This window comes from Lycium barbarum, chromosome 10, assembly GCF_019175385.1.
Source record: "Lycium barbarum isolate Lr01 chromosome 10, ASM1917538v2, whole genome shotgun sequence".
Lineage (NCBI taxonomy): Eukaryota > Viridiplantae > Streptophyta > Magnoliopsida > Solanales > Solanaceae > Lycium > Lycium barbarum.
The window spans coordinates 20,119,469-20,172,565 of NC_083346.1; the positions used below are offsets into that span (position 1 = coordinate 20,119,469).

At 37.0% G+C, this 53,097-nt stretch overlaps 1 protein-coding gene across 1 annotated transcript; it reads left to right on the forward strand.

The window, feature by feature from the left end:
- Positions 1-757: 757 nt before the first annotated feature.
- LOC132612814 (probable serine/threonine-protein kinase At1g54610) lies at positions 758-23,781 on the forward strand. Its single transcript, XM_060326900.1, has 7 exons — positions 758-1,198; positions 1,842-2,126; positions 3,579-3,896; positions 18,683-18,901; positions 19,285-19,382; positions 20,990-21,077; positions 22,060-23,781. The coding sequence occupies exons 1-7, from the start codon at positions 758-760 to the stop codon at positions 22,426-22,428; spliced, it is 1,818 nt and encodes a 605-aa protein (XP_060182883.1). The 3' UTR covers positions 22,429-23,781.
- The last annotated feature ends 29,316 nt before the right edge of the window (positions 23,782-53,097 follow it).

A 53,097-nucleotide genomic window follows, 5' to 3' on the forward strand; every position in this document is an offset into this window, starting at 1 on the left:
TTCTTCTACTCGCATATGAGATAATATCACCATTAGCAACAAATTAAAGTGCTTCTTTATTCTTACATCTCCTTTTTTAACCTTTCCTTTATTATTTATTTATTTTCGGTATTGGTACAATAGCCTCAAGCTTTTTTTAGTTGTCTTTTACACCCACTACGGTTACTCCAAGAATAGAATCCGTAATCCCTTTGTGTTCTTCAATTTTGCCCATTTGGCTTACCTATACTTATCGAGTAGATTATATAATTGTTTGACTAGGTTCAACCTGTCCCTTTGATTGCTTCAGTTTCGCCATTGTGCTTCTTTTTGGATATATTTGCATAAAATATAATTTGACTAGGTTCTACCAGCCTAAACTTTTTAATTTATTATAAAATAAAAAATAGTATCTTCACAAACAAGAGTGAACTTCCTTGAGAAAACAGAAAGAACCTGGTCATTAACCATGGACACAATTCTTGGTCTTTTTTCCTTATTATTAGCCATGACGGTGAAAGCAAGGAAATTTTAGAAAATGACTGTTTTTACAATTATTACATTATTCCATGAATATTTGCCGGCCAAAGGTACAAAGAGAATTAAAACTTCTCTAACAGTTTTAATTTACCATTTCCTTTCCTTTTTTTTATTTGTCATAATACTTCATTTATATCTTCTTCTAGTACTTTGCATTCTCCCTTTAGTTATCATCACCACTCATATTCAACACAAAACGTTAAGAATTTTGTGAGATTCGCGTCGTGAAGAGACCATAATGGGGTGTGTTCAAGGCAAGGGTTATGATTTCTCTCCAAAGAGACTTGAGAGGATGAAAGTTAATAATGGTTATGTCAAAGGAAGTAGAGTTGAAAAGCAACACATGCAAAAACGACAACAACAACAAACGAGGGATTTGGATCGAGTTCGAGAACAAGAAGGGATCAATGGGAGGATTAATCATGTGGTTGAAGAAGAGAAGAGAATTATTGGTATAAATCTAAAGGAGAAGATCAAAGTAAGGGATGGAATTGGAAACGGAGTTGGAGTTAGGATAGGAAATGATAATTCACAAAGAGGGACAAGTGGTAACGGCAGGAAAATAGGAGGAGATGAATTGGTGGATGGATGGCCAAAATGGCTTGTTGATAATATTCCTAAAGAGGTTTTGGTTGGTTTAGTTCCAAAGACTGCTGATTCATATGATAAGCTTGCTAAGGTAAGCTCCAACTCCCTATCCAGGATTTAATTTGACGGATTCAATGCTTAATATAATGACATTTTTATTGTAAATTTGCGCTTCAACATTAAAAGGGTATCTCGGTGCACGAAGCATCTAAAGAGGTTGTGATGTAGGTAATCTATCTTGGCACAAGCATTCTATATCTCAAACTTGTGACTTATATATCCTACGGACACAACTTTACTGTTGGTCTAAAGCTCCCCTTCATTGCACTTCAACATTATGAGTTCAAATATATTCGTTAAATTTTTTATAATTTATACATAAATGTTTATACTTCATCCAGAAAACGTTGGATTCAGTTGAACCCATGGTAGACATGCTACACCCGCCTACGATCCTCTTCCCTTCCCTTTTGCTAAGGAAAAGTAAAATGTGTTTGCTTTAATTCAATGACGATACTATGAAACCGTAAATAGAAAAAGTCGTGATTGTACATACTCCGTATTACATATTATGAAACCTTTTCAAGATTTTTGCCTTTGTGCATGACACGTGAAGATGTTTTCTTAGTACATGTTTGATCAAGCTGATCAAAACAATAAGCATGATTTGCATTATAGATATACCAAATCATGAATACAATTAAATTAATCCATTTTCGTTGTTTTCTTTTCAGGTAGGGCAAGGGACATATAGCAATGTGTATAAAGCTAAAGATAGGAAGACTGGGAAAATAGTAGCCTTAAAGAAGGTTAGATTTGATACATCAGAACCAGAGAGTGTGAAGTTCATGGCAAGAGAGATCATAATATTGAAGAGACTTGATCATCCAAATATTATCAAGCTTGAAGGATTAGCCACATCAAGAATGCAATATAGTCTTTATTTGGTTTTTGACTTCATGGAATCTGATTTAACTAAACTTATCAATCGCGCAGAAGGAAGACTCACTGAGCCTCAGGTAGTCACTTATTTTGATTTCCTCATTTTCTAATTTTTCTTTTTTAAAAAAAACAATTGCTCAGTTTAAGGGAATCGTGAGGTAATATTGAATTTCCAATTATTTATTATTTTTCTTGTTATGCTTGGTACTGGACACATATATTTAAGGGTGAAAGGATCTCATCCATCCCACCATACACTTTGATGGTAAAAAGAGGTTAAAAGAAACATACTCGTTGAAGCATCAATATCTCTCTCTGAACTTATTACTTTTTTATATTTTTTATGTCAATATAAGGTTATTTAAATTGAGTTTAACTTGTATACACTATTGGTGTTAACAAGACCGGACACACGTGTACTCGGGGGATTTTTTTTTATATATATAAATATATAATTATGCTGGTTTAATATAAAATAGATGACACTACTTGGGGAAATAACTCTGATAGGACAATGGCATAGCGTGTCAACTTTCCCATTTAGGTCATGAGTTCGAAACCTGGTTGACACGCTTTTTAGGTCCTTTTTTTAAGTTTTTAAGGCTATCTAAAAATAAAGAAGCTAACATGGATTGAACACGACAGTGTTTAAAAGAGAGACACTAATCCAAGTGAGCCATTTGAAAAACTTACTTAAATCTCTTGTACAATTTGCAACGTCTTGAGATTAAAGTTGCTTTGCAATTTTTGGAGATTAAACATGTTGTGTGCTGTTCTTTTTAATTATTATTAGTTCACTTAATAATTGTTTTCATTCTTTTTGCTTTTTAGCTGGAATTGCTTGAAACTATCCATCGTTTTCTTTTGTGGTGAAATTATTTAAGGTTTATTTGAATCGATATTTTAATTTGTAGTTTAACATGAGTTTATTTTAAAAAAATATGACATCACTTTAGTAATTTATTTATTTGTTCACTAATTTTTTAAATGTCGATACCGCTTATGAAAATTTTTGCGTACGCCACTGAGTGTTAAATTATATTGTTATGTCATTTAAAAGACAACATGTAATCATTCAACAAAAGCAGGATTAGTTCCTGAAAATAAGGTAATGTTTACACGATATAACAAGTTATGATACACTAATAATGTAAAAATTATTATTTACACTATCAGTGTACATAAGTTAAATTCATTTATGTTTAATAACAGATTTGCTACCAATGTAACAGATGGTACAATCATGGTTTCTTAACTGTGACAAGTTATTTTAAAATATAAGGGTAAACTGTAACTCCCATCCATTATGCGTCTCTTTTAATATTAGTGTATCATTGCAATTTTATTGAAGCTGAGTCCAAATATGGAGGTCATATTTAGGTTAATTGATCAACTAGGTGTAGTTTGAGTTAAAACAAAAACAATCAGATAAAAATTATATACTAGATATTTGATGGAGATCTTTTTTTTTCCTTGTAATTATATCTTCAGATTAAGCCTAATAAAGTGATTTAAATACACCTTTGCAGGTAAAACGTTACATGGAGCAATTGCTCTCTGGACTTCTACATTGCCATGAGAGAGGAATATTGCATAGGGATATTAAGGGGTCAAATTTGCTAATAGACAAAAATGGGGTGCTCAAAATTGCTGATTTTGGACTTGCAAACTTTTACCAAACAAAGACAAAGAGGCCCCTAACAAGTAGAGTTGTGACACTTTGGTACAGAGCACCAGAGCTACTTTTTGGTTCCACTGATTATAGTGTTGGGATTGATCTTTGGAGTGCTGGTTGCCTTTTGGCTGAAATGTTTGTTGGAAGGCCTATTATGCCTGGTCGGAATGAGGTAAAACAATATTTTCAAATTGTTTTTATTATTGAAATGTTAATCTTTTAGGAAATTCAATAATAGAAAGTTGAAAATTAATGATTTTTCTTTAAGAAAAGGTTCAAATTTAATGTTAGGTTATTTGAAATTGCTCAATTCTGCCTTCCGTTTCACTTTTGGTTCGTTCGTATCTTTGCTATTAGCAAACCATCTTATACTTGCCTTTATTACTGTAGGTAAAGAAATTTTAGTAATATTTAATTCAAAAGAAATTCAGATTACATTCAAGATATATTAGTCCGAATAAATAAATTGTGGGCTAATAAAATTGGGTTAATTATTTAAATCCAATAAATATGAATTTAAGTAATGGTCCAATTTCGTTGGGCTAGTCCATTTAATTGGGCTACAAATGATGAGCCCACTTTGTCAAGCCCAAGATGTCATCTTATTCAAGAGGCCCAAATTGGTGCCACGTATCAAATGTCGTGGCACACCAAGTCAAGTAAAGGAGCCTATAGCATCATGTCACGTGTCAAAATGATGCAGCATGCTTATTCAAATCAAAGGCCAATTAAGATGCGCCACGTGTACAAGTGACATGTTCCGACCAATCAAATATCGACGTGTCAGCTTAAATCTGATTGGCTAAAAGAAGTCTGGCCTTCGCACAACTCCTCCATCCTACAACTATAAATAGGGGTCTCATAATTCAGAAAGGGGACAGAAATTCTAACAAGAAGCCAGGGAGAGCTCGTGGATCAAACACCGCAAATTTCTCTACAAGCTAAAAGCATTCAAGTATTTCTCTAGAAGTTCTAGGGATCCAGACGAAGATTCAAGACCAAGCTCAAAAGCCCTTGAATTCAAGTCCAAGTCAAAATCAAATCCATCAAGTTCAAGATCAAGCTCAAAAGCCCTTGAATTTATTGTTGAAAAGACGAATCAGAGAAATCATAGAGATTGTAACACACATATTCTGAAATCAAATAATACGATTGTTGCGATATTTTCCTGTCTTGATTATTATTTTCTCGACGCGAATTTTATTGTCTACAAATTCTGGCATGCCCAGTGGGATGATCTCTACCTCTTATCTCAACTTTTCAATCATCAAAGTTTAACAACATCGAGATGATTTCAGAGAAGATCAACTCCAAATCAATTTCCTCCAAGGTTGCTAGCTCCAAGTTCTCTGCTGATGTGGAAAGCATCCTCGACATTACCTTTGGTAGCATTGGACCAGTTACGAGGAGCAAAACAAGCATGTTGGGACAACAAGCACTCCAAGTATCGTTCGTAACAACTCCTGTTTTTGGATCTTCATCTCCAAAAGGAGCGAGATCCTCTACTGATGCATCGGAGGAAGGAAGCAGCATTGCTGAAAAAATTAAGAAGACTCTAGCTCTACTTGATCTCTCTGGATCCAAGAACTCTGCTATGAAGGAAGATGATGATACTTCAAGTGACGGATCCTCTCCACTCACACCACATGAAGTAGGCCAGTCAAAGATCAACTTATGCGATAATCCATGCTATTCTCCAACATCCCCAACAATCATGCAAGCAATGGTAACTAACGCTTCGTCAATGGAGGAGACACTGGCAAACTTGGAAAAGGTGATTGATGGCTTGGCCAAGCATGTGCAAAATCTAGACGCTCGGATTGAGAAGTTGATGGAAAAGATAGATGGATTAATGGAAGGAGAATCCAGCCACGCACCTGGGAAGGGTCCAGAAGTACAAGAGACTGAACCTCGTGCAAAACAAGTACCACCTACCAAGGAAATTCTTGTTTCTTCTGAAGGGATGATTCTGCTTGATTGACTAAAGGAGTTCATCGAAGGGACTATCAAGGATAAGTACGAAGTTGCTGCCAAGTCTTCGTTTACTTACGGAAAGTCGTATACTACAAGAATGGATAGCTTCAAGATGCCGCCGGTTATAAACCTCCCAAATTTCAACAATTTGAAGGCAAGGGAAATCCAAAGCAACATGTTGCACATTTGTTGAAACATGTAACAACGCTGGGACCTATGGAGACTATCTCTTCAAACAGTTCGTCCGCTCCCTCAAAGGAAATGCCTTCGACGGGTACACTGATCTTGAGCCTAATTCTATCGATAGTTGGGAGCAACTAGAGCAGGAGTTCTTCAACCACTTTTATAGCACAAGACGTACCGTGAGCATGGTTGAACTTACAAGAACTCGCCAAAGGAAGGGCGAACCAGTTATCGATTTCATCAATCGATGGAGAAATGCAAGCCTAAACTGCAAAGATAGGCTCAGCGAAGCTTCTGCAATAGAGATGTGTATCCGAGGAATGCATTGGGGGCTTCACTACATCTTGCAAAGAATTAAGTCGAGGTCTTTTGAAGAACTAGCTACTCGTGCTCATGACATGGAATTGAGCATGTCTTCTACTGGGAATGAAGTAATGCCTGTCTACGACCCTCGCAAAGGAAAGGACAAGCAGGAACTCAAGAAATGGAGCAAGTTCGTTCCTAAGAGTGACAACAAAGAATCTATGAACATCAATGTCTCGCCTGTAAAGTTTACTACGAAGATGAGCAAGAAGCAGAGTATGAAAGCAACTTTCTTCCAAGATAACGAAAGTCGAAAGTCGACCTTGAAGGAGATGCAAGAAAGAGAATACCCCTTCCTGGATTCTGATGTTCCTGAAATTTTTGATGAATTACTTGAGCTGAAACTCATTGAGTTACCAGAGATGAAGCGGCAAAACGAAGCTGGAAGAACAAATGACCCGAACTATTGCAAATATCATCGACTTGTGGGTCACCCTCTTGAGAAGTGCTTTGTCTTCAAGGACAAATTTATGCAGTTGGCTAATGAAAACAAGATTCTGCTTGATGATGAGAAGGCAAGTTCGAATCAAATCTCTATCACCTTTGGCTCTTTCGATCCGGTCTAGATATGCAGCTTTGAAGAACATGAGGGAGGACCATTGGAGGAAGATAAAACCCAAGTTGATGAAGCCAATGATGAAGGTTGGATTCTGGTGACTAGGCGGAGACGCTGTAAAACAAGTCCACGAAAAGAATCATCTAAAAAACCAACAAGGAAAATGATGGTTAGAAGACTAAGAAAACAGAAATCCGTTGAGCGTCCGAAGAAAGCAAAAGTGGAGGAGAACTACCACCAAGAACCACTGCGTCCTGTGACTTTGGGGGAATTCCAACCAAGCTGGTTCCGCAATAAGACTGCTCGAGACAACATTGAGGCATCATGCTTCAATACTGATAAAAAGGAAGCAAATGATGAAAGCCTATCAACATTGTCTCTGTCATTATCTGAAAAGCTCGTTGAATCTTCTTCGAAAGAGGTACACACATGTGATACAAGAATCACATTCATAGATGACGATTTTCTACTTGGTGAAACACTACATAATCGTCCGTTGTACATGGTTGGTTATGCCCTCGAGAAGAGGATAAACAGAATATTGATAGATGATGGATCTGGAGTTAACATTCTTCCTATTCGTACATTGAAGGAACTTGGCATAACAACTGAAGAACTTTCTAAAAGCCGTTTGATGATACAAGGATTCAATCAAAAGGGGCAACGAGCCATAGGTGCTGTCAAAGTAGATATCACCATCGAAGATTTGCGATCAAGTGCATGGATGCATGTCATCGACGCAAAGACTTCATATAATATGTTTCTTGGCAGGCCATGGATACACGAGAACAAAGTTGTCCCATCCTCCTACTATCAGTGTTTGAAGTATCTCGAAGGCAGTGTCGAAAAGAAGATAGTTGCTGATGATAAACCATTTACTGAAGCAGAGTCACACTTCATCGATGCGAAGTTATACTTGAAGAACTACATTGTGAGAGAAGTAAAAGTCGACGATATCACAACGACCAACAATGAGAAGGTCGCGACTAAAAGAGCTGATGAGACCATTGGAAAAGCTGGAGTCGATACTGAGGTGTCGCACCCCAGTCCGAATAAAGGAAACATTGTGTCTTTGAAAAAGAAGAAGAAGACAACTCCCGTGCTCTGCTATGTTCCAAAGTTGAAGAAAGAGGAAGGGTAACCATCAGAAGCTCAAGGAAATGTGCTAGGGGGACTAACCCTCCCTATCAGACGAAATGACGCAATAAATTTGTCCTCAAAACTACTTGGAGACTTTGTGGCTTAGAATCCGCTGCAAAATATGGCACTCCCTACAAAACGTACAAATGAAGGCTTTGATCCAAATGCTTACAAGTTATTTGTCAAGGCTGGGTACAACCCCAACGAGCCTTCAAAGTTAGGGAAACTTCCATCAGGAGCTACCATGATGCAATCATGTGAAGGTTTGGGATACCAACAACCTTCACCAGTTCACATCTCCATAAGAAGGGCAAGTACCAACTACATCACTGTGGAAGATGAGTCTGTTGCTTCCAACAAAAGGCCTTCAGTGTTTGATCGCCTTGGAAAGTCGGCCGCAAAAGCTTCTGTGTTTGAGAGATTGGGGCTGTTGATGCTGAAGAAGAAGAGGAAGAACAAGTTTCACAGAGATTATCAAAGTGTTAAAACGCTCGCTTTGCCTAGAACCCAGAAGGATATACAAAGTTTGATTCCTTCTAGAATGAGACGACAAACAAACCTTGTGGTTTCATATGGAAAGGTGCTAAAAGCAAAGTCTCACACTGTGGTGTATACCAAGGAGCGTGACGAAGATGAGGAAAGTGTAGGTTCTTCATATCATATTACTACACCAAGTGATCAATATACTTCATTTCAGATGGAGGTTGCTGAGAAGTTGGAGGACATTTCTGCATGTTACCACATATCTTTCAATGAGGGTGATCCTCAAAAGAATGAAGATGCTAGAGATGCTCCTCCAAAACTTGAAAAAGGGGTGAAGACCACAGTAGACTCCTTGAAAGAAGTTAATCTTGGTACTGAGGAAGACCCAAGGCCCACCTACCTAAGTGCTTTTCTAACAGCTGATGAAGAAGACACTTACATTGAAATACTCAAAGAGTATAGGGATGTTTTTGCTTGGAGTTATAAAGAGATGCCTGGATTAGATCCCAAAGTAGCAGTCCATCATCTGGTGGTCAAGAATGGTGCCCGTCCTTTTAAGCAGGCCCAAAGGCATTTCAGACCAGATTTAGTTTCTTCACTCGAAAATAAAGTCAACAAACTCATTGAAGCTGGCTTTATTCGTGAAGTTAAATATCCTACATGGATTTCTAGTATCGTTCCCGTGAAAAAGAAGACTGGCCAAATTTGAGTTTGTGTTGACTTCAGGGATCTTAACAATGCATGCGCTAAAGATGATTTCCCGCTTCCTATCCCAGAATTGATGATTGATGCTACCACTGGTTACGAGACGATGTCTTTCATGGACGGTTCATCCGGCTATAACCAAATCCTCATGGCACCAAAAGATGAAGAGCTTACTGCATTTCGTACACCCAAGGGTATTTATTGTTACAAAGTGATGTCTTTCGGTTTGAAAAATGTTGGTGCCACATATCAAAGGGATATGCAGAATATCTTTGATGATTTTCTCCACAAAAATGTTGAATGTTATGCGGATGATTTGGTGGTAAAATCAAGAAAGAGGAGCGCCCACTTGCAAGACCTGAGAATGGTGCTCGAGCGACTTCGGAGATATCAACTTCGAATGAATCCATTGAAATGTGCCTTTGGAGTTACTTCTGGAAAATTCCTTGGTTTCATTGTTCGACATCGAGGAATCGAAATCGATCAAGCCAAAGTTGATGCGATTTTGAAAATGCCCGAGCCTCGAAATATTCATGAGTTAAAAAGTCTGCAAGGGAAGCTAGCTTATATTAGGAGATTCATTTCGAATTTAGCTGGGAAGTTCCAATCATTCAGTCGTCTCATGAAGAAGGGCGCCCCTTTCAAGTGGGACGAAGCATGTATTAATGCCTTCGAGAATATCAAGTCATATTTAATGAAGCCTCCAGTTCTAGTAGCCCCTGTACCTGGAAAACCATTGATACTGTACATTTCAGCACAAGAAAGGTCGGTTGGAGCGTTTTTGGCCCAAGAGAATAGCGAAGGGAAAGAAAATTCTCTTTACTACTTGAGCAGAATGATGACACCTAATGAGCTGAATTACACGCCAATTGAAAAGAGTTGTGTTTGGCGCTAGTCTTCTCGATTCAAAAGCTGAAGCACTACTTTCAAGCTCATAGTGTTAACCTCATTTCCAGAGCAAATCTCATCAAGTTTGTGATGTCAAAACCAGTCCTCAATGATCGACTAGCAAGGTGGTACCTCCAGTTTCAACAATTTGAGATTACATACATCCCTCAAAAGGCTATAAAATGACAAGCATTGGGAGACTTCTTAGCAGATCACCCGATACCTGATGACTGGGAGCTAACTGATGAACTTCTCGACGAAGATTCAATGGTCGTTGAAATTCAATCTCCATGGAAAATGTACTTTGATGGTGCTGCACAACGTGATGGAGCTGGTGCTGGTGTGGTGTCTGTTACTCCGCAGGGAGACGTTCTACCATACTCCTTTACTTTGACACAACGTTGCTCCAACAATGTCGTTGAATATCAAGCACTAATACTTGGACTTGAAATGGTCGTCGACATGAAGCAGTTGCAAGTCTTTGGTGACTCTCAGTTGGTGATCAATCAACTCTTGGGAAGCTACGAAGTCAAGAAGCCTGAATTACTCCCCTATCATGGTTATGCTCAGAAGTTGATAGGATAGTTTGGTGATGTGACTCTTCAGCATGTTCCTAGGAGGGAAAATAAGAAAGCCGATGCTTTGGCTGCTCTAGCTTCAGCGCTTACTCTGCCAGATCAAACACAAGTGACTATCTGTCAAAAATAGGTAGTACCTCCGTCAAATGAGGATGAAGGCGCGAAAAGTGAGCTTGAGCATCTCGTAGCTATTTCTGAAGCTGCAAAGGAAGACTGGCGACAACCCATCATTGACTACTTAAGTTATGGCATACTGCCAGAAGACTCAAGAAAAAGAACTGAGATTCGTCGTGGTGCACCTCGATTCCTTTACTACAAGGATACCTTATATAGAAGATCTTTTGAAGGGATACTCTTACGATGTTTGGGGGAGGATGAAGTAGTCCAAGCTTTGCAAGAAGCACATTCAGGAGTATGTGGATCATATCAATCTGGACCAAAGCTCCACTTCCACATAAAAAGAATGGGATATTATTAGCCAACGATGGTGAAAGATTGCTTGGACTATGCTCGAAGATGCAAAGCTTGTCAGTTTCATGCGAATTTTATACATCAGCCGCCCGAACCATTACACCCGACCGTCACATCTTGGCTGTCACGACCCAACCCCGTAGGCCGCGACTCGTGTCCGAGTAGGACACCTTACGTACCCAATAACCCCAAACCAACATATAAATTAGATACGCATATATAAAAGCCAAACGGAGTCGCAAGCTATCGTACATAAGCAGATGTAGCGCACGAAAGCCGATAAGGCCGTCACAAAATACATATTCTCAGAACATATATACACAACCCACGTATGTGTCTACAGACCTCTACAAACAATACTAACAGAAACATAAGACGGGAGAGGGCCCCGTCATACCCCTGAGTAAACATATACATATGTGATAGAAAAGTCTATACCAAAATATGGCTCCGGACAAAGGAGCACTCCAAAACAGCAGAGCAGATATCCTAAGCGGGCGGATCTCTGAAGAGGGTATCTGTACCTGCGCGGCATGAAAACGCAGCCCCCGAAGAAAGGGGGTCAGTACGGAATATGTACTGAGTATGTAAAGCATGAAGTACAGTAAACAAAATCATAACCGGAACAGAAAGTACAGAAAATGAGTGCAAAGTCCAGAATATCAAAATTCATACTTACAAAACATAAATAGTGTATGCAGAAACATATATCAAATCCGGCCCCAATACGGGACTCGGTGAATAGAACGTGGCGCCACCCCATCACTGGCGCCACAACACATCATACTTCAGAGTAGGGAATAGCTCTGTAACATATCATAACATATCAGATGGCCATATCATATCATATCATATCATATCATATCATATCACCAACATCAGAACATAGATGTACATGGCACATCATACTCCGGACCCATGTACATGTCATACCTGCCCCCTCACATCGAGGCACGGCGAACAATGCAGTGGAATACGCTTGATAACAAATCCTGGCCTGGGCTCAGTGAAAGAAGCATTGAGGAATCCACGAGCAGAGTAGTGAGAAACCAAATGCAGGGTAAAGTATAAAAACATTTACACAGACTCAATCGAAGAACCCAAACAACAGATCATTAGAAAGACGTCAGACGATAATCGTAGTGCATACCTTTCGGATGTTACGGTGGATTATGTCGAAACAGAACTTCCGGATTCGTGGTACATATCAAAACATTTCATAGGACTTAATGGAATATTTCAAACAGTTGTCGTTTAGGAATTAGAAGAGCAGCCAAGCGTTTGCTTTAGATATCGTTCGGAAACAATTCAATAGCACAATAGAAGTGGATTCGGAAATAGTGGGCCCGCCTCGGGTCAACCGAGGTGGCGGGCACAAATTATGTGTAATAAACTTTATGGAGTCGCTTATGAGGGTTTTAAGGTAATCGGATTTTATTTACACAAGTTCTAGGTATTTAGACAACTTTTCTAACCATTTGCAACAGAATTAGTTCAATTCCACTGAATTGAACAAGGACAAGTTTAGACGCAGGTTCCGAAGAGTAGAGTAGTCCCCGAGGTCCAAATTCAAACCTAATACATCTAGGACATGCTAAGAGAAGGAAAGGTGGAGCTTTACATACCTTTCTTGCCTTTTACGCTCGCCAAACCTCAAATCCCGTTTCGTCCGAAACCTACAAATGGTCACATCTACCAAATGTTACTATAAGGCTTTTGGCATCCAATCTTGAATTAGTACTTGTCTACCGAAATTTCGGCAGCACCTCCCCTATAAATACGACACCCCGAGAATTCAACTCGGCCAAAATAATTCAACAACAACCCAACAACAAAACCACCAACAACAACAATCACTACAAATCACAATATGTCACAATTAGACTTCTTTCCAACATAATGCAATGGCTTTCATTCCGACTTCGCATTTTCAAATCAATACCAACATGCTCATATTCATTACTAATCAAGATCACTACAATATAATTCGGAAACATTTCATATCATTTCTACAATATATTCACAAGATATACAAAATACACAAACTTTCCACCAAAACCATAATTCATCTGAAACCTCTAATTTTCGACATAAATATCCATAACACATTTTCATCCTCCAATTTCATTAACAATAATCATAATTCGTGCCTTAACAATTTTATTTTTCATAATTACATAAATTTACCATAAAATCACAAAACTTCCCATAACAACTTAACAACCAATCTTTCCTGCTAATATGGACTAGCATCCTTCTAAATTCACCAACCAACATAACAATTCACATATAGCTATTTCATAATTTTTATTTCCGTAATGAAGTCGAAATTAATACTAACAACATCAATAGCAACATCCTCCACATTCTACAAGTTAACTACATTTATTTTCATCCAAAATTCTCTTCAAATCTCATTCCATAATTCACAATACCAACAGACGAATTTATATCGCTATTTTTCCCGTTCTAATCCGTTAAAACTTTAAATAATCTTGTTAGCAATGAAAAGGAGCCTTATCCATACCTTAAGAATTCAGCCACCACGTTATCACCCTCCTCCTTGGTTGATTTTTACCTCAAATTGAAGACAACGCGACATACAACACTTTTGTCTTCATGGGCTTCGAGATTCGGGGCTCGGATTTTGATCAAAATTGATTTTTCTTCTTTCCAATGCTCTTTTCTCTCTCTCTCCAGAACTTTCTGGTCTTCTTTGTATAAATAATGAGGAGAAAGACCTGGAATTTCATTTAAAAGGGTGTGGGTAATGGGCCTAACCCGGTTGGGCCCGAGTTGGGCTAGCCCACTGACCTTTCGACCTTAAAACGTCCATATCTCCTTGTACCGACGTCACCTGGGAACCCACGACCTATGGTTGGAAAGCTAATTCAATTATCTACAACTTCTATTTCTTGGTAATTTTCCAAATTCCAAACATATAATACCGTTGTTGCCCCTCAAAGTCAGGTCACCCAAAAACGTTTTCTTAAAAATATTCGTTTGGAGGGCTTCCACTTTGATTTGGCCCAAGGGTCCTTCATGAGTTGTGTTTAACTTTACATATGTGATTCATATAACTTGTCACATGTTCCAAAAAAATATCGATGTGTGGGCCCCACCCCAGCAAATAATCCGACGTTCAAAAATACGGGATATAACATTGGCCATTTGACGCTTAAGGGTTGGATGTCGTAGGTCCGTTGCCGAAGTCTTCTGGTGGACACTTGTACATCCTAGCTGCAACCGATTACTTCTCAAAATGGGCCGAAGCTGTCGCTCTTAAATAAGTGAAAAAGGAGAATGTTGCGAACTTTATCCGTGTAAATATCATCTACCGCTTCGACATTCCTCGTTACATAATAACGGACAATGGCAAGCCATTTGATAACAAATTGATGAACAAGGTTTGTGATCTCTTCGGCTTCAAGCAACGTAAATCTTCTATGTATCACGATGCTGCCAACGGTCTAGCTGAAGCGTTCAATAAGACTTTGTGTAACTTGTTGAAGAAGGTTGTCTCCAAGTCCAAAAAGGATTGGCATGAACGAATGGAAGAAGCCTTGTGGGCATATAGGACAACTTACCGCACACCAATGCAAGCAACCCCGTACTCGCTTGCTTATGGAGTTGAAGCAGTCCTACCACTTGAGCGCCAAATACCTTATTTACGACTTGCTATTTAAAAAGGGCTGACCGAAGAGGAAAATGCTCGATTGCGTCTTGCAGAGTTAGAAGCACTTGATGAGAAAAGGCTGGAGGCTCAACAAAATCTTGAATGTTATCAAGCTCGTCTATCTCGTGCCTTCAACAAAAAAGTTCGCTTGAGGTCCTTCCAAGTGGGAGATCAAGTCCTTGCAGTAAGAAGACCCATCATCGTTTCCCATAAGTCTGGGGGCAAATTCACCTCAAAATGGGATGGACCATATGTCATACAAGAAGCATATTCAAGTGGCGCTTACAAGCTTGTCGATACGGATGGCTTGAGGATCAGTCCTATCAACACAAAGTTCTTGAAAAAGTACTATCCTTGAAGCAAGATGACGCTCCTTAAGGCACGAGCATAAACTGCATGTAACTCCTGGCCCGCAAGAGTATAAACTGTGCACGGCCCCCCAAAAAAATGTCCACTAGGTTGAAAATCTCGCAAGAGGTGTCCTAGGCAAAAGTTAGGACATAAAAAAAAATGTCCGCTAGGTTGAAAACCTCGCAAGGGGTGGCCTAGGCAAAAGTTAGGACGCAAAAAAAAAATGTCCGCTAGGTTGAAAATCTCGCAATAGGCGGCCTAGGCAAAAGTTAGGACACAAAAAAAACTCATTTTTCTGAACTACAGAATGACTTGATCCTCTTCACCGAGGTACGTAGGCCACTTAGAGTTTTATTCTAGGCTCAGTCTCATGAGTTAAAAAAAAATACATCATTCTATGTGTTGTTCAAGTGAAGTATGATGAAGTGAACTCCGCCTGACCATGCACATGCAAATCATATATACAAGCATCCTTTCATTGAAATTCGAACCTTCACCAAACTCTGATGGTTCAATGGGGGCAAATCTCCATTTCCATGGGTTTCTCCAACGGGATGACTGTAATCTCTTAGCAAGTTAAAGTCTAAAAATACAGCAAGCCTTCAAGTGGAAGTTTCAAATCCACCATTCTGCAAGTTAAAATCTTAAAATTTAGCAAGTCTGCGGGCTGAAAGTCTAAAATCTACCAAGTGTGCAATTTGAAGTCTTCAATTCCTCTGAATCTTCAAGTTGATGTTTCAAATCTACCACATCTGCAAGTCAAAGTCTTTAAATATGCCAAGTCTGCAAGTTGAAGTCTCGGATCTATGAAGTCAGCGGGTTGAAGCCTCAGATCCACCATGTTTTCAAGTTGAAGTCTTTAAATCCTCCAAGTCCGCAAGATGAAGTCTCAAATCTTCCATAACTGCAAGTTGAAGTCTTCAAATCCTCTAAGGCTTCCCAAGCTTACCGTTCTTAGGGCGGGGACGAGTATCCATCCCTTTGCGCCGTAAGATTAACTTATCGTTCTTAAGGCAGGGACGAGTGTCCATCCCTTTGCGCCGTAAGATTACATTACCTTTCTTAAGGCGGGACCGAGTGTCCATCCCTTTGCGCCGTAAGATCACCTTACCTTTCTTAAGGCGGGGACGAGTGTCCATCCCTTTGCGCCGTAAGAGTACCTTACCGTTCTTAAGGTAGGGACGAGTGTCCATCCCTTTGCGTCGTAAGATTACCTTACCGTTTTTAGGGCGAGGACGAGTAACCATCCCTTTGCGCTGTAAGATTACCTTGCCGTTCTTAGGGCGGACGAGTATCCATCCCTTTGCGCCATAAGATTACCTTCGTGCAAGGATCGTCCCCTTGAACAAGAACACATCATTCTGATCTACAAAAAAAAAAAAAAAAAGGAATAAAGAGAAAATGACAATAAACGAAAGCGCTGAAAAAGATATTACCTGTCGAAGATGAATTGATTTGTGAAGACGGCACATTAATGCTCAACAAAGACAAGATCTTACGGTATATATAGGTAGCAATGGACGGCTATATAGATACTTATTTTCGATGTAGGACGGTTACTTTGTGATTTGACTCCTAGAAGGATTTGGCTTAGTTAACACTAGTTGAGTTTCATTGGAACTCAGCAAGTGGATGATAGCAGCAATTAGATGATAGCAGCAAGTGAAAAATAGTCGGTTAAATCAAATTGCTATCTGATCGTTATCAAATTGAGTTGGAGAATACTAGCAAATAATACATTGCCATGTGGAATTCCTATAAATTAAAGAATGCCACATATCATAAATTGCTAGAAAGTTGGGAAGTGTAAACTTCAAAACCCAATCGGGTATAATCAAGTTACGTGGGTATGGGATTTAATATCCCTGGTATTTGTATTGATTTTACTTTAACAAATAAATAAAGAAAAATCATTCAAGAAGCTATCTAAATTAGATATGCTTCATGCCAAATCAAAAAAGCATGTGCCTCAGTGGAAGACGATATAATTCTGGTAAAATGTTGTTTTTCACGGTACTTCAAACCTCATCATCAAATTTGCATTTCGACAAGGCTTGAAGCAGGGGACATTTGTAGGTAAAGAAACTTTAGTAATATTTAATTCAAAAGAAATTCAGATTACATTCAAGATATATTAGTCCGAATAAATAAATTGTGGGCTAATAAAATTGGGTTAGTTATTTAAATCCAATAAATATGAATTTAAGTAATGGTCCAATTTCGTTGGGCTAGTCCATTTAATTAGGCTACAAATGATGAGCCCACTTTGTCAAGCCCAAGATGTCATTTTATTCAAGAGGCCCAAATTGGCGCCACGTATCAAATGACGTGGCACACCAAGTCAAGTAAAGGAGCCTATAGCGTCATGCCACGTGTCAAAATGATGCAGCATGCTTATTCAAATCAAAGACCAATTAAGATGCGCCATGTGTACAAGTGACATATTCCGTCCAATCAAATATCGACGTATCAGCTTAAATCTGATTGGCTAAAAGAAGTCTGGCCTTAGCACAACTCCTCCATCCTACAACTATAAATAGGGGTCTCATAATTCAGAAAGGGGACAGAAATTCTAACAAGAAGTCAGGGAGAGCTCGTGGATCAAACGCCGCAAATTTCTCTACAAGCTAAAAACATTCAAGTATTTCTCTAGAAGTTCTACAGATCCAGACGAAGATTCAAGACCAAGCTCAAAAGCCCTTGAATTCAAGTCCAAGTCAAAATCAAATCCATCAAGTTCAAGATCAAGCTCAAAAGCCCTTGAATTTATTGTTGAAAAGACGAATCAGAGGAATCATAGAGAATGTAACAGTCATATTCTGAAATCAAATACTACGATTGTTGCGATATTTTCCTGTCTTGATTATTATTTTCTCGACGCGAATTTTATTGTCTACAATTACTAATGAAGCTTCAACATGGAACGGGTGGCTTCAAGCATACAAATTCTTCAAGCAAAAAAACTAAAGATCCAAATTTACCCCTCACCTTTTGGCTATGGTTTAATTACTCATGGATTAGAGCTCTGTTTGAGTAAAGGGTAAAAACTATACCGAAACGTGCTTGGGGTTAACAACAACGAAAAAATTGCCTTTTGTCTGTGTTTTATGCTTGGAAAGCCAGTTTTGAACTATTTTACAATTCTAGAGGACCCTAAACAAGAAGAGGCAAAGATGTCATAACTGGACACTGCTGCACTGAAAGAGATTGCTCAGGATTAATATTTGGCTAACAATTTGGTTTGGGAAGAATAGGACTTCGGATTCCAAACCTACTATACCCGAAAAAAGTCTCAACTATTGATATAGCCTCTTGTAGATAGTACTAGTATTTTCGCTAAGTCTCGCCACTTCTTTAGTTGCCATCCCCTATTTGCTCATTCGCAGTTACTACTACAAAAAAGTTGCACCTATCTCCAAAGAGGATTATATATGCACTCAACTTTTTTTTTTCGAAGTGAAGGGATAAATATTAGACCAAAAATCTAACAAAGAGCCGAGTTTGCTCAATTTCAAAAAGTACATGAGCAAATTTTACCCTTTTTTCTTAGTTTTTTTAAGAACTAATATTCTCAAACTTTTTTTCTACAGATAGAGCAACTTCACAAGATATTTAAGTTGTGTGGTTCACCACCAGAGGAATATTGGAAGAAAGTGAAGCCACCAACAACATTTAGGCCACCACAGCAAAAGCCTGGTTTTGGACAAGCGTTCCCCAGTTTGCCTCATTCTGCTTTTCCCCTTTTATACACACTTCTGTCTGTGGAGCCTCACTTCCGTGGCACTACTGCTACTGCTCTCCAAAATGAAGTAAGTTACAATATTTTCAATGAGTTTAAGTTATATATATTGTCAGTATAATTGTTCTATACCATTATATCATTCAAAGTATATTTATAGGTAATTTGCATAAAAAAGGAAATTTATAATCTTAAAAAAATAAAATAGGTTACTTGCTATGATAAGTAAGGTTGACCTGATAATGTAAAAAAAATTACCCCGCGGTTTCATTTTCATTTTATCATGCCTGCCTGCCTGGAGAACATGGTATTCTAAAACATCTAACAAAATGTCAAATTGTTTTACACTTAAGGAGAAAACAAAGTTCTTTTTCTAAATTCAGTTAGCCTTAATTACTTGAATATATTATATATATTATTGAGCACTAAAATTTTGTTGTAACATTGTGTTAGTTCTTTACAACAAGTCCATTAGCATGTGGGCTCTCTGAACTGCCTGTCATCAAAGTAGAAGAGGATACGCCTCCCCAATCCATTGATATCACAACAAGGTATCTTCTCTCTTCTTTCATGGAACAAAATCTTCCAGTCTAGAGGGGGAAAAAGGAAAATAAAATCTGAAAGATGAAAATTCGAAATCAAGAGCTTATTTTGATAAAATAAACTTTATGTGGTAGATAAACCATATCGCATACTCACAAAATTCAAATCAAAAAATGTTTTTTTTCCTGGGAGGTATTAAGTTCTAATTGCAGGTTAAAACTAACCATGAACATATACAAAAGACAAATAAATCACAAAGCAAACTTTACTAATTCGACATTTTTACACAAATAGCCGATTGGATACGCTGTTTACTCTTTCTATTTTGTATACATAGATTATATAAAAATTGTATCCGGTTATACATATATTATATATGAATTATGCATATACTATACATGAATTATGTATGTATTGTATATCCGCTGACTATCTTTATTTTAAGTGATTAAGTAGGCTGTTGTTTAGGTTAAATCTCTAAATTTCCTCATGCTTTTTCTTTTTCACATGGAAAGGTATTAAGATATTCTTCTTAGAACTCATATTCTTTTTGTTATTTCATTGCTTTTGTTTTTAGGCAAGAGTAAGAAATTATCGTAAGAATACATATTAATTAACTATGTTGAGTGATAGCAATATATATTAAAATACTTGTTATATATTCATTGAATTGATATAAATATCGGGTGCAACTAACTTTTTACCGCTAGAGTCCTTTAGCATGCCTAATAATTACGGATAAAATATTTTCTTTCGACTTATAAAATTTAGATTTTGCCCCCCTAAAGAACCTTTTCCCTTTTTTCTTTCCGTCATTTCAAACCCTACTAAAACTTTAAAATTAGGTTGCTAAGTCCAAAGTTTAAGTCGTTAATTATTACACTAGAGTTCTCTTTCTGTCACCCCCTACTGCTATAGTTATATATGTGATCCTTAAAATGATTATCATTGTTCTAGTAGGTAAATTAATTGATCATCATAATCATAAGAAAGGAGACTTAGATAAATAGATGTCACAATAAATATACTAAATAATCTCACAAGGGTCATTAGATAATCATAGTCTTATTGACATAATCCCGTGTATTACAAGAGGATAATTATATCACGAGTTCAGAGAACCATCATTACATATTTAACAAGTTCTTCCTTTATCTTTTTTCCTTTATTTTTGGGTTGGTGTCTGCTTGTGGCCCCTTTAGTTTTTGTTAAATCCGGAATTAAGTTCTCGTGATACTAGACAAAAGATAATTTGAGCCTTAAGTAATCTAATTGTATAATTTGGTCCCTGCAATAATGGATTGCTTAATTTTATGTCCAATAATTTCAAATAAAAAATACTACTTTGATGCAAATTAGAAGATAGATCATCATTTATTTAATTTTTTATCTATATATGTTTTCATACTAGTAACTAAATGACCTGTATACATTTATTTCAAGAATGCACATTTCTACTTGGAGTGCATAAGATCGATTTTGTACATTAGTTCTTAAGTTTTATTTCTTGGGGTCTTTTTGCTACAATCGTTAATTAAATTGCTTTGTTTTATTCTCCTTTGTTTTTTTTTTACTTTTTTATTATATACTAATGTGAAGTTGGATTGCACCACAGGAAGAAATCTTCAAAAGGCAAACCGGTTCGAAAAAATAGGGATGGCCATAGAAAATTGCTCTCCAATATTTCTGAACACTCAACAGAGGTAAACATTTTCTTTTCTTTTAGTTCTGTACTGTAACAATGAGGGCTGAAAAAGTTCTGCCAAGTTATTTTTCAAAAAACATTCTGTAGTGAAAAATATATATTTAAGCATTGTCCGCACTTTTGATTTGCTTGAAAGAATAGTCTGGAAAAATGAAAAAATATGGAGATTTTTGTTTGAACCATATTCTATATGATCTTATTTCAAGAAATAATTATTTTTAATTTCTTCTATATTTTTATCTAAAATCGACTAAAACCGAACGAATGATAAGTGATTTTTAATCACTCCCTCTATTTTTTTTCTCTATATTTTGATTTTATTTCTTTTTGTACCAATAATAATTATATAAAAAAGAAAACGCTAAATTTTTATATAAAAAAGAAAACACTAAATTTTTCTTTCGAAAGTGGGACACAAATACCATAAATGCTTCCACATGCATCCAACCAATTACACATACATTTGAGGTTGGTAATTAACTTCCACTCACCAAATTAAATTTGGATGCCAGGAAATCATGCACCAAAAAATTGGATTGGTCATTCAAATGTTGTAAGGTTTTAGTAATATATGCACTTTTGTTACCATTCATATTGTGATATGATCCCTCATCCTTAATTAAAGATATCGGATTCGAATTGTAAAATGAAAAAAACTAGCTGTTCTGGAGCGTTTTCCCCCTCTAAATGAACCTTACGTAGCGTCAAATTTGGACACCAAATGAAAAACTAAAAGAAATTACAGTTTTGTTACATTTGAATTTAATATATATACACTCAGCGTAAAGAATTTTTACACGATCACTATACCTTGACCTATTATAACGGAAACGTATCTTAGTTTCAGATTATTAATTTCACTTTTTATAAAAAGTTTCTTACAATTATCTTTCAAATGACCTGAAAGTGTATAAACCGTTTTAAATTGTCGGTATATAAAAGTTAAACTCATTAAATTTTACTCAATTTTGATTGAGCAGGAAAAGCAAGGGGAGTCAAGTAACAAAAGCCAAGAGATCGGTACTCATAGTGGTGCAAGTAGCAGTACTTCATTTACCTTAAGCATAAAATCAAGCATGAATAATCAATGCCCTCCTCCTTCACCTACTCCATCTTTCAAATTCAGAAACATAAATCAATCTGCTAAAACTGAGGCACATCCTAATGCTCTCAAGAACATCAAGAATTATCCCATTTTATTAGCCTCTATTACTGAAGCTGCTAAGCATTATGAAGACAACAGATTGAGCCTCAACCGTAGGTCCATCTCCAACATTGATTTCAGAAATCATCATGATCTTATGGACCACAAGATCTCTAAGCTGTTCGGCTTAGAAGATACTAATTAATTTGTGACGCTCCTGACGGAGGGCAGGCTGATGAGGGTAGGTCAAGCAGGACTAACAGACTTCTAGGCTGACAAGTTTTTAAAGATAGTGTGCACATGACACCTTCGGCGAATCTCACATCAGAATGGAGAGGAAAATGAAGAGTTTTATAAAGCATAGCTCAAGTTTACATGATACATGCGCTTTTCGAGCTCGATATATAGCCTGAAGAAGTAATCCGTGTGAGCCTAAACCCATGGCGAACAATACGTATCATATGAACCTGAATAGTTAGATCATTAATTATTAGAAAAGTTGTTCTTTTTTGGTTTAGACGTACTGTTGATGGACTAAGTTATTACTATTACTAATTACTTGATGAAATAAAAAGTACAATTATGCAAAGGATTTTCTTGCATACCTAAATTATTGAATAGTGATTTTCTTTTGGATATGCTTAATTAAACAGATTTTGGCATAACTAACAGATACATGAAAGAGACCGGTGTTATATATCAAGCCTAATATAATAGCTTGAAAAATAGAATATAATCTGATATAACTCATGATCATTTTATTGCATAAATAATATATTTTTTAAAATTATTAATTCGCTTCCCCTGGCCGACCAGAACATTTTGGGGCATGAAGGGTTAGGGAATGGGGTCAACTCATCAACGTTGTCCAATTTCTTTCAATGAACTTATAACACAATTGTGTTCTGACACGTTAACTTTGTTGCAAAAATGATTACACTTTTATCATGTGTCAAATGCTCAAAGAGATAGTGCGGGAGGTAATGGAGGCTATAGGAATAATTGAATTTAACTTAGTTACGGGCAATAAGTAATAATGCAGAAATGAAAATTATTTATACATTTTTTTTTTGCATTTCTCATTTTTACATTTTTATAGGGCTATACGGACGCGAGCTGTAGAGCTTCTCGGTAAAACAGATCAAACTTATTATCATTAAAATGATCTGAACTGTTTGAAAGACCCAACATGCATTTTTTTTTTTTTTGCATTGGGCTCTTTGATTAACTAACATATATATATATATAATACTCTACCATTTTTACTAACTTACCCCTAATTAATGCCTAGAAAAAAAAAAGCAACTTAATGATTTTTTATTATAAATAAGGGTAAGTTTAGAAGAATAAGATCAATTTCTTCTTGAAATCCTAAACACCACTTATTTTGAAACAAAATCAAAAGCCTAAAACACCATTTATTATGGAATGGAGGGAGTATTAAACCTTTTTTTTTTTTTTGAGGAAATTCTTGCATCCGTTGCTGAGTATAGGAGCACAAATTTGCAATTCCAGCTTGAGACTATAAATTTCATTCAAACTAACCAAATAAGTACATGAAACACACATGTACAATAATCATTTCTTCCTATTCATCACACATACATCATGCTCATATAACCACCATTCACAAAACCTTCAAGAAACCATTTGCAACATGGCAATATCAAGAAGAAGAAGAAGAATTTCCCTCTAATTAATTAAGCACACCACTAATCATAATAATTATGGGAGAATTTGCTCTTAATCCACTTGAAGCTGTTCCTCAAAGATGTTTTAACCTTACCTTCGATGGAATACATGTTATAACCAGCTATTCTTTTCCTCCTCTTCGCCTCCAGATTTTCCCCCACAGGTCCATTAAAGCTATAAGATTTCGTTCGATCCTCGAAATCAAATCTTGCTTCTGAATAAGATGCAGAGTAATAAGGGAAAGATTTACTCTTCTCCATAATCAAGAAAAGAAAAATCTCAAAAGGACTATTAGTAAGAACAAGATGAAGTAAGAAGTGTGTATATCTTACGTATATATAAATGGACTTGGAAAATGCAAATAAGTATGTAAAATTGTACGTTAGTGGGTTTTTTGCATGGGCCCTGAAAGTGACTTGGATTTAATTTTTTAGAAGATTGTGGTTGTTTCAAGATTCTTTTTTCTTTTTTTTTTGATGGATATCATAGGATAAAATGTTGTACTATATTATGTAAAAAAAAAAAGCAGTATTTGGTGAATGTGTGGGTATTTGGTTGTTTTGGGATATGATGGAAACAAAGTGGCCAACTTTGAAATTTAAGGCTTTTTTGGTCAAAGACAATAAAAAAAACATATCAAGTGGTGGTTGAGCCAATCTTGGGCAGCGTCCATACTCCATAAGCTTATTATATACTAATAGTACTTTTTATTTCTAATCTTGTTTTATTAATTGTTGTATCTCCAGAAGGAAAATGATTAGATTGCTTAAAGCTGGGAATATATCCTGCTGAAAGTGTACAGAAGTCAAATTAAAGGTCGCCAACCAACTACATCATGGTCAAGGGATATTAATTAATAGTTAATCGCATAAGCTAAACTACATTAAAATTTACAAAAATTGTTAAATACACCATTACAAGACAAGTTGATCCAAATGTTACACACTTTTTACGAGTTCTTTTCTTTTTTAGGGGTGGGTAAGTGAGTAAGTCCAAGTAAGAGAAAAACAAGAAAACACCTTATGTCGTTTGTTTATAAGGTTGGGGTACAAGAAAAAATTATTATTTTTTATTATAGTTTTTGCAACGAATTGGAAAAAAAAAATGAAAAAGCTTTTTGAAATAACTTTTAACACTTTTCGAGAATAACCACCTAGTGAAGATCGAAAATTGCACCTCAATTTGAAAGTTTGAAGAAACACTTGTCAATCGATAAGTGAAAATACAACCAATGAAAATCCAGATACAAGTGGACGAGTATGTTGTTCTTTTTCCTCCTTTTTTTTTAATCCTTTGCCTTTTGCTTTTTCAGTTTTTTTTTTTTTTGGGTGGGGGAAGGGGGAGCCACATTAGGCGAATGGTGGTCCAATGCATATCCTTCGCCGAAAAATTACGTGGTGTATATAGATTAAATGTTAACTATTATAAATATATATTTAATTTTGCACATCCTTCATCAAATTTCTGGCTCGGCTAGTTAGGGTGTTATAGTTGTCGGAATGCCATCGCCAACTATGGCAAATGGAGTTATCAAGTGGCGTTGAAGTCCACTTACGTAATGTCATAGCCCATAGGTATTGTGGGCCCTGCAGCATGATAATTGACATGGAAATGGGCCTAATAGGGGCCCAATTGTTCTTCGAGGAGACAAAAATAACAGTTTCAAGATGGCTATACCCTTGATTTTACTTGTGGGCCTCCTTGGTCCCTGCTTATTTATACCTCTACGTGAACTAGACGGCCTATGCCTGTGCGCACTTTAGATTATAGTGCATATATGTGTATGTAATTGTCTTTGAATAGTGATTATATATATTTATATATATATATAGAGAGAGTATATATTATGTTTAAAATATGATTAATATAATATTGTAGTTTGTGCTCCGTATCTAAAAGTTTATTATATTAATGTTTGCTACGAATACAAAATCGGCAAATTTATTAATATTTTTTAAAAGAGAAGACTTGTTTAAAAGAAAACTATTTTCCTCTCTTTGAGATAAAACAATAGCAATATCTAATTCAAATTATTAAATTAATTTTACATGTTTAAAACGAAACAAAGTAGAAATTAATTTTCTATTTAAACGAAGAAATACTATTTTTTAATTTTTGGTAAATATTCTCGGTTTAGCTCATTTCACTTGTCATGTTTTCTTTTGCATTAAATTCTATCTTATTTTAAAATATAAATATTTTAAGTATATTTATTTTAGTGAACATAACAACTTGATTTTGTCAATATGGGATACTATGTTCAAAACACGATTAATATAACATTATAGTTTGTGCTCCGTATTTAAAACTTTATTATATTAGTGTTTGCTACGAATACGCATGGTGTTTAATATGGGGCCCCCATTTTTTTTTTAACATTGTTTGTTTTTTAAATATGGGATTCACTTTTTTTTTCAATATTGCTTGATTTTATTAATATGTAGTCCACTTTTTTTTTCCCGTGAGTTTGGATGTGGTGGGTTCCACTTTTTTTAAAAAAAATATTGGATGGTGTTTAATACGGGGCCCACAATTTGAGATTCATTTTTTTTTTTATATTGCTTGATTTTGTCAATATGGGATACAATGTTCAAAACATGATTAATATAACATTGTAGTTTGTGCTCCGTATTTAAATTTTTATTATATTAGTATTTGCTACGAATACGCACGGTTTTTAATATGGAACCCACAATTTCTTTTTCTTTTTTTAATATTGCTTGATTTTGTTAATACAGAGTTCACTTTTGTTTTCCCGTGAGTTTGGATGTGGTGGGTTCCACTTTTTTTTTTTAATACTGGATGGTGTTTAATATGGGACCCACATTTTTTTTAATATTAGTTGTTGTTTAATATATATGGGGTCCATAATATTTTGTTTTACAATTTTTTTTAATGGGCCTGTTTAATATGGGGCCCAAATTTTTTATTTTTTTTATATATACTATATTCAAAACACGATTGATATAACATTGTAATTTGTGCTCCGTATCTAAAACTTTATTATATTAGTGTTTGCTAAGAATACAAAGTCTGCACTTTTTTTTTTTTGATATTGTTTATTTTTTTAATATGGGATTCATTTTTTTTTATATTGCTTGATTTTGTCAATATGGGATACTATGTTCAAAACACGATTAATATAGCATTGTAGTTTGTGCTCCGTATTTAAACTTTATTATATTAGTGTTTGTTACGAATACGCATGGTGTTTAATATGGGGCCCACATTTTTCTTTTTAACAATGTTTGTTTTTTAAATATGGGATTCACTTTTTTTTTTCAATATTGCTTGCTTTTCTTAATATGGGGTCCACTTTTTTTTTCCATGAGTTTGGATGTGGTGGGTTCCACTTTTTTTTTTTTTAATACTGGATGGTGTTTAATATGGGGCTCACAATTTTTTTTTTAACATTGTTTGTTTTTTTAATATGGGATTCACTTTTTTTTTTAATATTACTTGATTTTGTTAATATAGGGTTCACTTTTTTTTTCCCGTGAGTTTGGATGTGGTGGGTTCCACTTTTTTTTTTTTAATATTGGGTGGTGTTTAATATGGGGCCCACATTTTTTTTTACTATTAGTTGTTGTTTAATATATATGGGGCCCACAATTATTTTTTTTACAATTTTTTTTATGGGCCTGTTTAATATGGGGCCCAATTTTTATTTTTTTTATATATATTATGTTCAAAACACGATTGATATAACATTGTAGTTTGTGCTCCGTATTTAAAACTTTATTATATCAGTGTTTGCTACGAATACGCATGGTGTTTAATATGGGGCCCACATTTTTTTTTAATATTTTTTGTTTTTTAAATATGGGATTCACTTTTATTTTTTTCAATATCGCTTGATTTTGTTAATATGGGGTCCACTTTTTTTTTCCCGTGAGTTTGGATGTGATGGGTTCCACTTTTTTTCCTTTTTTTTAAATACTGGATGGTGTTTAATATGGGGCTCACAATTTTTTTAATATTAGTTGTTGTTTAATATATATGGGGCCCACAATTTTATTTTTTTTACAATTTTTTTTATGGGCTTGTTTAATATGGGGCCCAAAATTTTTAGGGGGGGGGGGGGGAGTCCACAACGGACGACGAAAAAGTAGCACCAACCGGTGCTTCTAATATAGTAGTAATTCTTCATTTGGAAGATTTGCACAAATATGATGATTTAAGGCCACCGTTCATATTTTGTTCCAAAAAATTTGTAAAAATTGCTTTGACTCCGAGGCAAAGTGTTGAACAATTAAGAATGTCCACGTTCAGCAGATGAGTGTAGCGGAGATGAGGATGTTCGGATGATGTGTGAGCATACTATGAAAGTTTTGATTAGGAACGAAATTATACGGGGCAAGATGGAGTGGCCTCTATGACGAACAACATGAGGAAAGCGAGACTGAGATGGTTTGGGAATGTGATGATGTGAAGAGGAGGTGTGTGGAAGCGTCAGTAAGGAGGTATGAAGAAGAACTTATTGTCTGTGTCGCAACTAACAGCCTCAGGAAACTATGTGGTGTTTGGGCCGGATGATGTAAAAGTACATCAAAATTTGAAAGTTACAAACTCGCCAATCATGGAGGGCAAAAGATTAGAGTCAATTTATGTCATGTCAGCCGAGACAACTTATGTGGAGAAGACTCGGAATAATGAAACAACTGATTTCTATGGCATGCACGTCTTCTGCGCGTGAGCTACAACAAATTAAAAGTCATGAGGTAGCAGCCCAAATTAAAAAGCCTTCCCCAACTTGAGATTATAGGAGACACGGTACGTGTTAGATACCAATATAGGAAGGCATACCAACTTCCCTGTGGAGAATCAAAATATCAAGCCAAGGAGCCATTAGAGTTGGTGCATTCAGGCGCATTTGGACTAGTGAAGCAGCCCTCTATCAGTGGTTATCTATAAATGCTAACACTCATTGATGACTTCTCAAGGTACGTGTGGATTTACTTTTTAAAGAAGAAGTCTGAAGTATTTGAGAAGTTTAAAGAGTTCCTAAATACTGTGGAGAATGATATTGGAAGGTGAATCAAATGTCTCCGTACGGACAAGGGGGGAGAATACATATAAATGACTATCTTAAATAGAAAATAATAAGGCGACAATTGAATTGCCCAAATAAGCCACAACAAAATGGAGTAGCTGAAGGAAAAATAGACATCTGTCAGAGATATGCAGAAGTATGTTGCATTGTATGCATGTACGAGCAAGATTTTGGGCAGAATGCCTGAAGACTGTTGTCCACACCACCAACAGGCTGCCACGGGCAAGATTGGGGTTTATCTTACCATTCGAGAAGCTTAAGAAGATGACATCATAAGTCACTTTCGAGTATTCGGTTGTGTGTGCTAAAAAAGTTGATAAAAAAGTTGTTTGATGCATCTTTGTCGGATACTGCGAACAAAGAAAAGGATGGAGGTTTTGGGCACCTACCACAAATCTGACATATGTTTTAAGAAATGTAGTATTTGACGAAACATCCTCACGGTGGTCTGGATAAGTCACATTACCAGATTCAAGAGAATACGAGCAAAACCTAAAACATAAGCTTGAAGAAGAAGGACAGGAAGTAAGGAAAAATCACAACAAGAGGTATGTGAAAAACACAATTATCTTCAAAAGGAGAAAATAAAAGCCATGGCGAACTAGAGTACATGAAACCCTAGAAGAGTTGTAAAAAGAAGTCCACGAATCTCTGCAACCTCAACTAAGAAGGTCAACAGGATTGAAATACTCAAACGACAAATATATAGAGGCAGGGTTAGTTGAGGTGGTTAAGATCAACGAGAATACTATCTTTGAAAAAGCTTCAAAGATTAGGACCGAAGTAATCTAACAGATGAAGAGAATCCCAAAGGGCATGGATATCATTATGTTTACAGAGTTTCAGGAAACGCTCACAATGAACGCAAAGAACAAATTAAGTTGGTGCAGAGGGGGAGTGTTAAAATTACCACCAACTTAATCTCCAAGACAAAGGATAATCAATCTAGAATGTTCAAATAATTCTAGAGAGTTGAAAGAAGAACTCTAGAATGAAAGTTCTAGAGTGGAAGGTTCTAGAAAGTATAACCTTACAAATAAATAGAAGTGTGATCCTAGATGTTGCTCCCAACCGCACACGCAAGTATACGTGGTCGTACAAGTAATATAGGATTTTTAAGTCCAGATATTTTACCCACAGAGATTTAGATTTTATACTGTTCAACTAATTCAAATTCCGTTGTAACTATTCAAGAAGGTGACAATCAAAGTGTTTGTTGTGACTAAACTAAAACTGAAAGTAAACAATTGAGTATGAGTGTGTTTGTCACTGAGAAACTTGTGACGAAGACTATAAGGTTTATTAGATGAGAGAAAGTTCCAGGATCATGGCTTTCGATAATCTAGTTGATCTTTTGACAATTCTACCTATCTTATCTCCTGGGTTACTAGTTGACGGGTTAATTGTAACTTTGTGATATTCTCTCGAACTAGTCACAAGCCTGTAGATGCAACTATAACACCTATATCTCTATGGTCGTCAGAGGTAACAAGAACGCATTTATATTTCGGTATTCAACTAAGTAGGGCTAAAGGGTATATCTCTATCCTCAATAGCGAAATGATAATATCGAACAAACTCTATTTATTCTTATTAAGTATGTGAATTCCCTCTCTCAATTCCAATTCACGCACCACAGATAGTGTCTAACTATTGGCCAAATAATCAAACAATTAAGCACAAGAATAAATAAGCAACCCAAAATATGAAAATTTAATAGATAGAAATTGTTTCCAAACAAACTATCATGTCTTTCACCACAACCCTAGAATTAAGAAGTTTAGCTACTCATGATTCTAGACGAAGAACAAGAATTCATGAATAATCTAGGGTTGAAAAGAAGAAAATAAAATAAACCTAGAGAGAGAAAGTAAAGATGACAGCTTACAAGTCTTAGAATAATCTCAGCACATCATTAACAGCTACTAAAGTATCTATTTATAGTCTAGGGTTAAAACTAATATAATTCGACCAAACCCTAATCAAAATAGGAGAAACTGGACGCCTGCTCGCGTTATGCAACGCAGGTGTCCTCTGAGTTTTCTGATTTGCATTGGTCTGCAGCTATTTTTCACTTCCTCTACCTGCGATGAGGGTCTCATGCGGATATGTCTTCTGGTCGACGCGGGCCTAACGCGCGTCTCCCTTCAGTCGTCCAAAAAATCTTCTAAGTGTCACAAGCTCCTCTCATTAACTCATGCACACAGGATCACCTCCAAAATCACCCAAAAATGCTCGGTTTCCAATCATTTGTCCTCATTGTACCTAAATACAAAAAATTTACCAACATAAGCAAGAATACAACGATTCCATAATAGAAAATGCGATTAAAGAACTAAGGACAAGAGGTAAGATGACGTTAAACATCGATATTTGCTCCAAATATCACCCCCCCCCTACCCCCCCACTTAGAGTTTACTCGTCCCCGAGCAAACACTTACCATTTCCAACCTATCAAATTTCCTACAATCCATTCAAATAGGTCTACTCAGGTTTCGACTAATATTGCTTATTTCAAAAACACCTCAAGAATCAAACATCGAGCAAATTCCTTCGAAAGATATGCCAAGGATCAAAAGAAATTCATTTTACCATAAAAACCACAAACTTCTCAAGACACTTTGTTTTCAAAAATCACCCGACTACCGACACCACTTAAAACAAAACAATCATGCTACTTGAAAAAGAATCTAATATTTCACCATTCTGTTGTCAACTATGTGCCCTCACAATAAGAAAGTTGTCCATATGTCTCACTAGAACCAAACATTTCCAATTCAATGGACATGACTTTAACAATTACGCTCACTCTCAACAAAAGAATATCATGTGCTAAATACGGCATACCATAAGCTTGCCCGTAGTGTAACCGCTCCATTAATATAAGCTAATCGAACCATAGGATCAACAAGGACTTAGATAGTTGTAACATAGGCTAGGGGACGGGTAGGAATTATTTGGATAATAGTGACTAACCTACCTAAGCACTTTAATACATTCAACAAACATGCTTTGCACACCTCCTTTGTCTACCAAAAACTACAACCAACCAATTCACCACAAATTAAACCCAAGTTGATTATTCACAAGTAAGCACCAAACCTTTTTCAATCAATGCAAGTTAGAAGGGAACTTTTATTCGACAAAACCCCTATACTTTTTTCTTTTTCAAATTTAGTTCAGTTTTTTTTTTTTTTTTTGCCAACTAACAAGCGAAATTTGCTAAATTTTAGGTGCACCACTAGATTTCAACCAACAAACACCACCCTTTTTATCAACTCCCAACTCCAATTTCATCATTTATTATTAAAGTGCTCAAGGAGTATATTGGATAAAAAATAAGCTAACTAGAACAAAGGGGGAGGGCTTATCGATTGTTTATCAAAAAAAAGGCTAAAGGCTCAACGGGGCTAACTAGGGTCACATGTACATGCACGGGTTGGAAGGACCAAGTTAAAATTTAGGCTAACAAAGAAATGCCTCTATCACTTCCTAACTTACAACATACTTCATTTCGTTTCACGAACACACGGGGCAAGTTCTAGACATCTGTTGACACCCAATTTTGTCCCACCTTTCCTCCGAAATATTATTTACGCTTTTGATATTTTGGCAATTTAATAAATAATTAATGATATTTTACTATGACTATTAGCTTTTATTAATATCCGCGTTTCACCACCCTATTGTAGTCACTAGCTATTATTATTATTATTACTATCATTATTATTACCATTATTATTATTATTATTACTATTATTATTATTATCATTATTATTATTATTATTATTATTATTATTATTATTATTATTTTGTTATTATTATTACTAGTGTTATTATAATTCGTGTTTTTAGCATTTTCTTTTTTAGCATTTTTACCAGCTTATGCACGCGCATCGCATTTTATTTTGCAATAGCGTTTATTTATTGTTGAACTTTCAACCGTCGTAGCCATGTTTTATTTTATTATCTGAGCACTAATAATTACATATTTTATATAAGGTAATATTTTAGCACGCGTTACCATATCATTGGTTGAAGGTCGTTTATTCAAATTTAGAAAGCCCCATATTTTAATCCACCAACCTTTTTGGACCAGTCCATTAATGACCAGCCCATATTTTTAATCAGCAACCCGGCTGGCCCATTTTTAAAATTAATTCGCCCAGCCCAATACCCTATTCATCTACCCGACCAACCCATTTTAATACCCAGCCCAATATTCTATTCACTATTCGGCTTATACACTCTGACCGGACCTGACCCATCGTTTAAATAACATTTAGGGTTCTTTTTTTGTTGATCATCCGCCGCACCCCTCTACCTCTCTCTTCCTCGTCGTCTCTCTCTTCTCCTTCAACGAAGACGGCAAATTCCCAGTCGTCTTTCGACCTCCCCAGGCCGTGCATGGCCATTTCGGGGAAGACATTTAATGCCCTGTACCTCCCCATCCAGATCCAACCGTATAAGGTTTGTCTTCTTCGTTCTTTCTCGGCTCCGATCTGAGCAACCCTTAATGAGTTTTGTCATTTTTTGCGAGTTCAAATCGTTTTATCGGTTCCTTTTACTTTCGGGTACAAAGAGTTTTTAATGGTTTTTGTTTTCTTTCCTCATGGTTTCTAATTCAACAACAGAAAAATCCTTAACGTTGATTTGAAAATATTTGACCAGAAATCCCGCCCAATATTTCAGTTGTGAAGCCCTAGCAAAACCCTAAGTTCACCCCTATAAATAGTCGGCTCTGGGTTCGTTTAAGAAAAAAAGGGTTTTTTCTTTAGCCGCCATAAGATCCCTAAAACATAACAATTTTTAGAACCCCGAAAATCTCTAAACAATATAAGTCTTTAGCCGTCCGGAACCCCCCTTGGAAAGAAGCCTTTCAGCCACCCAAAATTCCCTAAAAAATATATTAATTCTCAGTAGTCGTAATATTCTGAATATCGACTCAAAAAATCTAAATCATTTTTTGCTGTTTTTGTCCTTCGTATTTGTTTGATTCAAGTGTATATGAATTCGGGATTCGTGGTGTTTCGAGGTAGATCGAAGACTTGAGGCCTCATTTCGCTGCACTCGAAGAAGGTAAACAACCCTTCCTTAGTTAGCTTCATTTCAGTTTTAGTGATTTATATGGGTTATATATTCATATTAGTTTAGTCTGATCTAGCTACATGTTGATTCGTCATTAGCTTGTTTATAGTTAGTTTAGTAGTTTGTACCTGATTAGTTGTTAGTTTAGCCTATTAGTGAATTTAGTATCGGAAGTCTGTTTGTTTAGTTTCATATGAAGTTTTTAAGTGTCTACATGTTAGTTAATGATTATCATGTGATCATTGCGGTCTAATTCAAGTTAGTTTAGTTTAGCATCTGTCAATGTTGGTAAGTCTGATTAGTTATTAGCTTATTGATTAGATCTTATGTTCGGTTGCTATGTAGCAATATTTGTCATTGGTCATGTTTAATGGTCATTTATACTTGCAAAATAGTTGATTAGTAGTAGTTTAAGTCACTTGCACCTATATGAAACTCCTTTATTATTAGCTATCCTCCATATTAGTATAATTCCTCCTTAGTTTAATTAATCATGAGCCTGTTTAATACATGTCCATTTATCTGTTGGCATAGTTAAATGACTTTATGTTTATATAAGTTCTATATGGTTAGCCTGTTGGTTTTAGAGTGATGTTTGCCTTAGTCCAAGGTCATTAGAGATCATGTTAGAGTACGATTACCTTGGTATAGGTGATTTAGTCTTATTTCTAGCCCTTTTGTGCGACATAAAGTGGCCATGATTAATCAACTCTTAAGCATATTTAGTCTAAAGCTTGTGTATGCCTTATGTTAGTTTGGATTCGCCTTAAACTATTCCATCCATTTAATCATGTAAACATGCCATCTGTAAACTCAATTTGAGTGTTTGAAACTGCCTATGGTCTACCTTTGTTGACTACCTAAGTGTCGATATGTTTGGGTTGTATGCACTTATGTTTCTTTCTGTGAATGTGAACCTATTCAACATTCTTGCATAAAGTGGTTACCTTTAAAGTGCCACATGAACATGCTAAATGCATATTTTTCCCCAACTGTTTGTTCAAATATAAAACTTTGGTATTTGTTACCCTGTTATTTAAAATCCTCTCTCTTTGCCTTTGTATGATCTTTGGAATATGCTATGTGTTCTAATAGAGACGATGTTGTCCAAAAACTGCCCACAAGATTAGGCTAACTATCATAGCATGGCTGGTCCATCTTCATGCTTCCCCATCCCCTTTCCTATTAGTTTAACCCGCATAACCAAAGTCTGATTTGTTAGACTGAATTTTGGCACACCCTGTTATAATTTCCAAGTGTTCACATCCTTTAGTAGTGAATAACCCGAGTCAATTGGCTCTAATAGAACCCAGGTTGATGTTTGCTCTCTGCCTATGTTGTACGTACATGCATCTCTTCTTGAAGTTTAAAAGTTCAACACAATGTTTGCTTTACTGTTATGAATTGGGTTAAACCATGCCGAGGATAAAATTTGAGAAACATAAGGGGATTGTCGTTCAGGTTGTATTTTTCTTTGTGTTGCCAGCGTTTTAGAACACAGGCAGTAGGATATTTGTTGTATGTTCGAAATATCCTGAAGTCTTTTCGAATGAATGGGTGAATATGCGTTAGTTAAGCCTTATATATATTCCATAGTATCAGTATACATCTTTGTTAGGATTCTGCATATGTTGCAAGTATATCTCGTTGAAGTATGTTTATGAATGTGTATACATGAGATATACTTAAATATACACAGTACATACATAATCTACTGATCTGTTTTCAGCTTATATTTTATATGTTTAGCCTTATTCATTGATCGTATACTAATTCTTTTATTTCGTTTTTATGCATGACCATCGCATACGAGTCCGAGGGACTCATCCCCTTCCGCATTCGGTGTTGGGCTGAAATCCCAACATAATCTCCTTGGGTCATCCTCCATCAGCCATCCGCAGCAATCCATATATAAAAAAAAAATTGTTATTGGGCCAAAGCCCAACAGCAGCCCTTGAACGCATCATTTTTTTTTAAAACGTGGGCTGAGCCCACTGCCACTAGCAGCACAATCAGCAGTCCTAAAGTGGGCTGAGCCCATTTTAATATCATTTGCTCCTTTATTTCATTTTATGCATTAGATTTGTATTTGTGCAACTAACATTTTACCTCTTTTGTTTCCTTAGCTAAATGAACCTTAGTAGATTAGTATGAAACTTAGTTTTAGTGAAAGTGTAGTTAATTTAAGAAAGACCAATTAATTCCATAAGTTTCATTTTCTTCTTTTTACATTATTTATAGTATCTTAATATTTATTTTCAGAATAATTGATTTTTAAAATAGTATGCTTTGAATCAAATGAATTATGGTTTATTGATTACTATCTTAGAAATTAAAACGTCACTAACATATAAATATTAATCCAAGTACATTTTATAAATACTTTAGATTGATCCGATTATACAGATTTAGCCAAATAAAGTTAATAAAAGAGAAAGAAAACTCGCCTCGTCTTATATCCTATTTATGGAATAAGTCTAAATTTTTACATCACCATATTCACATAATATAATTTTATCCCAAATTTAAATTTGCTAAGCCTTCTTTTGAAAGGTTTCTACTTATATGCAAATCATTATATTTTGCAGATTTTAGTTTAAATGGCATTATTATTCAAAACCTTAGCAATATTTATAAGTATTAGTTAAATAGCATCATTATATTCTTTCTTCAAAACTTTAACAACCTTTATAAGTCATATTTTAAAATAGCCTTTAAAGTTCTTCTTTTATACAAATTATTATATTTTCTGTAAATCTTATTTTAACTAACATTATTTTCTTTCATAAAACTTTATCAATATTTGCAAGCCATTTTTAAAATTTAAACACTATACTTAGCCTTAATTAATTAACCTAAGTTTGGCTGGTAAACCGTACTTAACGGATTCTAAAGGATGCCTAACCCCTTCCCTTTAGGATAATTAGAACCCTTACCTAGAATTAAAATTTAAGCAGACCATTAACAGGGTTTAGTTAGCCTTAACTTAGTTAATAATTAGGTGCCCTAATTCACCTTAAAATCAATTAGGTGGCGACTCCTTAAAATAAAACAATTTAGGAATCTCCAATATGTTGTACTCTAATTTGACCCGTTTTAAAATGGGGTATAACAGCTTGGCGACTCCGTTGGGAAAGATAGGTTCTAACCACAACAGACTTAGGTTAATTAATATTTTTGTTGGGTGTTTTGTTTGTTTGTTTTTTCTTTATTTTGCCTCACATGCTTTTAAATGTTTTTATTACTGTTTTATGCCTTATTTGCCTTTGCTATGTAATATATATATTTTGCTTTTATTAAATTGGCATTCCGTTCATATTTCTTCCACTCCTGGAAAACTCACACATATTCGCACACTTAAAATGGTTTCACGGTTCGCGGCCGTGCACTACTAAATTACCCCTTTAGTTGGATTGATTTGGTGGATTTAGTCGATCGGCGGTGCAGTCGACAGCCACGGACTTTCCACTCCCAAGTTGTCCGCTTGGGGAAACCTTGTGTCATAGGAAAACAACTCCTAGTAGACCTAAGATAGAGCTAAGCCCAAAACCCTCTTTAAGAACATGCATCACGCAAACCTAGGATGCTTAATACCCAAGGTGTATTAAGTCCATTAGTCAACCTCGTCCAAATGTCCGAGTGGGTCTATGACCCCGAGCGACGATTAACACGTTATGTGCATTTGATTTGAAGGATAAACATATGTGTTATGTGGACTATATGCTATTTAGGTAGAACTAACCATTTGTGAACGCAGGTAGCCATGAGTCAACACAACATTTACCCGAGGTTTAGCATGGTTTTGAGTGTTCCTCCTCAACTGAAAGCATGGTGGATTGATTTGGGGGACTACGGCCAGCGTGTGGTACGTGGAGCGTTGGGGCACTTACCGTCTTTGATGGATATCCAACCCTGTAGAGACATCATCGAGGCGGCAACTGTGTTTTGGGATGAGAAAAGAGCCGTGTTTAGATTTGGCAACATTGAGATGACTCCGTTGTTAGAGGAAATAGCAGGCTATGTAGAAAATGCTGCTTTATTACATAAGAAGAAAAAATGGCAAAACTGTGGCATGATTATTCCAAAGGAACCTTTACCAAAATAATTTGTTGACAGCTTCGGGTTCAGAAAGGATAAAGGCGTAGAGTGTTTACAAAGGTCTATAATACCATTTGAGTACTTGTATCATAGATTTGGTTATCAACAAAGTTTCACCAATCATCAAGACGAATTTTTCTCATATGACTCTTGGAAACAAAAACGATGCTTCGCTTTCGCAGTATGTTTTTTGGGAACTATGGTATTCCCTAAAGGAACAACAAGAGATATTCACACCCGTCTCATTACTATGACTGAAGCCCTATTTGGTGGCATTGACGGGAAATACTACATTGTGGTCCCTATGGTCGTGGCAGATATCTATTGAGCGTTAGGACGTTGCAAGCATGGGTACTAACATTTTGAGGGATGCAACTTGCTTTTACAGATTTGGTTGATGGAACATTTTCAGAAGGTCGACAGGGGTCTAGCATTCTGAAAGCCGACGGATGAAAATCACATTCTGGGACATGTTCCAGGCGCTATCTTGACGAGTAGATCATTTGAAAAGCCAAATTGTGTAGAAGGGTGGGTAGGACTTCTTAGCCGTTTGAACGATGATTCAATTCAATGGATGTTCAGTTGGTTTCCATCCGAGGGTTTGCTATCGAGCAGACATGGATCATTATCGAGCCGACTACAAAGAGAGGAAAATTCCTTTCGCAAAAGAAGTTCTAAGCATGTGGAAATCGAGGGAAACCATGAAAGCAGATTCGATTGAGCCAAATAGATACCAAGCTAGATGTGAGGATAACTATTTGGAGTGGCTGACCACTAACTTAGAAGGATCAATCGAACCTGGCGTTAGTCTGAGGGGACGAATTAAGGATGGGGAAGCAGAAGCATACATCTTACTCCGGCAACTGCGTAAGAAAAGTCTTGTCTCTGAAGCCGAGCACCATGCACAACTTGAAGAAAAGGAAAGGGAGGCAGAGAAATGGAAGCAGCAGGCACTTAGTTACGAGCAAAACATGCAAGAATTGGATACATTTCTAGCTGAGCAAGGAGACACTTGCATCAAAGAAGGCATCAAAATGGGAGGAGTTCTAGCTATGTCATACCTTACCCAAAATCACCGAAAGATCGATCAATCAATCCAGGCAACCAAGAGGCTCAAGAGCAACGAAGGGTCTTCCTCATTTTAATTAGCTTATGAAAGTCAAGTAGTAATTATAATAATTTCTTTGGCATCGGGATTTTAAATTTTAAACATTATATGTTTTGGGGCCTTCAATTAATAGCACATTGGGATGACATATAATTGCATATTTTATCCTTCAAATCCGCGTTAGGCCTACCTCTGTCACAAAAGAGGTCCCGTGCATAATAGGTCGCGCTGTGTTTGCTATATCTCCCTTTTACTATATGATTTGTTTGCCATGCAATATGTGTTTTGTTTGCTATGCAATATGTGTTTCTTTCAACGTTGTTTGCTCAATGTTCGCATTATTTTAAGCAGCAATCATTCGCACTATACTAACGCAGTTTTCTTCATTTTTGAAAGGTTTTCTTTTTATTTTGATTATTTCCCCCAACGGTTGATTCGTGTTGACTACAAGCTGGTAGACCACCCGTACTTTACAAGATCAAAAACACGAGCATCCAGCGATATGAATGATTCAGGGGCATCCGAACAGACCGGCTTGGGACTTGTCACCATTCCAAGAGACGAACCCGAAGCTTCGGGAGGAGGGAATGACGAACTCATCGCCCAACTGGTGCAGCAAATAGCCAATATGCAAACTGAAATCGAGCGACTGCGAAATCTTACCAATCTATCCATCACCCTCAATACTCCTCACCACGAACAAAGAACAAATGCGACAATTCCACCATCCTTTTCACCTGTTGGCTCGCCCGCTCCTCAGCCCTCTCCCTCAAACCCTCCGCTTTACACATGCCATCCAAATACTATCAATTCACAACAAACTAGCCAGCAACAAACCATCTCACAACAATCAAATCCACAACAAGCCATTCCACCACCGATCCACCCGCAACAAACCATCTCGCCACAAACCACCCCGCAACAAACCAATATACAACAAACCATCCCGCCACCTAATGACCAGCAACAAGCCAACCCCCAGCAAATTAACTTCCAACAAACCAATCTTCTACCTTTCACCACTCCCTACATTCCTCAACCTGCAGTTACCCAAACTACCCCATTTACCCAAAACTACCAAGCAACTCAACACATACCATTGGCACACACCGCTAACCATAATACGCAGTATGTGCCACCGGTATATGTAGCAGAAGCTCAACCTTTCACTACCCAGTTGCAGGCTGTACAGCATCCAAAGCTTGACCCTTATGAAGAAACAGAAAGGGAAGTCAGGGCAAGAGCAGACGAGAATGTAGCAAAAGAGCTTCGCAATCTGAGAGAAGCAATCAGAAATATCCAAACCAACAAAGAATATGAAGGACTTGAGTATGAAGATTTATGTATCCATCCTGATATCGATTTGCCCGCCGGATATAAAATCCCAAAATTTGATATGTTTGATAGGAAGGGAAATCCTCGGGCTCACTTGAGGTCATACTGCGATAAGCTTGTCAGAGTGGGGAAAGATCAAGCTATCAGGATGAAGTTGTTCATAAAGAGTTTGACGGGAGAAGCGCTCGATTGGTATACATGCCAAGACCCGCAAAAATGGCACGGTTGGGGAGAAATGACCCAAGAATTCATGGATAGATTTATGTTTAACACTGAGACTGTCCCAGATAGATTTTACTTGATAAAGCTGGAAAGGAAGTCGACAGACACTTTCCAAGAGTATGCCATGTGCTGGAGAGCAGAGGCCGCAAAAGTCCAACCCCCAATGGTGGAGAGTGAGATGACTACAGTTTTTATACAGTCTTTAAAATATGCCACATACTATGAAAGACTATTAAGTGTCATCGGACAAAAGTTCTCTGAAGTCATCAGAATGGGAGACTTCATAGAGGAAGGCATTAAAACAGGAAGAGTCACAAATCTCACGGCCTTGCAAGCAACAAGTAAGACAATTCAATCAGATGCAGCTAAGAGGAAGAGGGACAGAGTGTCCGCAGTCATAACCATCCAGGAACGAAGACCAAACCAAATGTTAACCTACCAATACCCTTCATCTCAGCCTTCATACTATAGCTAATACACCCAAGCCCCTCAGCCTTATTACCAACCTCCACCCACTCCCCTTTCTATTTACCATACCCAACCATCATATCACCCACCTCGAGCACTCGCCCATCCAAGCCCATCACAATACCAGCCAACCCACTCACCTCAACCCCAACACCAATCACCAAACCGTCCACAAAATGCACCTAGACCTCGCCCAAACATTGAAAGAAAGCCAACCAAAACCTACATACCGTTAGCCGAACCCTTAGCCCAGTTGTATGAAAGATTGAGAACCGCAGGGATACTCCAGCCAATTCAGGGAAGAGTCCCTAATCCCCTTCCTAGATGGTATGATGGGACTAAACGTTGTGCGTATCACTCAGGAGTTACGGGACATGATATTGAGAATTGCCTTACTCTCAAGGACAAAATTGAAGCATTGATCAAAGAAGGGGTCATCCAGCTCAAAGGAGCTCCCCCAAATATAAACAACAATCCGCTGCCCAATCGTAGCGATGCGGATATGCATATGATTACCATTAACGAAGATTGCAGTTTGGAAGGGACTATCATGCCGGTTAAGAAAGAGGAGAAGGTTGAATCATCAGCCTTTGTTGCTCCAGTGATCACGGTCCAAATGAGGGCCCCATTTGAAGTAGAAGTGCTCACCCCAAGGCCTACAATCACAGCCTTAGTTGCTCAAGCTCCGTCTTGCAACACCAAAGCAGTTCCCTGGAATTATCAGTCTGATAAAAGGGACAGCGAAAGGAAAATTGGTTGTGGAAACTGTTGCAGCCGGAATGACTAGATCTGGGCGGTGTTATGCCCCCGAGGAGGAAGCACGAGGAGCACCAGGCAAGGAAAATGGCCAAAAGAAGGTTGTTACTAAGGCTGAAGTTGAAGAATTCTAGAGAAAAATGCCAACCAAAGAATATTCTGTTGTAGAACAACTAAAGAAAACACCAGCCCAGATTTCTTTATTGGCATTGTTAACGAGCTCTAAAGCTCATAGGAACGCTTTAGCAGAAGTACTGAATGAAGCTTATGTTCCGCCTGAGACTTCCAGCGAGAAACTTTCAGCTATGGTGGGAGAAATCCTTGAAGCCCGTTTCTTTTCATAATGACGAATTGCCACCTGAAGGTTTGGGACACAACAAAGCGTTAAACATCACTGTCAGATGCAGAGACAAATTCATTTCCAAAGTATTGATTGATGGAGGTTCAGCTGTGAATATATGCCCTGTCACCACTCTACGAGCCTTAGGGATTGATGTCGGGAAACTCCGCGACAGTTATGTGAGAGTCAAAGGCTTTGACGGAGCCCAAAAAGGTGTTGTAGGAGAGATTGACTTAGCTTTGGATATCGGACCCATGGAGTTTACAGTGGAATTCCAAGTAATGGATATATCCGCTAGCTATAATCTGCTGATAGGAAGGCCATGGATCCACATGGCTGGTGCAGTTCCCTCTACCCTGCATCAAAGTTTGAAATTTTTCTGGAACCAGCAAGAAGTCGTAATCCATGGAGAAGGCAGCAATTTAATCTATCCTGAAAGCTCAGTCCCTGTTATTGAAAGTGTAGAAAGGTTGGATGGGTCTGTCTTCCATATCAAGGAAACTAAGTGTGCAGCTCAAGCAGGAAGGGTAAAATTGCCACAGGTGCTTATGATAGTGGCATGGGAGATGTTGAATAATGGCTTCCAACCTGTTCGAGGCCTCGGTTTGAACTTGGATGGCATCGTGGAACCAATTCAGTTACCCGGGCAGAAGGATACTTTCGTTCTTAGATACGAGCCCACTCCTGAAGAGATTGCACTGGCTAGTCTCAGAAGAAGAAGTGACATTCCCTTGCCAAAGCCTTTTCCTCTCCTGAATCAGTCATTTCTCAAAGCATCTCCCATCCAAGCATTAGAAGATGAACCTGAAGACAGCCTCGTGGAAAGTTTTAAGAATTTATTCATTGCCGAAGAGGAAGTTGAATGCAACGTGGTTTCGGATGAATGCTCTGAAGGCCCGACTATCTGGGATGCTGAGCATGGATACATTTTGAACAATTGGACTTGTACCCCGCCCCCGGTTCTCCGGGAGTCTTGGTAGACAATTTGTATTAAACATTTGATGAAACAACACGATTCAAAACTGAGGCCTGAATCGTGTGTATGCTTTTGTTGTTTTGCCTCCAAACTTTTGAAAGCTCAAATGCAAAATTCAAGCTATGCTTTTATTTATTATTCCGTTTTTGTTTAATTAATTTTTCTTTTATTTTTCAGCAATCAAATTAATAAATCTGTTGATACTGTGAATATGACACATAATGAAACAAGCGAGCCCATAGTAAATGCCGAGCAGGACTCTGAAGAATATGAAGAGGATATGCAACCTGAAGGGTTAACTAAGGATTTTGAATATTTTGAGAATAAGCCAAAACCAAATTTGGATGAAACATAAACTATAAATTTGGGAAATTCAAAAATCGTGATGGAAATAAGAATCAGCGTCCATTTGACTCTGTCACAAAGGGAAGAATTGATCAACCTTTTGAGAGAATATATAGATGTGTTCACTTGGTCTTACGATGATATGCCGGGTTTAAGCACTGACATTGTTTCGTATAAGTTGCCTATCGATCCATCTTGTCCTCCGGTAAAACAAAAGAAGAGAAACATTAAACCGGATTTGAGTTTAAAAATCAAGGAAGAGATCTCCAAGCAATTTGATGCAAAGGTCATTCGAGCTACAAGGTACCCCACTTGGCTAGCCAATGTCGTGCCCGTACCAAAGAAGGTTGGCAAAGTCAGAGTGTGCGTAAATTATCGGGATCTCAACAAGGCTAGTCCGAAAGATGACTTTCCCCTCCCGAATATCCACATACTCATTGATAATTGTGCGAAGCATGAGTTGCAATCATTCGTTGATTGCTACGCAGGATATCACCAAATTCTAATGGATGAAGAAGATGCTGAGAAAACAGCATTCATCACACCTTGGGGAGTGTACTATTATCGGGTGATGCCTTTTGGGCTCAAGAACGCCGGTGCTACCTATATGACAGCCATGACTACTATTTTTCATGATATGATCCATAAAGAGATCGAAGTCTATGTGGATGATATAATCATCAAGTCACGGAAGAGTTCAGATCACCTGACGGATTTGAAGATGTTTTTCGACAGGTTGAGACGATACAATCAAAAGTTAAACCCCGCAAAATTTGCATTTGGTGTTCCTGCAGGGAAGTTGTTGGGTTTTATTGTGAGTAGGAAGGGCATAGAATTGGATCCTTCGAAGATAAAGGCTATTCAAGAATTTCCTGCCCCAAAGAGTCGAAAGGACGTGATTAGTTTCCTCGGTCGCCTCAACTACATTAGTCGATTCATAGCACAATCGACGGTGATATGTGAGCCAATAATCAAGTTGTTGAGGAAATATGCTGCCACCAAATGGACAGAAGATTGCCAAAAAGCTTTCGACAGAATCAAAGAGTATTTGTCTAATCCGCCTGTTTTGGTGCCTCCAGAAGCTGGAAGACCTTTGTTATTGTACTTGTCTGTATCAGCGAATGCATTTGGGTACGTGCTGGGACAACATGACGAAACGGGAAAGAAGGAGCAGTCAATATACTATTTGAGCAAGAAGTTCACGCCTTATGAGGCCCGGTATACTTTGTTGGAACGCACCTGCTGTGCCCTGACTTGGGTTGCACAAACGTTGAGACATTATCTGTCTGCATATACTACTTATCTCATCTCAAGGATGGATCCACTCAAGTATATCTTTCAGAAGCCTATGTCTACTGGGAAGTTAGCCAAGTGGCAAATTTTGCTAAGTGAGTTTGATATTGTATGTGTTACCCAAAAGGCTGTCAAAGGGCAGGCGATAGCCGATCATCTTGCTGAAAATCCTGTAGATGAAGAGTACGTACCTCTTAAAACATATTTCCCTGACGAAGAAGTGTTGTTTGTCGGAGAGGACATTACAGAAGAATATCCAGGGTGGAGAATGTTCTTTGATGGGGCTGCGAACTCCAAAGGAGTTGGTATTGGAGCAGTTTTAATTTTAGAGTCAGGCCAGCATTATCCAATTTCAGCAAAGCTTAGGTTCCCGTGCACCAACAATATGGCAGAATATGAAGCTTGTATTCTTGAGCTCAGACTGGCCGTTGATATGAACATACAAGAACTTTTGGTTATAGGTGATTCTGACTTATTGGTTCATCAAATGCAAGGTGAATGGACCACTAAGAATGTGAAGATACTTCCATACCTGCATTGCGTGAAAGATCTGTGTAAGAGATTCATCAAGGTGGAATTCAAACATGTTCCAAGGACTCAAAATGAGTTCGCTGATGCTTTGGCAACCTTGTCCTCTATGATTCAGCAGCCGGACAAGAATTACATAGATCCTATCAAGGTGGATGTGCACGATCACCTGGCTTAGTGCTTCTATGTAGATGAAGAGCCTGATGGATAACCTTGGTATTATGATATTAAGAAGTATCTCAATGCAGGAGACTATCCAGAAGGCATAACCAGTGTTCAGAAGAAAACGCTTCGAAGGTTGGCAAGCCATTTTTTCCTAAGTGGAGAAATCCTTTATAGGAGGACTCTGGATTTAGGGCTGCTAAGGTGTGTTGATGCCAAAGAAGCGGTCAAGTTGATGGAAGAAGTGCATGGCGGTACATGTGGGCCTCATATGAATGGTTTTACTCTGGCTAAGAAAATTCTACGAGCTGGCTATTTTTGGATGACAATGGAATCGGATTGCATTCGTTTTGTGCAAAAGTGTCATCGATGTCAGATTCATGGTGATTTGATTCGAGTCCCGCCGAATGAATTAAATGTGACGAGTTATCCGTGGCCATTCGCAGCTTGGGGCATGGATGTCATTGGCCCTACGAGCCAGCCGCATCAAATGGGCACAGGTTCATTTTGGTAGCCATTGACTACTTCACAAAGTGGGTAGAAGCATCTTCGCACAAGTCAGTGACAAAGAAAGTGGTGGCAGATTTTGTTCGCAACAACATCATTTGTCGATTCGGAGTTCCGGAGTCGATTATAACAGATAATGGAGCTAATCTTAACAGTGATCTGCTGCGGGAGATTTGTGAAACATTTAAGATTACTCACCGCAATTCCACTCCTTATCGACCTCAAATGAATGGAACAGTTGAAGCAGCCAACAAAAACATCAAGAGAATATTGTGGAAGATGATTGATAATTACAGGCATTGGCACGAAAAATTGTCATTGGCCCTTCTCGGTTATCGCACCACCGTAAGGACTTCAACTGGGGAAACACCTTATATTTTGGTCTACGGGACAGAGGCTGTGTTACCTGCGGAGGTAGAAATACCATCTTTGAGAATTATCCAAGAAGCTGAGTTGAGTGATGCTAAGTGGATACAGAACCGATATGAACAATTAATGCTCATCGATGAAAAGAGGATGCATGAAGTTTGTCACGGGCAACGTTATCAGAACAGAATGGCCAAAGCTTTCAATAAGAAGGTGAGGCCGAGACAGTTCAAACCGGGGTAGTTGGTATTGAAGCGCATATTCCCATGCCAAGATGAAGCTAAAGTAAAATTTGCACCTAACTGGCAAAGGCCTTACATGGTTCATCGAGTACTGACTGGAGGAGCATTAATTCTAGCAGAAATGGATGGCAAAGTTTGGCCGAAAGCTATCAACGCAGATGCCGTCAAGAGATACTACGTCTAGGAGCGTTTCATTTATTTGGTATGTAATTTCTTGTAATGTCTTTTTATGTAATGAAGCTACGTTCCCTCGGCGGGATACGTAAGAAACCTATATCAGGTTTGGTCTTTGAGATAAAAATTTCTAAAAAATTCCATTTGCTTGTAACATGAACTACGCCTGACCTGATTCCCGCGGTGGGATACGTAGGCGGCCTACACGGGCCTCGGTCACATTATTAGAAAATCTCAATTTTGTTTTGCTTGTGTTTTGAACTACAGTTGACCTGATTCCCTTAGTGGGATACGTAGGCAGCCTATGTCAGGCTCAGTCTCGTCATTTGTAAAATCTCAACATTCCCCTATGCCAGAAGTTGGGGCAAATTTTAAGGGCGTCATCGTAAAGCTCAATGTCCTCCTATGCCAGAAACTGGGACAATTTTTTAAGGGCATCATCGCAAGAGACATCGAGAAACATGAAAGAGTATATGGCCAACAGAGTCATCAGGCAAAAAGGAAGACTTTGGAGAAAGGACGCTCGCTTTGTTTCACAATGTGTCACAATTCCAAGTTCGGCAGAATTTGTTCATCACTATATACGTATTTCACTATGCATATTTTGTTTTGAAATAATATGATTTCTATTAATTAGATAATTTTATTAGTTGACCAAGACTTAGAAATAGGCGGAGGTTACAAGTCCAGATGAAGTTTGTAGCATGAAGCGCCAAGAGCCAGATCTTCAAAGTCAACGCGAATCAATCTCCCCCAAAAAAAAAACTTACAAATTTTGTTTGGATGCAGATTTCCAAGTTGCGGAAGCCCAAATATATAATGTTTGCAGCCCTGCAAGGATTGCACGTCGAACGTTTAAGTTTCGCAGGAGCCTTAGCGCAACGTGAAACTATTTCTTCGGCAGCGAACTGTGGCAATGCGTTGGGAAGGATAAGCAGACTTCCCGACAAGGGTCAAAGATCTACCTCGAACACTCGTCTCCAACTCCAAATATCCAGCTTGCATTCCAGCACACTCATTTTCAGAATTCTCGAGTTCTATCATGATACCCAGTGTCATCGTAATTCGACACTAGGCCAATATTTTGCAAAGATTCTCGTCAATCGAAATTTCATAGGAGTCGTAGTTATCCCAGAACTACACACGGCCTGATTCTCGTGCAACCCGAGATATAAAGGGAACTCGGAGACCGGAGTTCGGGCATAATCCTCGCAAAATTTTCTTTACCCTTAGTCCTCAAAAATCCTTTAGCCGGGACAAAATAGGCTATTGAGTCAACGTCTTTGCCCGAAAATTCTTTCATCATTACCGGTCAAAGAGTGACAAGTTGTTGACAACCAATTTTGTCCCACCTTTCCTCCGAAATATTATTTACGCTTTTGATATTTTGGCAATTTAAGAAATAATTAATGATATTTTACTATGATTATTAGTTTTTATTAATATCCGCGTTTCACCACCCTATTGTAGTCACTAGCTATTATTATTATTATTAGTATCATTATTATTACCATTATTATTATTATTACTATTATTATTATTATCATTATTATTATTATTATTATTATTATTATTTTGTTATTATTATTACCAGTGTTATTATAATTCGTGTTTTTAGCATTTTTTTTTTTTAGCATTTTTACCAGCTTATGCACGCGCATCGCATTTTATTTTGCAATAGCGTTTATTTATTGTTGAACTTTCAAACGTCATAGCCATGTTTTATTTTATTATCTGAGCACTAATAATTACATATTTTATATAAGGTAATATTTTAGCACGCGTTACCATATCATTGGTTGAAGGTCGTTTATTCAAATTTAGAAAGCCCCATATTTTAATCCACCAACCTTTTTGGACCAGTCCATTAGTGACCAGCCCATATTTTTAATCAGCAACCCGGCTGGCCCATTTTTAAAATTAATTCGCCCGGCCCAATACCCTATTCATCTACCCGACCAACCCATTTTAATACCCAGCCCAATATTCTATTCACTATCCGGCTTATACACTACGACCGGACCCGACCCATCATTTAAATAACATTTAGGGTTCTTTTTTTGTTGATCATCCGTCGCACCCCTCTCCCTCTCTCTTCCTATTCGTCTCTCTCTTCTCCTTCAACGAAGACGGCAAATTCGCAGTCTTCATTCGACCTCCCCAGGCCGTGCATGGCCATTTCGGGGAAGACATTTAATGCCCTGTACCTCCCCATCCAGATCCAACCGTATAAGGTTTGTCTTCTTCGTTCTTTCTCGGCTCCGATCTGAGCAGCCCTTAATGAGTTTTGTCATTTTTTGCAAGTTCAAATCGTTTTATCAGTTCCTTTTACTTTCGGGTACAAAGAGTTTTTAATGGTTTTTGTTTTCTTTCCTCGTGGTTTCTGATTCAACAACAGAAAAAGCCTTAACGTTGATTTGAAAATATTTGACCAAAATTCCCGCCCAATATTTCAGTTGTGAAGCCCTAGCAAAACCCTAAGTTCACCCCTATAAATAGCCGGCTCTGGGTTCGTTTAAGAAAAAAAGGGTTTTTTCTTTAGCCGCCATAAGATCCCTAAAACATAACAAGTTTTAGAACCCCGAAAATCTCTAAAAAATATAAGTCTTTAGCCGTCCAAAACCCCCCTTGGAAAGAAGCCTTTCAGCCACCCAAAATTCCCTAAAAAATATATTAATTCTCAGTAGTCGCAATATTTCTGAATATCGAGTCAAAAAATCTAAATCTTTTTTTGCTGTTTTTGTCCTTCGTATTTGTTTGATTCAAGTGTATACGAATTCGGGATTCGTGGTGTTTCGAGGTAGATCGAAGACTCGAGGCCTCATTTCGCTGCACTCGAAGAAGGTAAACAACCCTTCCTTAGTTAGCTTCATTTCAGTTTTAGTGATTTATATGGGTTATATGTTCATATTAGTTTAGTCTGATCTAGCTACATGTTGATTCGTCATTAGCTTGTTTATAGTTAGTTTAGTAGTTTGTACCTGATTAGTTGTTAGTTTAGCCTATTAGTGAATTTAGTATCGGAAGTCTGTTTGTTTAGTTTCATATGAAGTTTTTAAGTGTCTACATGTTAGTTAATGATTATCATGTGATCATTGCGGTCTAACTCAAGTTAGTTTAGTTTAGCATCTGTCAATGTTGATAAGTCTGATTAGTTATTAGCTTATTGATTAGATCTTATGTTCGGTTGCTATGTAGCAATATTTGTCATTGGTCATGTTTAATGGTCATTTATACTTGCAAAATAGTTGATTAGTAGTATTTTAAGTCACTTGCACCTATATGAAACTCCTTTACTATTAGTTATCCTCCATATTAGTATAATTCCTCCTTAGTTTAATTAATCATGAGCCTGTTTAATACATGTCCATTTATCTGTTGGCATAGTTAAATGACTTTATGTTAATATAAGTTCTATATGGTTAGCCTGTTGGTTTTAGAGTGATGTTTGCCTTAGTCCAAGGTCATTAGAGATCATGTTAGAGTACGATTACCTTGGTATAGGTGATTTAGTCTTATTTCTAGCCCTTTTGTGCGACATAAAGTGGTCATGATTAATCAACTCTTAAGCATATTTAGTCTAAAAGCTTGTGTATGCCTTATGTTAGTTTGGATTCGCCTTAAACTATTCCATCCATTTAATTATGTAAACATGCCATCTGTAAACTCAATTTGAGTGTTTGAAACTGCCTATGGTCTACCTTTGTTGACTACCTAAGTGTCGATATGTTTGGGTTGTATGCACTTATGTTTCTTTCTGTGAATCTGAACCTATTCAACATTCTTGCATATAGTGGTTACCTTTAAAGTGCCACCTGAACATGCTAAATGCATATTTTTCCCCAACTGTTTGTTCAAATATAAAACTTTGGTATTTGTTAGCCTGTTATTTAAAATCCTCTCTCTTTGCTTTTGTATAATCTCTGGAATATGCTATGTGTTCTAAGTGAGACGATGCTGTCCAAAAACTGCCCACAAGATTAGGGTAACTATCATAGCATGGCTGGTCCATCTTCATGCTTCCCCATCCCCTATCCTATTAGTTTAACCCGCATAACCAAAGTCTGATTTGTTAGACTGAATTTTGGCACACCCTGTTATAATTTCCAAGTGTTCACATCCTTTAGTAGTGAATAACCCGAGTCAACTGACTCTAATAGAACCCAGGTTGATGTTTGCTCTCTGCCTATGTTGTACGTACATGCATCTCTTCTTGAAGTTTAAAAGTTCAACACAATGTTTGCTTTACTGTTATGAATTGGGTTAAACCATGCCGAGGATAAAATTTGAGAAACATAAGGGGATTGCCGTTTAGTTTGTATTTTTCTTTGTGTTGCCAGCGTTTTAGAACACAGGCAGTGGGATATTTGTTGTATGTTCGAAATATCTTGAAGTCTTTTCGAATGAATGAGTGAATATGCGTTAGTTAAGCCTTATATATATTCCATAGTATCAGTATACATCTTTGTTAGGATTCTGCATATGTTGCAAGTATATCTCGTGTAAGTATGTTTATGAATGTGTATACATGAGATATACTTAAATATACACAGTATATACATAATCTACTGATCTGTTATGAGCTTATATTTTATATGTTTAGCCTTATTCATTGATCGTATACTAATTCTTTTATTTCGTTTTTATGCATGACCATCGCATACGAGTCCGAGGGACTCGTCCCCTTCCGCATTCGGTGTTGGGCTGAAATCCCAACATAATCTCCTTGGGTCATCCTCCATCAGCCATCCGCAGCAATCCATATATAAGAAAAATTGTTATTGGGCCAAAGATCAACAACAGCCCTTGAACGCAGCATTTTTTTTAAAAACGTGGGCTGAGCCCACTGCCACCAGCAGCACAATTAGCAGTCCTAAAGTGGGTTGAGCCCATTTTAATATCATTTGCTCCTTTATTTCATTTTATGCATTATATTTGTATTTGTGCAACTAACATTTTACTTGTTTTGTTTCCTTAGCTAAATGAACCTTAGTAGATTAGTATGAAACTTAGTTTTAGTGAAAGGGTAGTTAATTTAAGAAAGACCAATTAATTCCATAAGTTTCATTTTCTTCTTTTTACATTATTTATAGTATCTTAATATTTATTTTCAGAATAATTGATTTTTAAAATAGTATGCTTTGAATCAAAGGAATTATGTTTTATTGATTACTATCTTAGAAATTAAAACGTCACTAACATACAAATATTAATCCAAGTACATTTTATAAATACTTTAGATTGATCCGATTATACAGATTTAGCCAAATATAGTTAAATAAAGTTAATAAAAGATAAAGAAAACTCGCCTCGTCTTATATCCTATTTATGGAATAAGTCTAAATTTTTACATCACCATATTCACATAATATAATTTTATCCCAAATTTAAATTTGCTAAGCCTTCTTTTAAAAGGTTTCTACTTATATGCAAATCATTATATTTTGCAGATTTTAGTTTAAATGGCATTATTATTCAAAACCTTAGCAATATTTATAAGTATTATTTAAATAGCATCATTATATTCTTTCTTCAAAACTTTAACAACCTTTATAAGTCATATTTTAAAATAGCCTTTAAAGTTCTTCTTTTATACAAATTATTATATTTTCTGTAAATCTTATTTTAACTAACATTATTTTCTTTCATAAAACTTTATCAATATTTGCAAGCCATTTTTAAAATTTAAACACTATACTTAGCCTTAATTAATTAACCTAAGTTTGGCCGGTAAACCGTACTTAACGGATTCTAAAGGATGCCTAACCCCTTCCCTTTAGGATAATTAGAACCCTTACCTAGAATTAAAATTTAAGCAGACCATTAACAGGGTTTAGTTAGCCTTACCTTAGTTAATAATTAGGTGCCCTAATTCACCTTAAAATCAATTAGGTGGCGACTCCTTAAAATAAAACAATTTAGGAATCTCCAATATGTTGTACTCTAATTTGACCCGTTTTAAATGGGGTATAACAACATCAATAGAAAGCATGGATAAATATCAAACCCTCTCACACACATGGCACACAATCTACGCAAGACGGATCATATTGTCCCTTGAATCAAGCAACACATACAAATAATGCCAAATGGGTCATACATAAGTCAATTCAAAATACAA

Bases quoted from the DNA above. Each gene is read 5' to 3' on its own strand.
- LOC132612814 (XM_060326900.1), top strand. From the start codon at position 758: ATGGGGTGTGTTCAAGGCAAGGGTTATGATTTCTCTCCAAAGAGACTT. The intron at 3,897-18,682 runs GTAAAACAATAT...TTTTTTCTACAG, and splicing joins TTATGCCTGGTCGGAATGAG to ATAGAGCAACTTCACAAGAT. The intron at 18,902-19,284 runs GTAAGTTACAAT...ACATTGTGTTAG, and splicing joins CTACTGCTCTCCAAAATGAA to TTCTTTACAACAAGTCCATT.